A 72,089-nucleotide genomic window follows, 5' to 3' on the forward strand; every position below is an offset into this window, starting at 1 on the left:
TAGCATATTTGTAAGGGTGAGATGGAATCGTTGGTTAAGAAATGTGAAATGATAAAATAGATAATACTTTGTGTTTGATCAAACTCTGTGATCAAGAAAAAAGAGTGCTTAAGAAGAAGAAAAATGAAAAATGATAGTTTTTCTTAGTTATCATTTGTTTATTTCAAATAACGTATATAGTGTTTACGCAAAATATATTTCATCTTTATATTAAGTTTTCCAACTTACTTATTGAGATTCACAAAACAATGTATATTTACAACAAAAAATACTCAAATGATACTGTATGGTCAAATTGTATTTATATGTTAGGTGCCTTGTAGCCTATAGGCACATTTTAATGCAACTAACTGAAGAAATACATGGTAATTTTAATTTAGTTCAATGAAGAAATACCTTGTTCAATAATTCTACCATCTTCAAAATCATATGTGCAAATATAAACATTAAGTACAACATGTCCAATATTTTTGTAGATATACACATTAATTACACCAAATTTTTCTTTCAAAACCATATATGCAAATATAAACATTAAGTGCAACATGTCCAATATTTTTATAGATATGCACATTAATTACACCAAATTTTTGTTTCAAAACCATATGTGCAGATATAAACATTAAGTACAACATGTCCAATATTTTTACAGATATATACATTAATTACACCAAATTTTTCTTTCAAAACCATATGTTCAGATATAAACATTAAGTACAACATGGTAGATTGTGGTGACTAATTAGGAAAATATTGTACATACTTCATAAATTCTTTGGGGCTCAGGACATTGCCCCAAAAAAAAATTAGGCCCTATTTTATCAAGATTTTGAGCTGACATGTAATTATTAATTGTAACCCTAAAGCGGTAAAAATACTTGTACAAAAGGGCTTGGGGTTAGGGATTGTTTCAATGTTGTGATGTGAAATTACTTCTTGCGGTGGTATTGAGTTGTAAGGGATTACGGATTGTAATCAAGTTATAATCACTGGATTGTAATAATATCGGACTTGCTATTTGGTGGATGTAGCCCAGGGATTGGGTGAACCATGCTAAATCTTGGTGCCTTGTGTTCTTTTTTGTGTGATCTTTTTTTTTTTTTTGGTTATATTTGCATGTAATTGTTATTTATGTACATGGTTTAATCCTAACAAGTGGTATCAGAGCCTAGTTGTTTTTTAGCTATCCTCTGTAGAAAAATCTCACGGTTAAATGGGAGTCTCACAGTCAAGTGGGAGTGATGGCAGATGATGGTATGTTAAGGTTGACAGGTTTAATGGGTAAAACTTTCAATTATAAAAGATACAAATAGAAGGCTATCTTTATCAAAAGGATTTATGGAAGTCATTGGAAGGCAAAACCAAAAATCAAGGATCTATGTCAAATGACGAATGGGATCTTCTAGACAGAAAGGCACTTGGAAGCTTTCGATTATGCCTAGCACCAATGGTGGCATTTAATATTACAAAAGCGAAGACAATAGAAGAGTTGATGAAAACCCTAGCGACACTGTATGAAAAGCCCTTCACTTCAAACAAGGTATTTCTTATGAAGTGTTTATTTAATATGAAAATGCCAGAAGGTGGATCTATTATAGATCATTTAAATGAGTTTAATACTATTACTAGTCAATTATCTTTTGTGGGTATCAATTTTGATGGCGAAATTAGGGCTCTCTTGATTTTGTGTTCTTTGCCTGAAAGCTAGAATGGCTTGGTAATGGATGTGAGTAATTTTGTTCCCAGAACTAGTACCCTAAAATATGATGATGTGATCGGGGTTATTTTGAGTGAGGAAACTTGTAGGAAAACCTTAGGTGGATCTACATCAGGAAGTGCTTTGAATGCACAAAGAAGAGGCAGAACAACTGCGAGAGGAAGTAATTCTGAAAATCGTGGGAAATCAAGAGGACAGTCAAAGGAGAGGAGGTATCAATCGAGAGGAATAAATGACTGCTGGTACTGTGGGAAACTACGGCATAAAAAGAAAGATCATTGGAATCGAAAGAAAAATGGAGATAAATCAGATGGAGACAAGGAGGCAAATGTGGTAAGTAACAAATCTGAAAAGGATGCTTTGCTTCTGTCTTTAGAAAGTGTTGATGATTTATGGGTCTTAGATGTTGGTGCTTCATTTCATGCTACACCTCATAGAGGTTATTTCATTGAATATGTCCAAGGGGATTTTGGACTTGTTTATTTCGGGGATAATGAACCCTGTCAAATTTTTGAAAAGGGAAAAGTTAAGATTAAGTTTCAGAATGGGAATCATTGGCTACTACATGAGGTAATACATGTTCCAAGGTTGAGTAGGAATTTAATTTCAGCAGGGCAACTTGGTGATGAGGGTTGCGTAGTTAATTTTAATGATAAAAATTGGAACGTTTCAAAAGGTTCCCTTGTAGTATCAAAAGGTGTGAAAGTAGGCACCTTATATCTTTGTATAGGTCATATTGTTCCTTCTACTTTAATTGTTTCAAAACAAAATGAATGTTCAAGAATAATTGTTGTTATTGAGCAAGGAGAACAAATAGCTGCTGTAAATTATGATAGAGCATTGTGGCACAACAGACATGGGCACATGAGTGAGAAAGGTATGAAAGTACTTCATTCAAAGAAAGTTTTACCAAGTCTAAATGTGTTAATATGGATTTCTGTGAAAGTTGTGCGTATGGAAAACAAAAAGAGAGTGAGTTTTGTAAAGACTGGGAAGGAAAATAAAAAGAAGAAATTAGAGCTTGTGCATACCGATGTATGGGGATTGGCTCAGGTATCTTCCCTCGGAGGCTCTCATTATTATGTTACATTTATTGATGATGCAACTAGAAAGGTATGGATTTATTTCCTTAGACAAAAATCTAATGTATTTCAAACTTTTAAGAAATGGAAATGCTTGGTTGAAATGAGACTGGTAAGAAATTAAAATGTCTCAAATCTAATAATGGTGGTGAGTATTGCAGTCATGAATTTGAAGATTATTGCTCCACTAATGGTATTTGTACACAAAAAATTGTTCCAAGGACTCCAAAGAAAAATGGAGTGGCGGAACACATGAACAGGACTATAATGGAGCGTGCAAGGAGCATGAGGTTGCATGTTGGGTTTCCCTTATACATGTGGGTGGAGGCTATCAATATTATTGTGTATTTGATTAATAGAGGTCCCTCTACTCCTTTGGGTTGTGGTATTCTAGAGGAAGCATGGATTGTTAAGAAGGTGAGTTATTCTTTTCTCAAAACCTTCAGTTGTGAAGCTTTTTCTCACATAGATTCTGAAAATAGAACTAAGCTAGAAACTAAGTCAAAGAAATGTGTATTTGTTGGATATGGTATTAATGAATTTGGTTATAGGGTTTGGGATTTTAAAAATCATAAAATTGTAAGAAGCAGGGATGTCATATTCAATGAGAAAGTGTTGTACAAAGATCTGTTGCAACAACATGAGAAGAAAGAAGATGATTATGTAGTGCTAGATGATACTCCAAAACATGATATTTCAGCCATTCCTCATGATGTGCAACAATCGCAACAACAAATACCACACACACCAGTGAATGTTAGACGGTCAACAAGGCAAATTAGACCTCCAGAAATATTTTCTCTCTCTTTGTATTCTATTTTATTAACAGATGTTGGTGAACCTGAATGTTATGATGAAGCTATGCAGGTGGATACTAAGATTTAGTGGGAGTTTGCAACGAAAGAAGAAATGGACTCTGCTGAAAAATAAGACTTGGGATTTATGCAAATTTCCTACAGGTAAAAAGGCTTTACAAAATAAGTGATTTTATAGATTAAAAGAAGAGGAAGGAAGTAAGAAAAGATTTAAAGCCAAGTTAGTTGTAAAAGGATTTGCACGTAAAAAAAGAATCGATTTAGATGAGATATTTTCTCCTGTTGTTAAAATAATTTCTATCCGTATTGTTTTAAGTATTGTGGCTACTGAAGATTTGCATTTAGAGCAACTTGATGTTAAAATAGTCTTTCTTCATGGTGATTTGGATGAAGAGATATATATGGCTCAACCACAGGGATTTGAGGTCCAAGGTAAGGAGAACTTAGTTTGCAAATTGAAAAAAAGTTTATATGGCTTGAAGCAAGCACCTCGGCAATGGTATCTGAAATTTGACAGTTTTATGCATGAACATGGATACAATAGGTGTCCATCTAATCATTGTGTTTACTTTAAGAGGTTGGATGATGATAGCTACATTATTTTATGTTTATATGTTGATGATATGCTTGTAGCTGGGTCTAACATGGATCACATTAAGGGGTTGAAACGCTAGTTAAGACATGCATTTTCTATGAAGGATTTGGGGGCAGCAAAAAAAATCCTTGGTATGAAGATTTACAGAGATAGGATGAACAGGAAATTGATGCTATCTTAGGCTGATTATGTTGAGAAGGTGTTGTAACATTTCTCTATGGAGAATGCTAAAGCTGTCAGCACACCTTTACCTAGTCATTTGAAGTTGACTAAGGAGATGTGTCCCAAGACACGAGAAGAAGAAGATAATATGTCCAAGGTACCCTATGCTTTAGCTGTAGGAAGTTTGATGTATGTTGTGGTATGTACTAGGTCAGATATTGCACATGCAGTGGGAGTTGTTAGCAGGTATATGAGTCATCCAGGAATTGAGCATTGGAATGCAGTCAAATGGATTCTCAAATATTTGAGAGGAACATCCCATAAGTGTTTACACTTTAGGGGCTCTACTACTAATTTATAGGGCTATGTTGACTCAAATTTGGCAAGGGATATTGATACTAGGCGGAATACTATAGGTTATGTCTTTACTATTGGTGGGGCAGCTGTGAGTTGGGTTTCTAGGTTACAAAAGGTTAATGCATTATCCACTACAAAGGCAGAGTATGTTACTGCTACAGAGGCAGCCAAGGAGATGATATGGCTTCAATTCTTCTTGGAAGAATTGGGACATCCTCAGAAGGATAATTATTTATTTACAGATAGTCAAAGTGCCATTCATCTTGTAAAGAATTCAGCTCTGCATTCAAAGACCAAACACATACAGTTGCAGTACCATTTTATTCGATCAGTTTTGGAGGATGGACAGTTAAAGTTGGACAAGATACATACAAATGAAAATCTAGCAGATATGTTTACTAAGGTAGTGACAAGGGAGAAGTTGAATTCTTCTTCAGCTTCGGTTGGTCTTCTAGACTAAAAAGCAATCAATGAACAACACAGTCCAGGGTGGCTTGATCCAGTGGGAGCTCCATGCGGTAGCAGTATTGCTATAGGATCAGTCTCCAAATGGGAGATTGTTGTTTACTGTGGAGCATGATTAGTCCCTAAGTGGGAGATTGTTAGATTGTGGTGACTGATCAGGAAAGTACTGTACATACTTCATAAATTCTTTGGGGCTCAAGGCATCGCCCTAAAAAAAAATTGGGCCCTATTTTATCAAGATTTTGGGCTGACATGTAATTATTAATTGTAACCCTAAAGCGGTAAAAATACTTGTAGAAAAGGGCTTAGGGTTAGGGACTGTTTTAGTGTTGTGATGCAAAATTGGTTCTTGCGGTGGTATTGAGCTATAAGGGATTATGGATTATAATCAGGTTATAATCATTGGATCGTAATAATATCAAACTTGTTGTTTGGTGGACGTAGCCCAGCGATTGGGTGAGCCATGTTAAATCTTGGTGCCTTGTGTTCTTTTCTATGTGATCTATTCTTTTATGTTATCGGTTATATTTGCATGTAATTGTTATTTCTGTCTGTGGTTTAATCCTAACACAACCAACTCAATAAGGGTACATAAATAAGTTATTCCTATGAAGAATGATCATGTCAGATAATACAAGGGAATTTGATCAAAATAGGGAGACAACTGCTAGATTGTTGTCTAACTTTCAAAGAGAAGGTGATGACAAATGTTATTGTCCTTGCAAGAGTTGTAACGGCTTAAAGACAAGAAGAACCAAAATCAAAACAACTAAGAGACATTGGAGGGAGAATGGTCACATTGAAGGGGGGTTTGATTATCATCCATTGGTAAGTTTTTTGTTATATTGTTTTTGCAATTAATATAAATATGAACCACAGGACGAGGGTTTGATTATCGCCATTTTTATATAGGTCGATCTGCCCAAGGTAGTACGTGATATGGACCGCCACATCTCAAAGGCACATGGAGGTGTGAATATGGAAGAACATGGAGGTGTGAGTATTGAAGGAGAAGATCATGATCCCATGGAAGATGTCAATCATGTGCTAGAAAACACATTTTAAGATGATGGTATAGATGCATTGATTTATGACATATTTGGTACTGGTGTCGTTGCTTCTGTTGATGATGATGATGATTATGATGAGGATGAAATTGAGGTCATCCATGATATACCTCTACTTGAGAAGGAAAACATGACCCTTTACGAGGGATTCCAATCAACTCTTCTCTCCATTGTATTGTTGTTAGTGAATTTGAAAGTTATGAATGGTTTATCCAACATAGCACAATCACGTATGCTAAGGTTTATTATATACATCATTATAGTCTATAAAAGGTGAAACATGTACCATTAAGATTGTCTATAATAATGACATATTTTTTTTGTTGTATATTGATAGGTGACTATTTGTTACCACCATCAAAAGTTCTCCCTCGCTCATACCGAAAATTGTGTGCCATTATGAAACATATTGGAATGGAGTATCAAGCAATAGATGCTTGTCCTGAAGATCATGTTATCTATCATAAAGAATACAAAAATGAAACATAATGCCCCAAATTCCATATGAGTAGATATCGAGATGATCAAGTGACAAAAAAAGGTGTCTCACAAAGTTCTTTGTTACAGCCTCATTATTCCATGTCTTAAATGATTATTCAGGTGCAGTAGCTTGGCACAATTTATGAATTACCATGCATGCAATAAAAGTTGAGATGACATTATTTGAATGAATGGGGATGATTAAACATTTATGGACATAGAGGAAAAGTGACCACACTTTAAAGAAGAACCTCGAAATCTCAAGCTTTCTCTGACAACTGACGGTGTCAGTCTAGTTGGAGAGATGAGATTTGTTTACTTGGTGTGGCATGTTTTTGTTATCAATAATAACCTTCCTCCATGGATTTCAATAAAGAGGGAGCACATTATGTTGGCAATGATTGTTCCAAGTATTTTACTGTTATTGACATGTAATTATAAGTCTTGGAGTGAAATGACCACAACAATTATCTGATGTTGTTCATTCAACTAGGTAAGTACCAAGTGACAAATATGAATGTATATATCTTGTCTCTTATCAATGAGTTGATGGTGTTATGGAATGGTTTCACTATGTATGATATCTCTAGACCAATTGGACAAAAATAATTTCAATTTCATGTAATGCTTGTGTGGACAATTCATCATGCCCCAAGGTTGACACATTTATGTGGTATGTTATGTTGAAATCTAGTTTTAAGCGATAATACTAATTCCAAAATGAACATATTTAATCTACGTGTATCGTTATCTTGTAGCTCATCAAACAAAGGGAAAAATTGCATGTCCAATGTGTGGTCCAAAGATGAAATCTCATCATTCCAAAAGTTTAAGAAAGCAGGTGTTTGATGAGTATAAGAACTTTCTCCACATAAATCATAAGTATCGAAGTGCTCAAAAACATGTTTTCAATGGGAAAGAAGAGACTACATCAAAGCCACAAACAATGACACCTCGTCTATGACTGTTGGAATATAATAGAATTCGAGGTACTATCGCTCCACCTAATGGTTTATGCTTGGAAATTATATATTTTGATTGTGTTTTGTTGGCTAATTATATAATTGATGATCATGAAGGTTGTCAAGGCATCACTAACCACCTTCCAAAGGGACTAAAATGTTATCACAGAGAATTTAGTAGGCTGCCCTACTATAAGCAGCTACAAATTGTGCATTTATTTGATACTATGCATATTGGAAAGAATGTAACAGAGACATTGTGAAAAATATTGGATGGAAGGTGTGACAAAGAAAAACTTGGCAAATTTGTAGAGACATTAATGATTCCAATCATGCAATGAGAAATATAATTGAATCAAATAGCAATAGAGACTGGATTAATGCAAGTACCCTTCCTTGGTTATTAACAGAGTAGCAAAGTAATGTCATAAAAAAGTCATACGAAAAAATTAAATTTCCTACAAGATTTGTTGTGAATATAAACAATTTCATATCAAAGAAAAGTGAATTTGGGCCAGGGTTAAAAATACATATTGGCATACCTTCATCAAGGTAAGTCACGGTCTTTTGTATTTACAATATATTTGTGAAACTACATTCAGTTTTCATTGTATTACATTAAAAAAGAATGAAATGATTATTTGACAATTATTGCAGTATGTGCTACCCCTATCACTCCAAAACAACTTCAACAATAATATCAAACAAGTGATATATGATCTTGGAAAATGCATGAGATAAGCAGTGATATTTGTTCAATATATCAAACAAGTAATATATTGTAAAGTCTCACATTTATATGTTTTTGTGTCTTGAATCTCGTGTAGGTGGTTGTCATCTAAAGAAATCCATAAAGAAGATATAAAATATTTGAAGAAAAGAATTCATCTACTAATATGTGAAATCCAAAAGTGTTTACCTTCAACTTTTTTCAATGCACAAGAACACTACCCCATTCACTAAGTTAAGGAGATCAAATTGTGTGGACTTGTATAACCTAGATCAATGTGGATGGTTGATAGACACTTGAAATTTTTCAAAGGTTTGGTTCGACAAAGAGCACGTCCCGAGGGTTTTATGGTTGAGGGATATGTGGTATACCAGATGATGGTGTACCTTAATCAATATCTTCCTAATCTTGTAGCAAAGACCCATATAGATTGCATTTGGGATCTCAACTCCATTAAAATATTCGAAGGGGAGTACTTGGTGAGGAATGGTAGATTTAGGAAAGTGAAAGGTAATAAATTATGAGATTTTATCGTAGACAATTAATTCTTAATCTTCAAAATAAATTTGTTGTAAATCATCTATTTACTTTTGTACGATTGCAAAATAGTGAGATGTAATACATTTGTTTATTACAAACAATCAAAGATTGGATGATAGTATGGATTGAAAAATGTCAACATTCTGGTCATAGATTAAAATGGAAAATTGTGTTTTCATTGGTTATACAAGCTCATTGTAATGGAGATCTCAATGTTACACAAAAAGAAATAGATTTAGCATATGGTTTGAGAGATCTTCAGGTACTTATAAGTTTGTTAATCAACCATATGTTTTTGAACTTGTGATGCAATAATTTATACATGTTTAACATTATTGTATGTGAAACAACACAAGGCTATGTTATGCAATGATTATAAATTTCACATCAAAGATTTTGATGACGCAAAGAGAACTTGTGATTCTGGGATAATTGTAGTCTTCTAGGTGACCAATATTTCAGCTAGAAATGACTTACATCCTCAAAGAATCTCAAAATTGATACTATGGCATTTTGGGTGATATACTTGACTGTGACTTTAATTCCTTCAAATTAGTTCCCTTTGTCGTCAAATAGTATAGACTATGACTCAATCAAAAAGATCTTGATAGAATTGTTATTGAGTATGAGAATGGATTTCTAATGATAAATACAAGGTTGTTTGAGCTAGTTAGGGATGAGCTCTATGTTCTTCCAAACCAATGCAAGCAGGTATTTTACTTAGAGGTTCCCCATAAACTGGGTTGGTCATTATGTTTTATTCTTCACTACTATGTTGGATTGATTTTAAATATAGCACTAATAATATTGTTCTCACAAACTAGTGTCTTAAATACTGTTTCTAATTCTTATTCCCCTTGCCTCCTATTTTCTCTCATTAATTATGCTTTAATGTTAATAGTTACATGGGAAATCAATAGAATAATTCTAGATATAAAACTCCGATGATAACAAATCCTTGATAATTTCTCTATTTTATTAATAATTGTCTTTTCAATTTTAAAAGAAACTTCTAAATAGTTTTTAATATAAAATGAAATATTCAATTATTATATTTATAAAAACTATTTGAAAACAATATTTATCTTTTTAATTAACTATTTTAATACCATAATAAACATCTTGACAATTATTATATATTTAAATTAAATTTAAAAACTCTTATCTTCAATGGGAGTTTCATATTGCTTTTCCTTTTCTTAAAGGATAACATATATTATTTTCCTCTACTATGTAATGACTATGTAATGGGTGGGGTGCACTGCATCCTTTGAGATATTGTTCTTATCATATATTTTCCCTTATCTCTTTTCTTTTTTCTTGCTATTATTTAGATTTTAGTGAAATTCAAAATATTTATTAATAAATTAAATTATTTTAGTTGATTTTAATAGTATATTTTTTTATTAATTAATTTATATTTATTTTAGCATTTTTGTTTTAAACCTTTTATTATTGATATTGTTAGTGTACAAATTCCTATCAACTCTCTCTAGCATGCACAAAAGCATGCATGTGCTAGTTTATTTATTGATTTTGATTATCATAATGATTATATGTAGTTGATTAAGTTGACATATAAGAATTATTTATGTAGTGATTAACATTTGATTAATCAATTAACCTGCATTGACTATTCATAAAATATTTGTTGTTGTTCATTGAAATATGTGTTTCTTAGTGGATGTTATTATCATCATCAACATTTGATCATTAATAATATCAATGTTTCTTGTAGGGTTTATCCATTGATTAGTAAATTTAGATACACATTTATATTTAGAATCATATATATATTATATATATTTGTATTAATCATATGTCAATAAGGGGTTATAACACATCTTCAAGAGTTGATAGGAGATTGTATGATCTCTTGAAGAAAATGTCTGATAATGATTGAATTAGTTATTGTATTGTCATTGATGGCAACTTGGTAGTATTTGTTGAATTGTTTATCAAGAAGTTAAGCATACTATGCATGTGACAAATCAAGTGTGCGGTTGATTAGTATGATGAGTTAGTGTCTGCAATTGGTATGGGAGATAGAGAGATGTCTCTAATTGCTATGGTTGTAATTGCATGTATTGTACATCAGTATTGGGTGAATTATGTATTGAATTGAAACAGTCATATCAGGTTGGTTAATTTATGGAAATTAATGAATGATTTGATTGGTTTGTCAAATTTGTGTTGTTTCACGAGATGAAATCCATGATTTACGAAGTTAACAAAGTTGTTGGATCAGTGTTAGCATTATGATTAATTTGGTTTACTGGAAGGCGTGTTTTGGATAGATTGAACAAAGTTGAAGAAGAAAAATGAAAAACAGGTACATTTAATTCATTTTTGGTCGTTATTTCAACTTGGTGAAATGGTTGATGATGTGGTGACTATGTGGTGATGAAGTAGCAATAAAGAGATTTGAATGATTGATTATAATTTGAAGGTTGTGATGGAATTTCTTCGAACTATGTTTGTTCATTGGAAAATTTGAAAAGGACAAATGTGCAAGACCGATGTGCAATGAAAGATGTTAATTGTGAAGTAACAATTATTGTTAGATTAGGGTTGTGCAACACATTTAGGGCTAGGTTTACCTAAAGATGTAAAATATATGTATATGGCAAAGTTATTTTGTAAGTGGGAGATAAGCTAAGATAAGATAAATTTATTAATGTCCAACAAAAGACCACAACGTGGGTCTATGGGACTGGAAGCTTACAACAAAGAAAAAGAAGACAAACGGAGCACCAAACAGTGTCCAAAAAAGAACAAGCACAACAAAAGAAGAAGAAAGCAGGAAACAACACGAAAAAGATTAGGTATCCGTCTTCACAGGGAAAAAGTCCAACAGTGACTGATCTATGCGACTACCAGAAGCCCTGTGATGAAGTTGAGTGCCACGAGAGGAGTGTCACTGGCAAAAAGGTCCCCTGCGGGGTCTCACTGATCTAGAACAGCCCATGTTAGGAAAATTGTACAGTCACTTCACAGCCCGAGCTGGAGTTAAGGGCGAGAAGAAGGTCGTAATAAGTTGTGCCTGGGTCTGACTCCTAGGAAATAAAAGCTGTAAAGTATGGTCACGAAGCTGTAAGGACTCGCGGAGATAGAGTGCAATGCAACGCTAATCGATGTACTTGAAAAAATCTGAGAGGGATTTGCAATCTCTAAACAGACAGTAAAATCTCTTTCTAATCTCGTAGTATATGGGGCATCTGAAAAGAAAATGAATCTTAGATTTTGCCTCTGCTAAGGTACAAAGTGTACACACCCAATCCTCTCTAGCAATATGGTGATTGACCTAGATCCGGAGTTTGTGCGAGCCCACCCTAAAGGAGCCAACGGAGATACGCAGGGCGTGAGTCTAGTATCTATGTAAGTACTTAGAGCATACAATAATCCCATCTTGGATAACTAAGAAGTGCTTAGCGTAGAAAGCCATCCTTGGATGTAGTCCCCCTGGAGGATCCACCCAAGTCCGTGTGATATACTTACTGTAAATGTCAAGTCCGACATGCCCGTTTAACTCCTGTCGAGAAGGGAGTAGATGAGCAAGGGCATCCAATGAGAACTGGTAGGGAGGAAGATGATCAATGTCGATCCCCACTGAACTCACTAGGATAGTAGCTTGAGCATACCAACCGCGGGATCTAGTGGCTGGATCGACGTCAGCAATAGCAACTGAGGAGCAGTAGGCTAAATAAGGGTATCTGTGTTGGCTTTCCTCCGAGTTAGCAAAGCCACGAAGACAGTGGAGAAACCAGATCAAGTCAAAAATGGCTGCAAGTCTGAATGGGTGAGCACCGAACTTGGCCACAAAATAACACTGTGGGGGGTAGAACCGTGACATCTGATAATCCGACAGAGGAGCATAATCTGGGTACGCTCGATCATGGCCCAATCCAAGTCTAAAAGAGAAGGACCCCAAACCACCGAACTATAGAGCACTGTGGGTCTTACTAAGGAATCGAGGAGGGATAGCTTAGACGATGTATCCTGAAAGTGGTGTCTTAAGCACTGTCTCTCGAGCATGGCAAGGGAACCTAACCCTTTACTGATCTGAGGCTGAATAGCTGATCTCAAGCTGAAACAAGATCCAGAAAACTTAACCCCAAGGTATGTGTAAGATGATGTAATCTCAACTTCCCGACCCTGGAAGCGAAAATGGAGATGTGAAGTCTTTAGATCGTTGAAGACCATAACGCGAGTCTTCTCAAGGTTCACAACCAGCTGTCTCATATCACAAAAAGATGCAAGTCTATCTAAAAGCCTCTGAAGACCCTCAGGAGAGGAAGCAAGAAGAACCACATCATCAACAAAGAGAAGGATGGAGATCAATACCTGGTGTAGATGACAACCATCACCTGGAAGCGAGGAGTCACTAAGAAAAGCCTCAAGTTCATCAATGTAGATCCTGAACAAGGTGGGCGAGAGAGGGCAGCCCTGCTTCACCCCAATGGTGCTCTAGATAGGATCAGAGAGGCCCTCTGTGGTCCTGAGTCTACCAATCACAGTCTCATATAACCTCATAATAGCCATCAATAAGATCTCAGAAATACCAATATCTCTGTCTCTGAAAAAGGGTTGCTCTGGGGATGGAATCAAAAGCCTTACGAAAATCCACAAAACAACAGTAGACTTTCTTCGATGATGTCGAGCCTCCTTGATAATAGCTCGTAGTGTAAAGATATGATCTATGGTCTGGTAGTTTGTCCTAAATCCTACTTGACCCTTAGCCCTGCAATTCCTCCTATCAAGCTCATTGGATAAAATAGTATTCAAAGTTGTAGCATAAAGTTTGGCAAATGTATGCCCAATCATGATGGTCCTATAGTTTTTGGGATTAGAGGTCAGCCCAGACTTATGGATCGGGTGAATAATGTGTCTCAACCAAGAGTCCAGAAAACCAAAACAAACCACTCTATTAAAGAGTGTAGAGAGATAAGGGCCCAAGATCGTGGTATCGAGTTTGAAGAGCTCCGCCTGAAAACCCTCCTCATCAGCCTCCCTGCTGCATCTCATAAGTCTGATGGCCTCGTAAGTGCTGGATGTGGAGAATAAGTGACAATGGGGGAGCGGGCTGGGAAGGGGGGTGAGCTAACCTGGGATGTCATACAATGTGGAGATATGGGAATCAAGGAGATGAAGGTCGGGGTGGACTGGGGTTGGCTACGCCTGGGGAACATGATGCACCAAAAAAACTTGGGATACTGAATAAGCATGTCTCGGAGGGATCTGCCCTGTGAAGCAATAAATAATCGTTTATGGCGAAGAAAGCGTTTGGAAGAGAGTTGTAAATTGGTGAAAGTGGGGGAATGAGTATCAAAAGCCAAGCGCAAGGAGCGGTGGAAAGTTTTACAGTCATCATCAAACCATTGATTCATGGGACAAGTATTTCGTTGAGCCGATTTGTGAGTGCTAGAAATGGAGTGGTGAGGGATAGAGAGGAGAGTCGACTCCCAAATCGCGGTAGCTAGTGAGTGAAACATGGTGGACACCTGACTGTTATCTGTGAAGCTAGCTGGGCAGAGGAATCTTCTCAAATGGAAAATGAAGAGGTCTTGATCACTATCCTCGAAACAAAAATGAGTGTGGGAGTGGAACCGGGCAGGGTGAGTAGAGATGGGTGATAAAGGGTGGGAAGAAACGCGGAGCGAAAGGCTAAGAAGGGCATGATCAGCCAAGGGAAGACGGGAGATAGTAAAATTTTGGATGGAGGGGAGGAAGGAAGCAACAACGAGGATGTAATCCACCACACTCGCACCCCCACTATGAGGCCAACACGTAAAAAGCTCAAAACCCGAGAAACAAGAGAGGCCATTCAGAATCACTAAGTTAGAGGACTCACAGAGCTGGAGAAGGTGGCGACCATAACAAGTTAGAGGTACACTGTGATCCTCGAATAAACATTGAAGCCCCATACTAGTAAGATCCCTCTCAGTAGTACAAATCAAATCGAACCCATGGTCATATTGGGGGGTCTGGAGATCTTTAGTCCATGCATTAAAATCTCCTAAGACGATGATGTCGCCCATATCCCCAAAATTGGAGATGCTCTCGAATAGGTCTGAAAAAGGGTTCCCATCCTCAACAGTATGAATGGCATAAGGTGAGGTAGTCGACGGGAAGTAACAAACAACAATAAAGATATCTTTCTGACGGTGACTGGTACCTCCAACTCGAATCCACATAAATTTGGCATAAGTGTCAGAAAGAACCAATGTGGTATTACTGAACAGATCATCTCTAATCAAACAAGCAACTCCACCGGAACCACGCACACCACCCGAAGCTCGGACCTCCTCTCTACAAACTAAAAGCCATTGATACCCTGTGTAACCTGGAATGGGCCGAGCAGGACTCTCATGAGTCCCAGTAATAGCTAACAAATCAGCATCCCCAACTGCATCATGAAATAAGCCTGGCAAAGACCACAGGGAACCATTGCCATTCCAACAGTTGACAAGCAAAGAGCCAATGGAGGGCTTAGACTTGCCAAACTGTCATTTGGCTTGGGTATGTCTCTCATCCCAACCCTTGGGAGGTGAGTCACGAATAACTGCCTTTAGATTCCTTATAACTGCGCATTTTCCGTTACTCCTTGCTTCTACCACAAGACTCCTATAGTGCTTTAGTTCAGCTACCTGTGATTTTGTGAGGTCCTCATCAAGAAATATCTTTGTGGGAAGAAGGAAGACCTTCTTCTTTTCCCTAAGAGCTTGTAGTCGATCAGCCAAAGAAAAAGGGTGCCATTGTGTCCAAGCCATGCTCTATCTAATGTAATATCTGAAATACCCAGTTGCTCGTTGAGAAATGAGTAGCCTATGGGGAGAGGATCAATGGAAGACGAAGGAAGACCTCTAACCCGAAGGTTGAGTTCCCTGAAGCGCCTAACTCGATCTTTTGCCAACTTCTCTTGGACAATTTTTCCAACCACTGGCAGAGGCGTAGTGCTGGAGTTTTTGCAAGTAGAGGCCCAAGTTTTAATTTGCTGTGCTATTTCAGTCAAAAGAGATGATTGTTTTTTAACAAGCTCGGTCTGCTTATCCTTGAGGTTTCTAATGTCTTCGAAGTCTTCAATAATGGAGCTGATATCTTTTGTAATGCCTACCGTTTGTGTGGTAAAAGTTTCAGAAAGGTCCTGGATGCGTGAAGAATTAGCTACAACCTGCTGGTTCAAGTCATTTAATGATTGAGATAGGGAGTGAATAGTATCCTAGAGAGTTTGATTCACTGATTCGAACTTCTGGAGCTGCACTAAGAGACCTTGGGAAACTGCTGAGAGGGAAAGAGTTGTGACTTTCAGAGCTGCATTATCCTTTTCTAATAATGCCAAGCAATCCACTATCTATTGTGGGGGGTCCATGATTCAAAACAATACTAAACAATATATAAATAAACAATACTAAGTCATATTTGAATAAAACAAAGCAGAAACGGTATCAAACATTCTGTCAAACAAATCATGTACGAACTTTCTTGTGGGTCATAATCTGTCTTGTGGTGTAGGTACGAACTGATTACGACTTCTCCATATTTTACATGCACGTTCACTGCAGGGGGATGATTACTTCACGGATAACTTCATGGCGGGGCATCTACAGTCAAGGGCCTCAAACATTAGGGCATCAACAGTAAAACGTTAGGGCCAGGCAAGGATCATGATGTCAGGTCACTACATAGGATTAGAGGGCACGGGATGGAACCTATCTGGTTACGGCATCAGGTCACTGCATAGGATTAGAGGGCATGGGATGGAACTTGTCTGGTTACGACATCAGGTCACTGCACAGGATTAGAGGGCACAAGATGACGCCTTTGCACGGGGTCACAAGATGTCGCCTCAGTGCAGTAGTATCTGAAAGAAGGAAACCCTTGCAGCTTTGATAAGGGTTGTGAATCAAACCGATAATTAAATGTCTACTAGGGATAACTCTAAGAAACCTCTCCTGAGATAAATATGTAAAATGCTAGCCAATTCAACATTTAATGTGGAGTAAAACTTTCTAATCGAGGGCAATTTTTTTGTTCGAGGCAAGGGAAAAACTTATTTTCTATTAGCAAAATTTTCCTTTCTATATAAAAATTTAATAATAATTGTGGCAAATTTTTAAAAAAATGGCACGTAAATAAACGTAGGCAAATTAATTGTTTCGTATGGCGCAAAAGATTAATATAGTTGGCTAATCTGTCAGTTGCTATAGAGATTTTTTTTTGTGAACTTACAGTCACAAGTGGGCCATGGCTCGTATGCCAACTTGGTTGTCACTTACATGTTATCATTGTTATGGTGAAAGGTTCTAGACCGTCGATGTAAGATATATCAATAGCCTCAACTCTATTTCGGGCCTAATCTTAAATGTTATAACATAAATTCTAATTATTCCCAAAATTAGGACATGTCCCAATCCTAAAATATAAAATAGTTGGATAAACAAGGGTAGTTGGAGACACGCGTCAATCAATAGGTAGGCGACACTCAGCCCCAAGGAAAATAGTTATTTATTCTAAGGGCAAAATAACATTGTCCAATAAGAAAACATTAAGTAAAGGCTAGCGAAAATTTAAAAATAATTGTGTCATAAATGTAGATTATATTGGCGATTGGACCAAGATTTGTGACCAATTATGTGTAAACTAATGGATTATTACCCTGGGCTTTGGACCCAAATTATGTAATATCTTGGCAACGTGGTTGACCCCATATGTAGGTTTTTATTCGCCAAATTACGATTGCCCGAAGAAACAGAACAGCCAATTGGCAAAGATTCGCCACTAAAAAAATCAATGATGTCTACAAAATGGAAATGGTGAAGTGAAAAGGATATGTACAAGCAATATTTCTACTTGGTTAATTGTAGCACGTTGACAAGTTAAAAGCCTCTAACCAAGTCACTTTTTTTTATCAATAATCGCTTTTGACTCAAGCTTTGAACAAGTGGGGCCACACTTTGAGGGACCCCATCCTTGAATTCCAAGGCATTAACACCTCTATGATTTGGCACTAGCAAACATCACATTGCATTCTACCGTAAGACCTAACTATGTCAAATGTGTGTTAAGACCTTTGACTTGAGCTTTGAAAAAGTGGGGCCACACTTTGAGGGACCCCATCCCCAAATTCCAAGGCATTAACACTTCTACGATTTGGCACTAACAAACATCACATCACATTCTACCTTGAGACCTAACAGTGTTAGATGTGTATTAACACCATAACATCATCATCCCAAACACTTTATCACTCTATTTTACATTGCCTTATATCTCCTAACCTCCTTATCGCTCCAGCACAAGTCACCTAATATCTTCCAACCTCCTTATAACTCCCACAGTGCTTCGGCAGAGTCTCTTGGCAAGCCTCTCCTGCCGCGGATTCCATCCCCGTAATCGCCCCTAGACTATTGTTGTGGTCGAGTCTCTTGGCGAGCCCGAACAATAGAATAGAGGGCCACATGAACACCCTCGAGTTCGAGAAATCTCGGGCGAGCCCTGCTGCATCATCACGAAGCGAAATGAGTGGGGGGAATTGTGGTTGGGAATTATACCCTCCCGCCTATAGGGCCGGAGGGCGTTTGTTCCTTGTTTTTTATCGAGATCTCGGCACCACCCACCACTACCCTACAACAGAATTTTAGGGGGGTGGTGCGTCTGCATGAACCTGCAAAGGCCCCTACTATTCTAAGGGCCTAAAAGTCCCCTCCCCTAATAATTGTTCCAGAAGACCCTTTTGTCCTCATGCCAATCTCCTTATAGCTCCCAAGAATGACAAGTGCAACAACTAAAGTAACATGTGGGAAGCATGGATCAAATTGCCAAGATAATCTACCAAACTCCAACAGAACAGATACATTGGTCAACAAGGACCACCAATGAGACACATGAGCACAACAAAAGAGGGTGGGTAGTCATCGCATGGGCACAGACGAAGCTGCATCAGCAGTCAACGACATTTTTGGCGAGCAGCAACAGATACATCACTGCAACAACTTCCTTCAACATCAAGTGCAAGGGAGGGCATGGATTCAAACCATGAACAATCGTATAAACACGACTTTGCAACAAAAAGATTTTGTCATTACATTGCAAAGTCCCCCTCTAACAATATCACTTTTAACAAGGTGCATAGGATATTAAGTTAATTCCTTTCACAAGGTAGCTCATTAACGAGTTATTCTATTTTTTCATATGGTTATTCCTAAAAGGGCAAAGTTCCTTATAGGGCTAGAGGTAAATCCCTTAAATAAGCGATTCCTAATAGGGTTTGTTCTTAATTGGACATTATTGTAAGCTTCTAAAAAGGTTAAGCTCTTAACCAAGTGGATTTTGGAAGGCTACAAAATGCTTGTGGGAATCAATTCCCACCATGGTTTTTCCTTCTAAACAACCGTATCCATGGTAAAAAGTTGTGTTACTTGTGTGGATGCTTTTATGAGGTTCTTGATGATTAAGTTTCACAAGTTAACACAAGCGGATGGATGAATAAATAGATGATAAGACCAATTTTGGTTAATCAATTTTGATTAAGTAATGATTTGAGTTAAAAGTTGGGTGAAGTTGCATTTTCATTTAACATCTTTCCTACTCTTGTTAAGGTATGCGTACCTATATAAAATTTAGAGGGGAACTACCCTGAAACTCACCCAACAATGGTTAAAAGATTTTTATCTTTTTTCTTGCTTAATAAGACCATTTATTTTAATTCTTTTTTAGTAAACAAATCTATTAACAAATAGTTTTGTATGTAGAAATATAAAACAACAATTATCAACTCGAAGCAACGTTCAAGAACGATGCCTACCAACAATTTTATCACCATGCTTAAAAAGGAAACCACAAAACATATGTTGCCCTTGTTGATGTCACAATCAAATGATGTGCTAGACCACCTCAAAGACTCACATGGCATGAATTACCCATCCTTTGAGCATGTTTCATGCTAGTCATAATGTAATAATGTTGTTCATCATAGCCTATTATCTTGAATTTATATGTTAAAGTTCATTCCAAATACTTGAAATATCAAAAATCCTTGTTATCACTTTGGTTTTAATGCCTTGACAAAAGGGGAAACCTTAACCCTAGAAAGGGTCAACACTACCATGTTTGTTAAATGCTTTTTTAAGTTCCAACTATTCCATCACATTTTTTTCTCATCATTGAGAGTTCAGTTTAGTCCCAATTAAGCCATTCTCATCATTGATAGTTCACTTTAGTCCCAATTGAGCCATCTCTCCTCTTAACTGATTCTATGCTCCCTAGCTCTATGCTCCTTAGCTCTCAATCAACTATGACACTCATTTATGCATTAACTCCCCAAGCTTCTTCTATTCATTTCTTTGTGATTAAAAAGATAAAAACTCATAAATATTATTCTTACCTTTAACAACCACAAACATGTCAACACATCCTAGCAAGTTCAAGTTTTCTTTTGCATTATAGCATCTACTCGAAACATATTTGTGCTTGCTTACTTCAAGAATTCATGAGACTCATAGCTTACAAACTTCATGATTACAAAATTCAAAATTATGAGCAACAATTATTTATGTTGCCATTTCTTGGTTAGAATAGGAATCATTGTTTATATGTTTTCTAGTTAATATAGATTTACATTTTTAAGTTTCTTTAAGAAGTCCTTAATCGCAAAACATGCCATGTGATGTTAAACCCTCAATCCCAACACCAAATACTATTTAAAAATCATTTACTTTCAATTCATAATTTAAAAATTAAAGATCTCAACAGTTCCCCACACACACATATATATATATATATGATCCTTTATCTTATTTGGAAGATTGAAAATGGCATGGTTTACCGCCACATGCATCCTAGCATGTAAATAAAACGTATGCTTCCATCTCTCTTTAACCCTCTTCTCCCTCAACTTTATGCTTTATGTGTCTTGGAGTAGAAGAAAAGTACATAGACACAATCATAAGAAACCCAAGAAATTTAATAATCAGCTTGATTAAATAAAGAAAAGGGCGAAACAAAATCTAAACAAAAATAAGTAGGATTTTTCAAAGTACAAGGCCAACACATCAAATATTTACATTAAAATATATATAGAGAGAGAGAGAGAAACAAACTAAACACCATCAAGAATTTAAAAGTGCTAATCTTAACTTTTTGCAATATTTCACTACTCAGTCACATTAAATAAACATTGAAAGCAGATCCCAAACCATCCATAACCATCCTATTCAATTCATCGAGAAAAGTTAATAAAACCAACGCATCATCATATGCAACATTCTATTTTAGTGAGATGTGAACAATCCCTCAATCCAACACTTGCTCAATTGCTTTTGCCAAAGGAGAAAAGAGTGACTCAACAGGTGCTCATAGCAAATATCTAACATTTGTTATCTAGAATTTGACTCATTCAAGTGTGGTGCTCGAATCAATTTTAACCATCACATTTACATTAAACGACTTTCAAAAAAAATCCACAAAATCAGTCTCAATTTTCAAATAAAAGACCTATAGACAGTGTGTTAATAACATGTACCTGTACTTTTATAAACAAGCTAAAATACTAGTAAATGACCAATAGTACAAATTTAATTTAGAAGACTACACCAGAATCCGAACCGGCAACTTAAGCTAATACCTTTAAATATTAGTATTGATAACAGTCTTTCCAATTAGAATATATTGTAAAGCTCAAGGTAATCATTATTAAGTTTTTCTAAGATTTATTATATCAGCCAAAACATTATATTCCAACTTGTACCATTCTAAGGTGGAATTCTTGCCTTGTATTTGTTAAGGAAAAATTTTCATTCATCATAACCATTTTCTAAGTTGGACGCATAGGCCTATCTAAATTATGTGTTGGTTTCATGCAATGGCATATGAATGTTCAGTATGTCCATTAAGTAGGAGATAATTTCCACAGCAAGTCAAATTATGATATTCCTATCAGGATTTAACTGTGTAGTTTGAGTCAAACTCACTGACCCATGTATCATGAATAGTGATTCAACATGATTCCATCTCTCATGAGAATAAATGGAACACTTAGCACAAATTGGATCTAGCTGATGCTCACAGAGGTGAAGCACCGGGACTTCCCTGGAGGTCACCCATCCCAGTACTACTCCAGCTTGAGCGCACTTAACTACGGAGTTCAGTATCTCTACAATTCGGGTATTACCTGAGGGATTGTTGTTCTCTCTTTTTTTCAAGTTCATGTATCTTCTTGCTAAGATTCCCAAGGAGGTTTTACGAATCGCAGGTCAAAAGGAAATCTAGGGAAGTAAAATAATCACAGCTCCCTTATATCCTGTAAGAGACTGAGCTTTTTTTCTCCTACTTGGCCTTTTTATTCCTCTTCTGTTCTCTTTGATGGAGATTTAAGCAAATAGACATCCTCTCTACTATTGTCCCATAAGCAAGGTACCGCAACACACTATGCCCATTCGCAATGTGGAAAAATGATTCGAAAAACAACATAGACATGCATACAAAATATTAATTGAATGACATTCTCAAATATTTGAAAGCCTTTTAAACATGGAAGAAAAATTTTACACCCTACAGCGAATAGTCATAGTTCCACATGGAGATGAAAAGAAAGCAAGTGGATGACGGTTTGCTGACAGGGAGGGAGGCCATGCTGACATAGATGTTGAGGTGAATTGAAATCTTCAAACCAAAATATGTAATATAACATCTCTGTAGATGCTCGTGGAAAGCAAACTAGTTATGATCTATATATAATGACATCTACCATATATCTAGCAACCTGACAGCCTCAGGGGAAGGTGGCAGAGGTAGTGGTGGTGTTGGGGGAAGTTCCCCAAGTCTTGCAAAAGCCCCACAGGAGACACTGGACTTTTTTGTGGAATGGGGATGGGATGTGTACCTTCAGAACACTTAAAATACTGAACATAGAAAATATAGATCAATCTTGAATGAGAGAAAACCCCGGTGGTTAGATTTTATTTGCCTTGTTTTTTAACTTCACCAAAAAGTATCAAGTTATTTGTTTAACACAGTCTACAATTTTCATCTGTATCGCAAAATGGGAACACTGGATGCTTTACGCACCAAATTGTCATAGTTGCTCATCTTCGGAAATGATCTAGTCAATCAAGTTTGGGATTATTGCATTAAGCTCAGATGAATTTGTGCATTAATTTTAAATGCTTGAGGGAAATATAATTCATCATTCATTCAATACTCCTGAGCACTTGCACATTTTAACCCGGATTCACAGAAACAAATATATCTGGCAATCCACTTAAACTGATATAACATTATTTTACAGGGATAATGTGTGCAATACAAACAATATGCAAAACTTTTAGGGCCAAATTCCTTTCTGTATAGGAGATTTAACATTCCATTTTAATTTCTCAGCATGAAGCAGAAACAACTAAAGATGAATGCAAAAGGAGTATTCCTTTTCCAACCTCATATCTGAAGAGCTCTGTGAGTTCGGTATTCTTTTTTATTTTTTCTACCCTCTTATCTGAAGAGCCCTGTGAGGTTGGTTTTCCATTTGTGAATATCTGGTTGGGATTGGCTACCTTTTCAACAGAGCCATTAATTGTATAGGATATTCTGGGAAACTTTGCATTCAAAGAATTGAAGGAATGCTTCAGAGCTTTGGGACTAAACTTTCCAGTGACTGAAGGTTTTTCCTAAGTTAATTTGGAACTATTTGGTGATTCCCTGCTATGCATGGTTACATCTGATTTAATAGAATTAATGGAATATTATAGACTTGTAGTAATTACGTCCTTTCTTGATTACAGATTCATCTTACGTCCAAATTTCCCATTAATGCTGGAAGAGGAATTGCCAATCTCAACAGTTACAACATGAGCACAAGCTGTGGAACTTTATGTCACTTTGTTTTTGCTCACTTTTATTCCGTGTCTATTTCTGAGAACTCTCTCTTATGTCTCTCATACAGGTTTTATATCTGTTTTTCCTTTTGTGTCTACTGTTTTTCAACATAGAAAGAGCATGGCAATCTCTACAACTATTAGAACATCTGTTGCAGCCCATTGGGCGACCAGAGCTGTTCGCAACAAAGTATGATAGCAACAAATTTGTTTAGCAGTTGATTTATTAAATACTCTTACATATATCAAATGAATAACAAGTACACATTATGAATACATAGGAAAACTTCTTAAATAAAAAAATCATATACAAAAACATGGTGACTGTTAAAAATGAAGATTCAATTAAAGAATAAAACATGCAGAAAGAGGAATTCCAGAAGTGTTTGACCTATAAAATAGCGGTTTTAGGCCCACAATCCTAGCATCAACCTTATATGGTTACAATAAGAAACACTAGGAAACAGAGATGCTCCAAATGCCCCCAAATCTAAAAATAATGCTGATTTGAGACCTGTCTAGAGGTTACAGATTCGAGTTGCCAATAAAGAAATGCTTCCAAATTCTTGATTTTGTGTTGATAGAAGCCAGTTGACGATTTTTATTTATTACATACTACAAAAATAATGGAATCAAATATAAATAAAATCATCTCCAAGGATAATGGTTGACATCAGGCAACCACCACTAAAATCCAAGCACTCTCTTTAAGTACAACCATTGTCTACTATGTTTATGTTTAGAAGAAAGGAGCTATATTATGTTTGCTGATTCCTCAAGATTTGAGGAACTGATAACAAAGACAATCACACAAAACTAAATGAACGGTTAAAATGTGGCATATTCCAATTATGAAACCCTCCAGGTAGCATGACAACATGTAGTTGGCACAACAACCGCAGTCAGGAGAATTCACAGAGTTCCATTATAATAGGAATCGAATTGCATATTCCAATGATTATGAAACCCTCTGCCAAGCATGACGACATGGAGCTAGCAACAACCACAAACAAGAGAATTGGCACAGCTTCCATTACAATAGAAAAAATATTTTATATTACAAAACCCTAGACCATTTTCAGCATGTATTTCAAGGCAAACAACAATTTTTGGGGTTTTGTTAGGTCCGTGAATTTCAAACCTTTTGCTTGAAATTCAATCTTGGGAAGTTTTTGTTTAGCAGCTTCACTGTCTACTACCTTTATAACCAAAGCCAAAGATAATTTGGCTCTCAAATAAGGTGAATCGTCTAAGTGGCATAAGAGGGCCTTAATTAACATTAGATGGTTGCAGTCCCTTGCATATGTAACCTTAAGCTCAAGCTTACCATTATGAAATAGTATCCCATCCAAAAATTTACCAAGAATTTGGCCCTTCAAAAAATTGGGCAGTGTTAAACAAGGAGTTGGTTTGTATTCCATCATATATATCCAACACATTAATATTTTGAAGTCCATAAACATTCTCTGTCTGTCCATTTCTTTAAAAATGAAGAATGTGGGCTTTAAGTGAGGCTGATGCCAGAAACTTTCAATCTAAGCTGCAAGGAAGTGGATATGGCATTAGATATATAGACAGCCAAATTTCCAAAATTGAATGTGATACAAATATTGCTAAATAAGACAATTATAAAAATTTTAAAATGTAACATAACTTGAAAAAACATATTTGCATTTGTTTATTTTATTTAAATCGTTATATTTTTGTCCTTAGAGATTAATATACAAGTGTCCATGATCAGTTTTTTTAAGATCTATCTTTTGGCTGTTCTTTATTGTTTTGCATAAACCCTCAACCAAGCATGTTGTATGCACCCTAAAATGGTCACCTAGACTATGGTCCCCCATTCTTCAATTTATCAATTTCCTGAATCAATGCAACATTTTATTTAATCAATTCAAATCATTTTCCTTGATCAAATTGCAATTAATTTAATTATTTCAATATTTCCTAAGGTTTGATCATCTTATTCTAAATCTTATTTAATCAAAAGAAAATCTCTTTTTTAATTAAATAAAATAAATCACCTTTTAATTAAAAGAAAATCCCTCTTTTAATTAAATAAATAAAATCCCCACTTAAATATCTGTTTGTGATGAAAAAAGGAAATAAATTAAATAAATAAATCATTTTTCTCTACACTTAAATGCACATATTTATAAGTGGGATTCCTTAATTTCCTCTTTCCACTTTCTTCTCAGACACTCTTCTTTTCTCATTGGTGGAATTTTGTCTCACATGGATCAAAATCTATTATCCCATATTTGTAATGTCACCAATATTATTAAAATAATAATATTTTATTATGTGACCGAGAATCAATGTTTTTAATCTCTCGGGCCCACTCTTTATTTTTGCACTTGTTGGCTTATTGCTATTTTGTAATCCTTCGGGAAGTTTCCCTGAAGCCCTTTATAAGGCCTTCTTGTGGGTTGTTTTAGGCATGCTTTTGGATTATTTTCTATGTACGGCGAATTCCTGTTGGAGTCCTAAATTGTTCGCCATTTCAAATGAAAGATCTTCCCTATTTGGCTTGCGCGGTTTCAATGGGATTTAACCCTCACCCTATTCTGTCTGTGTATTTCTTGATTTGATTCTAACAAATATCAATATATTTTGTGGAGTGACTTTGTTGGTATCTCTTGTTTGTATATCTAAAATACTTGTCAAATATTGTTGATTACCAAGAATCGTATGTAATTCACTAATCGTGGCGCAGGACCTCCCTCACTCCATTCTCCACGATTTCCTTCTCTATCCCGCACCATACAACTTTCTCTTTACTTACCGTACGGCCTATCCTAGACTACCATATGACTTCACCCATCACCATACGGACATCCTTCTTGGACCGTACAGTCACCCCTTTCGCCTCCTAATTCCACCGTACCTGATGCACTAACTGCCCAAGGCACAAAAGAGAACTACCTATGGCACTAGAAAGACTACTCGAGGCATGGAAGAGAACTACCTGAGGCACTGGAAAGAATACCCGAAGCACGGAGGGAGAACTAAATGAAGCATTTGCTACTGGGAGCACATGACAAGGCTGCCTAAGTAATTGCCTACGGACTAAGATCACCTATAAGCTGAGTTCACCTTAGGAACATTACAATATTGGTTGTGAGAAGCCTCCGACCTCCACAATTGACTATATAAGGAGCCCTCTCCTTCTCATTTCATAAGAAGAATAGGAATAATAGATGTTCATTGTTATAGTATTGTTATCCTACAAGTTTGAAGAGCGATTTTGGAGAGGGAGTTTGAGCCTTAAGGTTTAGACATTGGAGCTTCATTGAAACTTCTCTTTTCTTGTCTTCTTCTCTCATGCATCCATGGCTTCCATCATCAGGTTTCATCCTTGCATTTTCATATTAACTTAGAGTCATATTTGTTTTTATATATTAATCTTGCTTTTTTATTTCCTTTCATAGATTAGACTTTCTTTCTTGCATTGTTTTGCAGTGTTATCATTTAGATTAGCTTGCATCTTCATTTGCATGCATATTTTTTATCTTTAAATATCTCGTTTTATGGTGTACTTGCATGGGCACAAACTAGAGCAAAGTGAGGATCTTTATTACAAACCCTTGCACTCCATGAATAGAGAGCTATGAGTTGCCATTTGAGACCTCATTCTCGAGTAATCTTGGATATAATGACTCAAAAAAATGTGTCAACATTTTAGCGCACACGTCACTAGACATCAGGTATAGTAAATTGCTAAGTCACAAGGTTCGCATTCGAGTTCGAATTCGACAACCATGAAATTCAGATGAACTTTGACAAGGTCCAAAAAATTCGACGTAAAATTCGCCTTATATAGCTTCTCCAATATATATATATATATATATAAACATACAAACTATTAATATTTTGTAAATAAAATATACATAAAACATTAATATTTTTCCAATGAACAAATATAAATATGAATGTTTTACTATTGATAAAGTTATTCACTATTTTAAATCTAGAATGAAAATGTTTTACTATTGATTAAGAAATATAAATTACATATATTATAGTTTATAATTAAGTTATAACTATTTAAAACTTAAAAAGAGAATGAACACGCTTGGAAATGTTCATCGTGACGGGGTAATTGCCAATTGCCACTGCCGCTGGGGGATCATTGTTCCCTCTGACATAGAAGATTAGTCGCTGTAGCATGCAGAAGATTGGACTTCTTCGGTGTTTGAGCATCGCTGTGGCATGCAAAACTTCTCATTACCGAGTGGAGAGTCTGTCCCAGATAGACGACATGTTACAGCCACCAGAAATCAAAAACCCTAAAATTGGCCGACTGAAATATGTTTCCTGGAAAATGACAAAAAAAAACTGCTGGAAGAATTTCATGCTGAATTTAAGCGAATGTTTATTGTTTTTTATGGGTTCGCTGAATTTCGAACTTGAAGCCAAAAATTCAGTGAGCCCTGTGACTTAGGTCAATTGTATTGGATACGGCCCAAGTATAGTCTCTCAAATGGATATAGTATGCAGTACCCCAGAGTATCACATTCATACCCAGTATCTGATATGCAGATACATGTATTTGGTAAAAGGAGAAGAAAAATCCACAACAGCCAATATATAGCGTCAAGAAAAATCCACAACAGCTCATATATAGCCTCATATATTAACTAGTCATTCCAAAATCTAGTATCGTATCCATTACTGGTCCCTGATATGCAGATGCATGTATATAGAAAAGGGAGAGGAAAGTTCAGGCAACTCTACTTTCAATAGCTCCATCCAAAACCCTTTTCATCTCTTATAATTACATATAGGCTTTGAAATCAATCCTTGAAAAATAGTCGAAATCAATCCTTACAGTCATGTGATACCCTGCTCCTAGATTTGTCACATTCTCAGTATTCAATTTATGCTATTACAAGTCCCAAATGAGCAAACAAAGTTCTAAAAACAAGCTTCAAGACAATTCATTAAGAACTTTATTTTATTCACTGCGAGATATTTCAAAACAAATTTCAAACATCAGCAGGGAAAGATATTTCAATCCACTATGACAGCTAAATGAATTTATTATAAGCTACAAGATATATGGCAATGTCAAATTATGCCAATCATGGTATGCAAATTCTGCCCTCTTGGGTTTCAATAAAATTAATGGATGTTGGTCTTTAATCAGTTCTGCAATTCTAAGTGTTATAGCCCACTTATACAAGCTTCTAAAAGTAAAAGAAAAAAACCTGAAACCAGAATATAACACAGTTGCTCGCTCAATATTTTTAATTAATCTGACTTCGATTCTGGTCTGATAAACACACATATCAGTCTGAAAAATCACACTAATACTTCTCTACGGTTTGGATTATAATAAAATAGTGACCGAAAGTATTGACAACAGAATCTGACCTATAAAAATACTCAGCCGCCCCAAAATAAATTATTTTTTCAAAAAACTTAAAAACAAGTGCTATTGCCCTAAAAATAATACAAAAAACGCCTGAAGAAAAAAATAGTTTTACTCAATAAGTGCCTAGATAAAACTAAACTTGCACTAATCAGGAGAAAAACCAAGAGTATTAATAAATATTGCAATACAGAGAAATGCTACATAGCTGCGGTACTGCCCACAGAGAACTGCCATAAAGGATTCAAATTCTGGATTTGTTTATTCTAATTTTCTGACTGTGACAGCTGTGCCCAAACAAACCATTAAGCAGCCAGCCAGAATTCTTAAAAACAAAGAAAACTTCCTTGAAATATCTTAAGGCATCTGTTGATCCAATAGGTATCACTTAAAACTTGTTATGAAATTGATGAGTGAATCTCTCATGTTGACCATTTTTACTAACCTTTTTCAGGTGATACCAAAATCTTTAATTACTCCTCAACATTGCAGCTCATTGTAGTTCAACAAGCAATCCATCTACAGAAAAGGATGTGTTTTTAGAGGTCCTCTTCTTTAATTCTTGACAATCAATGCACATAGTGCTTAAAGAAAGAACCATAATTATTATTATTTTCTCATTAAAACTACTGGATATGCTAATTATTATTATTTTCTCATTAAAACTACTGGATATGCAGATGGACTATGCACAATTAGCCATGCTTTTGACACGATACGTGATGAAACATCCTTCGCCTTTCTCATCACACAAGAGACAAGGTCTACTTTCTTTGCAGTTTGCAACATATGAATCACCAAAACAGTGGTGTTGAAAGCAAACAAGCAAGAGCCTGAAACATAACTAGGAGAAAACACAAACAAAATGACATTTCAAAATTTGAAAACATATTACTTGCAAAAAAAACAGTACCAAACAATAGTGAATAAATACACTTGCTCAGAAAATGGCATTGTTGCTGCTTCATTTGCAACAGGAAATAATGGAATCATTGAAATCATACCATGCTCTTGATCTAAGCAACAACTAACTTTCCACAAGAGAACACGGGCTGTTCCATACAACAATTTTCAAATTCAACAGTAAATGAAACAATGACACTTTTGTGGTAAAACCGTAAAAGCGACCAAAAACCAAGGAAGCTAGGGTTGCTGTTCCATCCAAAAAAGCAGCAGCGACAAACGTAATGAGATAGAAGAAAATTGTATGATGTAGAATTTTGGAAAGTTATGTTACAACATAAAAAACAATTCACTATAATATTTATTTTAGAAGTAGAGCTCCTAACCAAGTTAGGGCACAGGAAGCAACTCAGACTCATTGCACACCAACCATTAAATGGAAACCTAGTAAATGCAAAATAGAAGAATAGATAAAATTCATGCTCTTGGAAATTTTAAGTTAACGATTTGTTTTTCCTTGTGTGCAATGTATTCTTAAGACTTTGTTGCTTGGAATCATCAATGTTGCTATCATCAATTCAAGCTAACAATTTTGTAGGGCCTATATGAGTTAAAATTTTGTATCAACGTGACAAATTTGGTTACAAGGAAAGGCAGTTAAGTGTCAAGGCACAGAAGTGGTTTTCAAGGTTTCTGAGATACATCTTCAGAAAGGAAAACGTATTTCAAGCAATTTCAAGACATTAAATCACTTGAGTGACTCTTAAAACATTTTTTCACTTAAAGACGATGTCAATGAGGAAATGATTTTTTTACACTTTGAAGCTAAGGGCACACAAGATGTCAGAATGACAACACTACAACAAATCATCTTGCACCCCTTGGGTGCACTCCTAGTGACTTTAATTTTCAAAACGAGAACTTGACAGAAGTGCTTATAAGTGAAATAGGTCAAAGCATCAACGTCAAACTAGACCAGAAGTGCTCTCCTAAACCCAGGCATTCTCCAAGAAGGATGGATGTCAAGTTCTCAATAAATACTTAGAACATGAGTAATAAGTTGTTTGTGCATGCCCATAGATGCCTTGATGTCAAAGTGGCAAATTGAAATTAAACAAAAAAGTGTCTCTTATACCATCTGGCACTTCCGTAGTCACTTAAAGGTTAAGGTGTCAATGCAATATATATGAAAGAGTGTTTCTAAATGGTCTATATGTGTCAATGATAGGTTGTTTGTCAAACAAGAGCATGCAAAGATGAAAAAAGATCCACGGACACCATAGGAAGGAGAAAGGGGGAACAGTCAAATTAAAACAATAAAGGAGCTTCAAAAAAGGTATTAAATTGTTCTCTTATTTCTTATTTCATTGTGGACGAGGATGCCATTGGAGAGCTTAAAATGCCGAGTTGGATCATGGAACAGCAAACTTCCCTTGTTCCCACATCACATATTCCCTCTTTCTATCATTCTTGTACATCCTTTTCTTGCTATTGTTCAAGATTTTTATCACATTTTGCCCTATGGGAATGTTTTAAGCAGATTTCAATGTCAAAATCGTATGATTATCAGCATAAAAAAAAGAGCTGTATGTAGAGGGTTGTATCTCATAAACCGGCAGCTTGTAGCCCTTCAAACAATTGATTTTATACCTTGGTAGCACTGGAAGAGAAGATCTGTTGGCACCTTGGGTTTCATGAGATTTTGGTTAAGATTGGGAAGAGGAAACAGCAATGTTTTTACCTATCAAACAGCAATATGTTAACCTAAAAACAACGTCAGTCTTCTCCCTTTCAAAAATCAGTTTGCATCCCTCAACAAACAGCAGCTTTTAATCTTCTACATATAAACATCTCCTACCTCAAAACGATATCCCTTTACATCCTTGCAAACAGTAAATTTCATTTCCACAGTTATATTTCATCCTTCCAAACAGCAGGGATTTCAGTGTTAACATTGATAATTTGCAATAAAACACAGCAGTGCAGTGGTGTCCTATTCCTTCTTTTGTACATTATATGTTGTCTTTTATGAACTCTTATTATTAATTAATGGTGACTGTCAACAAAGCCTAAAACATTAAAAACAGCACCTAGAGCAAACAATAAGGATTTCATTGTGAATTTTTCATCTTTTAGCTATGTTTCAGCCTTCATGCTCTTATTAGGTATGCTTCATGCTCTTATCAGGTATGCTATCCAGCCTTCATGCTGTTAAGCTTGATCAAAGACAGCGTCCTGCATACCTGATATGAGCACGAAAATATCTTAATTTACAGTCAAATTGGGGGGATCACTTGATACATATTGACAAAGTCTTGGGAATACTTGAGCAACAACCATTATTTCCTAAAGCATCCAAATATGAATTTGGGATGGATGAACTCTCATATTTTGAGCACAAAATCATAAGGAGATATTATGGATGCAAGGACAAGATCAAGGCAATAAGAGAGTAACCATGACAAATGACTCTAACCCATAAATAAAGATTTTTAAGATTTTTAAGACTTCAACTAAGAAAGGTGTTTTTAAAGATTTTTAAGACTTTCAGCTATTATAGAAGATTTATCAAAGTATTTTCAAGGCTGATAGACCCATGGACAAATATGACGAAAAGTGTTTTTACATGGAGTGAGAAGGCCCAACAACTTTTTAAGAAACTTACAGAAATAGCAAGTTCTTGTCTAATTTTAGCCATATTAAACTTGTCTAATGTTAGACATTCCAAACTTCTACATTCCCTTTATGTTGGAATATGCGCTTTTGGGAAGACATTCGAGTTGTACTGATGTAAAATATGTTGAAGGTAGCTGCGATAGAGATCTTTATTTCAGATTTTATGAAATAGAAATATAACTGTTATGACCATTATGGTCATCTTCAGCTGAAAGAGACATTTATGATAATATTTGAGATAATATTATTTAAAGAGACCTGTCATTCCTCATGCAAAGAGGCATGCGTATGGAAATACGAAAAGTTTTGTATTTAGAAATTGAAGAGGCCTTTAGTTGTGTAATGAAGTCTCTCTCTATTCTTTATATATATTGTATCAAGTGAAAAGCATTGTACTAGAACATTTCTTTATCAATACAATGATATTTTTGTTGTATGTGGCTGGATTGTTCCCTTCAAGTGGAAGGCTTTTCCCAGGATAATCTTGTGTGTCCCTTGTATCTATTTTGTTCTTCCCTATTGTTGTTTATCTTTATTTTTGGGCAAAACATTAACAATATAAACACCCTATTACTTTTGAAAGCCATGAGCTAAAGGAAAACTCAGAATTTCCTCTATTTAAAACAAAAAATTGCTAGCAATTACGCACACCTTAAACCAATTATTGATTTAGTGTCAAGACTGATCATAACAACCTAAGAATCATTTTGAACCAAAGAGATTTTGTCAAAAAGAAGGATAGCAAGTTACAGGCCTATCGCTTTAGTATTGAATACATAGAGGGAAATAATAATGTTACATTGAATACATTATCACGATGACCTCACCTATGCTTTATGACAAACATCTTTGTGGATTGGAAGAATGTAATACATGGAAAGTATGCCAAGGATGCAATATACCTTACAAATATAAGGTGGTCGAGGCACTCATTCTCTACAAAGATGGAATATACCTTACTTAAGTATCAAAGATGAAAAAAAAGGTTATATGAGCATACCATTATACTCATTATCCAAACACCAAAATTACTATAAAACATACAAGGAAGAGATTTTCTTGGAAGGCTGTCAAGAGGGATATTTTGAAGCATATTAGGGAATGGATGGTGTGTAAAAGAAAAACGGCAGAACAAGATTTTCACATAGGGTAGTTACAACCTTTGCCTATACCAAACCAATAATGGGAGTGCATTTCAATGAATTTCATTACAGGATTTGCAAAAGGTGAAAGGAAAGAATTGCATATCTGTGGTGGTGGATTACCTATCTATGTTCTTTTTTATCCAATATCTTCTAACTATAGAGCACCACAAGTGGACAATCTCTTCTTTAAAGACATTTTAATATTACATGGACTAAGTAAGAACATTGTCAATGACAAAAGATAGTAGATTCCTAAGTTTATTTTGGAATTAACTCTTCAAATTGGTTCGAACAGAACCAACCCCAGCCACTAGATACCATCCCCAAATGCTTGAAAACCTAAATTGTAAACAAATGGCTTGAAGGATATTTACAAAATTATGTCATGACACAGAAAACATGGGTCAAGTGTGTACACTAGGAAGAATATTGTTACAATACTACTCACCCTATGTCAATTGGGATGAGTCCCTCCAATGCATTATATGGTTATGAGGCAATATCATTTGATAATTGATTCTTATGGAAAACTATCCCTTGGGCAAGAGACTTGATTCAACAAACTGAAGAGGTTTTGAACATCCTCAAAAACAACAAAAAAGTTATGCCAATTACCAAACATTATTAAGAACCTCTTAAGTTAGAGACAGTTTTCTAAGATTACAATATTATAAGCATATAAAATTATAAGGATCGTTACCAGCAAAGAACCAATTAATGATTCTTACACATATCTTGCCTCGAGAATTGCTAGAGAAAAATGTTACACCGTATCCAGAGTTTACCCCCCTTGATGATGAACGAAATTAAATTTAGAACTTGAGGCCATGATCGATATGATAAAAAAATGAAGGAATAAATTTATTTCAGAGTATTCAGTCAAATGGATGAAACTACCCGTGGAAGATGTCCTTTAGAAGGAGCAAAAATATTTATAACCCTAAATTTTAAATTACTTGTGAACAAGCAAATTTCAGGAGGACAGATGTCTTGCCTCCAACTTGAATTGATGCACTTAGGAAATGGCAGCATTTAGTAAACATAATTGCAGGTTGTATTAATATAAAATTTAGCTGATAGCATTTAAATTGGAGGTTGACTAAATTCAAGGAAATGATAGCTAGAAGCCCAGCTAGTTTATAAGACATAATACTTGAAATGGCTGACTAGTTTGAAGGACATTTAATTATTTAAAGCACTCTAGGGAAACACTGAGTTATAAGGAGATTTACCTGAGCTGAGGTTTTTTAATTGAAAATTTCAGCCATGAAGCTGTTTGTTTTCTCCCACAAAATCTCATTTAAGATCCTATTGGATTTTTGGTTTAATTGAGCATCAAGGATAAATGGATTTTAATTTCGTAGCTTGGCTTCAAGATTGTTTTTTGGGCTTTTTCCTCTGTGCGTCGTTTTGTGTGTCATCCAGATCATGTTTCTCACCATGTTTGGTATGATTGAATTAACGGATGTAGTACTCCAAGATTGTGGTATCGAAATGGATTAAGGGCATTCCAGATAATAGCTATCATGATCCAAACTTGCCAATTTCATGTTAAAATGGCAATTATGTGCTATGTCAATTTTAGCCAAATTTTGGTATTTTAATTTTTTGGGGTATTTTAAGCCCTCCCAGTGTTCTATTGAAATTGTTGATGAATTTTATTGAAATTTGTTCTCTTGGCAAAGTGGCCAATTTAACAATTTGTTATTTGCACCTTGTGTTGCCTTTACTCAACTTGCATGCCTTGAGTTTTTGAGAGTTGATTTGTCCTCTAGGTTTGCATGGCTTTTGTTAGTGCTTTGTGATTTGTATCCTTGTTGTAGACCAAGTAGATACTATGTTTTATGCTCATATCCTCGATGTAGACGAAGTGGACAAACAATGATGTATCATGTCCTTGGTCAAGACCAAGTTGACACAATCTAATTCATGTCCTCAGTGTTGACCAAGTTGACGATGTGTTTGTTTATGTCCCTGATTTAGACTGAGCGGAAAAGCTTATCGTTTGTCTCCTTTTGATATTGAGCCATAGGAATTGGTGTATTTAGTCATGGCGAGTAGCTCCTTATGTGGACCCTAGCCTGAAAGTGGCCAAACACATTGTGTCAAGTTTTCTAAAAAGTGATGATAAATGAATTGGGTATAAAATTAACAAGTTAATTGTTATTGTGGAAACCAATGAATCCCTAAATGTCATGAGTGATTCATGCGGGTGGTAAATGGTACTTGAATCCCTAGATGTTATGTTGACCTGTGTGGATAGTGGAAGTCATTGAATCCTTGATGTTGTGTGTGACCGACACGTGTTGGGGGGTAGATTAGTTTCCTTTCAAATGTTTATGGATGTATCAAGTGTTTACAACCTTGAATTATGTTATCTAGTACTCCCTGATGTGGAGGTAGTTGTTTACCAATCATAAATTGGTGTCAACTTAGGCATCATATCGTTTCCCTTTCATTTCAGACAAAATTTGTTGATTAGCATTTTTGCCTACATTATCATCTACACTAACCAGAATTTCCACCAGAGACTAATGCATGCAACTCACTCATCTTTGACTTTTTGTCTCAAACATTTTACAAGTCCACTCGGCATATGCACATGCCAGATTGGCGTCAAAGTAGACTAGTGTCTACTTGCATCAACATTTGTGCCCAATTTGGGTTTCCACTCATTTTCTCATCACGCCTTTTTTTTATGTTTATGGGATGTTTATACCTTGGTGCCTTGCTCGTTAGAAGGTAGTTAAATTGTATGTTTAATCACATTGGGAGCATTTACTTTGGGTTTAAAAATGAATCTCAATTAAATGGGTTGTGAGGACGAATTACTCTCATCTATGATTATTGCCCACTTAGCCACTTGCTATTCATGGATGTCCAAATCCTTGTACAGAATTCTCGTGAATGTGTATTCTTCGTTCTCAGTATGTTATTAGTTTGTCATGGAACCCTTGGAAGTACTCGTTAGTCTTCTGCTTGTGCACAATAGTGAAGCAATCGTGGTTTACTTTCTTGCATGTTATATCATGCTTATGCATTATTGCTTATGCATTATGGTTATGGCATGCACTTGTGTATGTGATGCAAACAACGAGCCTATCTTCCTTGTTAGAAGATTGTAGCAGTTGACGCAGGAGACAACTTCCAGACTTTGCATTGAGATCACAACAAGGCTGCCTCATAAGAAAGAAATCTATGCTGTTAAATGTTGTGAACCTCCAGTACTTTGACTCAGAGAATAATAAAAAATAAGTCTCTTCTCAAAGCTGAAAAAGAAAGACTATATTCAATTGACTACAAAGCAAAGTTGATTTCATCCCCAAAGAACTGCCTAGAACATTTCAGACTCCAATTCAGGGGTTCTGAAACCTTGCTTAAGTGCAGCAAAACTGAAACAGCAACCCTTTGACATGCCGTATTTAAATGCGAAAGAGATTACTTCTATTGTTGACAGAACAAAATCAGTCATAGATAAAAGTAAGACAACTTTACAAGCCACAAGGTCACAAAAAGGACTAAGACAAGTAGGTTGATCAAATCATCTTCAGAGGAAAGATAGTTCTTGCAATGTCCCCTTTCTTACACCTAGCTCAGTTCAAGTTTTACCATTGGCCTGTTCTAAAGTTCTCATATGCTAGGTGGATACAATTTAAGGGACGAAAAGATGGGTCTTGCAATGTCCCCTTATTGGTCCGCTCTTGTAGCAAGTTGCAAATGTCTCTGCAGTTACATTCATCATTGCAGCAAACTTTTCTCTTTTTACCCTTCTCTTGCTTACAAATATGCCCAAGCCCCCATTTTCCTTGCATTTTAGGCATGAATTTTCTTTCTTAAGTTATCAAGACCATCTCTAAAAACAAAGGGTTCTTTTAGGCCCACCCCTATTGTAGAAAGTTTATCACTTGATGGTGTGTGTCTAGTATATCCATTTTCTCTTGTTTAGGTGGTACCAAGCTGTGTAGTTTTTTAGATTGCCTCTTAAAGTTGGTAGGGTCAAACGGCATGCTAGATAACAAATGCTACTCAATAATATCCTTCTATGAATAAATAGGTGACATCAAATGGTACTCAATAATCTTTCTACGAATAGGCAAGAGCCTACAACACAAAGGTAAATTATGAGCCTCTTAGATGGAAAGTCTTTGGTTCAAGTTTGTTCGAACTTAAAAAATCATTTTTATTATTAATCGCAATAAATAATAATAATTGATCTTGGCTTCGGCCTATTACCTATCAAAAAAAAATCCCTCGATGAATAAATGGGTGAGCCTTTCCTCTTATATTTTGAGAACCATGACAGCTAGTCTTTGGAACTCCATTACACAATGTTCAATGGTTACAAACTCTGCCTTATCCTTGCCAATTCTTTAAAAAATCTTTAGGGTTGTTTTTGGACAAACCTCTCGATGAGTTTTTTCTTAATGGCATCGCAAGTCTTTATACTTCAATGGTCTTGGGAATTAGGGCATGGTGCCATCAATCATGAGTGACGCCTTCCAAATGCAAAATGGCAAATGTAATGGCATCTTCCTCTAAATGGGGCTAAGAATTGCGAAGGTCTCTACTTTTTGTATCCATAAATGGGTCATGAATTTTCCCAACCCATCAAAGTTAGAGATGGTCAATTTTCCTACTTTGTGTTGTAAATCTTGATTAGTTTCAATCCTTTGTTTTCTATGATTCCTTCTTGCCTCTCCCTCACAATATATCATGGATGGGGTGTTCTTGACTTCAGAAACAAAACTTGTGCATGCTTCAGCAAATTCATCATATTGGGATTAGATGTGTTAGTCCCCTCATATCCTCTTGACAGTCTTCCCAATCTTCCCCTAGTGAGGTTGATCTATTGAGTTCTATTTACACTAAATCAGATTGGCTAATATTGATATTCATCTCATTCCATTGGTTGAGTCTAAAAGGGCTTATGGCAGTGTTTATGTTTTGTAGGGCTGGGGTTGTTTGTTCCATAAAGGCCCTAAATTCGTATCCCATTTGTTCACCCCTTGTGTTGTCTTCACTTGTTGTGAAATTATTTTCCATCTCTGAAGCCTTAAAGTTGTTTAAATAAGTTGCATTAATTGTTGTTCATCCCCCAAACAGGTAGAAACAATGTGCTAATACCACTTCTATGTCCCACTTTCTATTACCCTAATTTTTGCCCTAAATCACAAATTCCAAGTAGAACAAGAATTGGAATAGACTCGAGAACATCATTTACCCGGTTCAAATCCTACAACATGTCAAGGAATCATTGCAACATAATCCACAAGACATATTTCCTTTATTAGAGACATTTAAAGCATAGATCTTTCCTACTATGGTTAGGAATATTAATCTGATAGTAAGATATATTTAATCTTGATGGAGTTTAACCATTGGGGAATTTTATAGTAAGATATATTTAATTTTGATGGAGTTCAACCATTGGGAAACTAGGATATTGTACATATTAGGGTGCTTTAAACAATGCTCTACCCCAGGCCCAAGAGTGGATACCATCCCTCTCGGTCATCATGTGACACTTTACCATCCATATGAGGGGGTGTTCTCAATGAAGAATCCCATAGTTGTTCCTCTCTTCCATTGTCCCCCTTATCCTCCTTATGATTAGAGTTTCTTATTGGTCAACCATGATAAGGGTTTGGGGAAACTACAATAGGTTGTCTGGAACGTCCATCCCTTCTAAGCCCAAAAGTGGAGCACTCCTTGCACCACCTCATCCTCATGGGACTATCAGACACCACCCTGAGATGGTGGGCTTAGAAGAGGACCTCATAACTCTTTCTACTTTATTTGTATTCCCTTATTATCCCTACCATGATTGATTATAGCAAACATGTAAAGAATTACATATTATTACCTATATAGTATATATTCTATATATAAAAGATCACATAATAATACCATATCCTTAGATTGCATATATACTATTCACAAACAAGTAATTACAAATAGTATCCTCTATTCTGTCTATCATAAGAATTAATACTTCATACCAAATTACAGTTACAATATCCGGGTTCTGTAAGCCTCAGTATGACCACCTTAAATCAGATCTGATCTTTTTCAGTCCTTTCAATGCCTATCTACGATATATATATATATATATATATATATATATATATATATATATATATATATATATATATATATATATCACCCTTCAATTGGGAGAGTCATGTCTCCATACACTCTTGTCTCCTCCACCTAAAAAAAGCACTGCCCTTGTGGTAATCATTGCCTTTTGATAACTGAACTGCTGGTTGTCAACACCCGTGCCTGTTCATTGACAGCTGCTTGACAATAATCGCGCCTTAATTAAACATACTCCTGTTTGCTATTGCTGTATAGAAATTTATGCATATGTATCAATGCAGATAAGAAAACTTAATGTATGTATCAATGCAGTTTTGTTGGTATAATACATTAATTTCTTGGATTGGGATTTATGAGAATTTCATAAAGTCTTTATAAGATAATCTTCTGATCAGTTACAACTTCTAAAGTTCTTCATTGTGGGGGCATGACAAAATTTCAAAGATAAAGAATGGTGAGATGGAAGTTTGCAATCTGCGAAGGTTTTGCAAAAGAAATGAAAGCTGCTTTTGTTCTTGATCCCATGAAACAGGCCGAGATATGAGTAGTATCATGTGTCAAAGAAGAACAAGCATTTACTTGATCATATTAATACAAGTTCTTAACTTAGCCTTATGAATAACTTAGCCTTATGAACAAAGCCATAACCATACTGGGAGACCACAAAGCAGGTTTTAATATATAAATTATTAGAGCAAGTGACCTTCTTGGTGGCAATCCTCTCTTCAAATTTTGTGGATGAGGATGAAATTCAGATTTAAGGAGATGATTACAAATGTGAAAGATCAACAAGATAAAAACATAGAAAAAAAATTTTAAACCCTTGCCAAAAAATATTCAGGATGCTGAAGAAGTGCCTGAGATATATATATGTTAATTACATGACTTCACTGACAATTTGTAGAGATTACAGAGTACATATTTCACTATTGCATGAAGACCATCCAGAGGTGCTCTACAGTAGCTCTTTTTCCTCACTCTATTTTCAGCTAGATCTGTTTTTTGATTTCTTTTATTTTTGGAGCGGCTATTTTGGGAGGAGTTTCTTGGTTATCTCTACTACACTATTAATTATGAATGACCTTTTAGAAGGTTCATTTTTTATAGGAGTTATCCAATTAAAATCTAATTCAATTTTCTTTGAGAAATTGATACATAATTTAAAAGTTCTAGTTTTAGTTAATATACTTACAGATGAGTTTGCACTTTGGACTTGCCTTGTGTGTAAGTGAACTATTTATAGCATAGCATTTCACTTAGCTTTTTACTTACTTTTCATGCAGAGTATTGCAAAAAATTATTAAAAGTGTTTTTAGCACTAGATTTTCTAATCGTAATTTCTATTCATACTTGCTGCTATGATTGCTGTAAAAGAATTTCCTTAGTTTGTTGATTCAAAAACTTTGTAAAATATTGAAGGTTTCGTAGTTTTCCTACAGTAAGACATGTAATGATTACGAAGTAATTGGTAAAATACTTGCTTGATATTAACAAAGACCAAGAGGTCAATATATCCAAAAGAATAAAATGATGTTTCCTTAGGAAACAATCGTAAAGAATAAAAGCATTCTATTCTAGCTAAAAGAAAGCTAACAAATAACTACAAACTAACTAATATTAGAAACATTCTAATATTTACAATATATTATAAATAAATAACCATTAACTAATAATAGAAGCTCGTCTATTATCGCAATATCCTCTCTTAACGGTTAATTTATCCACAACTACAAGTTGTCCTCTAAATTTAACAAACTTATCAAGACCATGAGGCTTGGTGAGAATGTATGCCATCTGATCCATTGTAGGAACATACTACAAGTCCATTGTCTCATCTTCAACCAATTGTCATATGTAGTGACAATGAACATCCACATGCTTGGTTCGTTCATGGAAGACTAGATTCCATGCTAATTTGATAACACCTTCGTTATCAACAAACAAAGTGGTCGGTCCTGTTGGTGACATCTGCATTTCCCCCAAGCATCCGACGAAGCCAAACAGCTTCACAACCTGCCTTAATTGTATCTCTATATTCAGCCTCTATGGAGGAGAGAGAAATTGTTCATTGCCTCTTATTGGTCCATGTGACGGCACAGGATCTCAAACTAAACACATATCCAGAAGTTGACTTCTTATCATCAACAGAGCCTGCCAAATCTGAATCTGTGACCCCACTAAGTCTAGGAACTTCGAGAGTAAAGAAGTCCAAAATCTATGGTGCCCTTCACATAACGAAGCACACGCTTTGCTGCCATCCAATGATCAACCTTAGGAGCTATCATAAAACGTGAAATGTAGCTCAGTGCAAAGCTGATATCAAGCCTAGCAGCAGAGAAGTAGATGAAGTTGCCTACTAGTTGCCTGTATGTAGTATCATCAATGGGAGGAGAATCAGACTTGGCTGATAACTTGAGGCCTTTCTCCACTACTGTTGATGCAGGCTTGCAATCCTGCATACGGAATTTGTCTAACAGAGCCCTGGCATATTTGGACTGGGAGATTAATATACCAGAAGACTGTTGCCAAACCTCAACACCGAGGCAATAATGCATGAGCCCAAGATCAGTCATATCAAAACACTGGCACAAACTCTATTTGATTCCCTGAATCAAAGATGTTGAACTGCCTGTGATGATCAACTCATCCACATAAATAACCAAAAAGATGATGTCACTATCACTAGTCTTGATATATAAATTTGAGTTTGAAGAACTCCTCTAGAAGCCATGACCACTGAGGTACTTATCAAATTTCATGTACCATGCCCTAGGGGCCTACTTCAAGACATAGCGAACTTTCACCAATTTGAGAATCTAATGGTCTTGAACGGTAACCTTGATACCAGGAGGTTGCGTCATGTAGACCTCTTTGTGGAGATCACCATTCAAGAAAGCACTCTTGACGTCCATCTAATGAACCTTCCAGCCAAATTGTGCTGCCATGGCTAGGACTAATTTGATTGTGCTCATCTTTGCAATAGGGGCAAAGGTCTCTTCATAATCAATACCCTAACGTTGAGAAAAGCCCTTTGCAACTAAACGAGCTTTGTACTAATCCAATGTACCATCAGAGTTGTATTTGATTTTGTAAACCCATTTGCAATAAATGGGTTTCTTCCCTAGTGGAAGATCATAAAGGACCTAGGTGGTTCAACAGGTTTTTGTGTTCAAATGTCAAGGCCTATTCCCAATCTGGAATTCCTTTAGCCTCAGAATATGTTTGAGGTTCAAACACACTGTGAATGTTGACCATGAGAGCAAAGTTAACAAACATTGTAGGTTTGCTCTTTTTTCCGAGCAGTTCTCCCATCAATGAGCTCATCATCACGAAGATCAACAAGTGTCTTAGCCCACCACATAGGCTGGAAAGGAGAATGACCAACATGAGTATCAAGAGATGCTCTATGATCAGATTTCTCATCTGAAGAATCTAGATCAAACCCAAGTGAAGCATCTACAAATTTGGGTGATCCTCCAAGAGAAGCTAGAGCTATCTGTACAGGGATCACTAGAATAACTAGAGTTGCAGGAGCTACTGGAGCTATCCCATCAAGTGGACCTAATGGAAGTCTAACTCCCAAATCATGAGCCTTCATAGGCTGATCTGCTGGATCAAGAACAGGAGTAACAGGCATGAATGGTACCTGTTGCTCATCAAAGCCTACATCATGACTGTACAGGAGACGAGATGTCTCAATGTCGATCAAGCGGTAAGCTTTATGAAGACTATTGTATCTAGCAAGCTTGAGTTTTTTTACTCTTGGCATCCAAAATGGTGTGACACATCAGGGATCTAAACAAAAGCAAGGGAGACAAAAACTTTCAAGTGACTGATTCTAGGCTTGCGACTTGACCAAGCCTCTTCCGAAGTCTTACCTTTTTACCGCCATTGTGAGTGACCAGTTCAAAAGATAAATTGTGATGTTAACTGATTCTTCCCTAAATGTTCAACTACATTGTTCTGTTGTGGGGTGTGGGGTGTGGGGTGTGGGGTGTGCTTAACTGGTGGCGCATAATGTCATGAGTATCACAAAAGCTAGAGAAGTCATTAGAACAAAATTCCCCCCATTGTCTGACCTAAGAGCAATTATAGATTTCTCAAACTCTTTTTCAACTAAAGATTTAAACTTATAAAATACAATGAATGCATTTGATTTCTTTTTAAGAAAGTATACCCACATTTTTTTATTGAAATCATCAACAAACAACAGAAAATACTTGGACCCAAGAATAGAAAAAGTGGCCATAAGGTCGTAGATGTCAACATTAACAAGCAGAAGTACTTGAGAAGCTCGCCATGAATCGCTACTCACAAACTCCAAGTTGTTCAATTTGAATCTTTGGCAAATCAAGGACAAGCCCTTCCCAAACAAACTGAGAGAGAGAATGCACATTTAAGCTGCCAAAGTGTGCTAACAGAAGACCACCGAGCAGCCATAGCCAAGTCCTGAGAATCACCAAAATCAGTAAGTCAAAAAAGACCATGATCGTTAAGACCCACTAGAACAATAGATTGAGTCACCCTATCAGTGATGGTGCACTAATGTGAACAAAAAGTGACATCCAACTGTGGAGAGTCTTGTAGCAATTGACTGACTGAGAGTAGATTTAGTTTCATCCCTGGAACCTAGTACACATCAAGGAAAATGAAATTCCTCCCAACAAACTGAATATGAATGTTGCCTTTACCAACAACAGTGTACTCTTCTACGCCACCAAAAATAACAGAATCCAAATTAGGTTGGGTAGTCAATGAACCAATCTCTGCAATGAGTGAAATGACAAGAGGCACCTGAATCAATGTACCAAGCAGACGACTTTACATGATATGCAGATCTTTTAGCCATAAAGGCGTAAAAGGCAGATTTTGTCTGCTCAGTGTGCTCTGTACTATTCACTTTGGGCTATGAACTTGATTGCTTAGATTGGGCGGCTAAGCATTTCTAACATTCAACCTTCATGTGACCAAACTTGTCACAATAGTTGCATTGGATGTTCTTCTTCTAGGAGCCTTTTGAACCTAGAGTAGAGGATTTTTGCTAAGAAGACTATTGAGACTTGCCTTTATTATTCTTAAAGGATTTAGCAACAAAGGCTTGCTCTATGGAGGTGAAGTTGGAACCGCTATCGAACTATTGTTTCCACCGATCTTGTTAAAGCAGAAGTGTGCTGAGATCTGTAAAATTCAAATCAACACCAAAAGATGTGATGTTGAGAGTCCCAATAAAATCCTTGTACGACTTGGGTAAACTCCGAAGAGTGATAACCACAATGTCCTCTTCCTCCATCTTGCGACAATGGCAAACAATTGATCACGGATTTCCTAAATTCTATTCAGGTGAGCCTACAGCGATGTTTGCTCATCCATGATAATAGAAAAAAGAGTGTTCTTCAAAAAGAAAACTCTGCTTTTGTTAGAAGTCTCATGAAGATTCTTGAGATGTGCCCATATCTCGACAGTTGTCTTGTCGGGTGGAATCTTAGAGAGTTGATCATCAGCTACAGTTAATTTGAGAAGCATCACTGCCTCCCAATTATTCAGATCCCATGTATCCTGATCAATACTAGGGGCAATCAAACATTGTGTATTACCCAAAATAATCCGATCAGTAATCCTATATTCAAAAACTGCTATTATATGTTGCTTCCAAGTGCCATAATTCCAACCATTGAATTTTGAATTGCTCTCGAGCAGAATATTAGTCAAAGATGCCATAGCACGTTTTTCAATGGAAAAAAATGAAAATCTATGTAGGCACGCACTTTGAGGTAAAAAAACATAAGACCCGAAAAATTCAAAGGGGTGCTTAGAAGAGAGCTCGAAAAACCCAGAAAGAATATGTTGTCAGTTGCTAGATCCACTGGCTCGAAAATTGAGGCACCCAGAAAAAACATATGACAATCCAATTGAACTCTTGAAAACCCCGCCAAGAATATGAAAAGAAAAATTTGATCTGATACAAAAAAATAGTGTTTTGAACCAAAAAAAGGCCCTGCTGCAAAAACAACCACAAAAAATGGCGGAAATGTGCAAAAAAAATACAACAGTTGCAGAAAAATGGTCGTAAAAAAAAATCACAGAAAATAATTTTGAAAAATATTGCTCAAATAATTTCGAACAAGAAATTATAATATTTTTCAAAAAAAATCAAAGAATTGGCTTTGATACCATATTACAAATTGATACATAAAATACTTGCTTGATATTTATAGAGACCGAGAGGTCAATATATACAAAAGAATAAAACGATGTTTCCTTAGGAAACGGTCGTAAAGAGTAAAAACATTCTATTCTAGCTAAAAGAAAGTTAAAGAAAGCTAACAGATAACTACAAACTAACTAATATTAGAAACATTCTAATATTTACAATAGATTACAAATAGATAACCATTAACTAATAATAGAAGCTTATCTATTATTGTAAAAGTAATTACTTATTCAGTTTTCTGATTTGTATGTGTCATGATAACTTCAATTCAACCATATATTCATCCACTTGCAATTTCTAGTTTTAGCTAGGAAAAGTGTCTCTTCACTTTCTCCAAATTAGACAGCTAAAAGTTGTATTGAAATTTAACTACAGTGACATTTTCTAGATAAGTTTATAGGCTAAGGCATCTAGAAAGCAACTCCAACGTATAGACCTGGCAAATATGTTAAACCATCAGAGAGATACGATTTCCATAGTCCATAGATCAAATTGTAAATATGTTTATGCATTCAGTGGTGTAGTATTTTTTGCATCAACATTTTGGATCATACTACATGATCCATCATCGGGATGAGAGATGCAAGAGAACAAAATATCCCACCCTCCTTTTTAACCTACTTGGTCTGCAATCTACCCATCTTTTGTTCTCTTGCAGCTCTCATCTGATGATGGATCATGTAGTATAATCCTAAATGTTGATGCAAAAATTACTACACAGCTGAATCTAGAAATATATTTAGCATTTACAATGTTAAACCATGCCAAAAGAAGCTTACTTCATTATTCTCTTTCCTATAGGAACAAACAATATGAAACACTCTTTTGAGAAATATGTAATATAACTTTCTTTTGCACGATATCATAATCTCTGTTTAAATTGTCGTATAGCTTGTACATTATGCAGGACACCTTATTCATATTAGATTAAACAAAGGACAATGGTGAGGAGGCAGTGTGGAATTCCTGCATGTACATGCAATCTTAGGTTTATGCATAAGTTGAATGCATATTTGGAGGATAATGAAGACTGTGTGCATCTAATTGCATCAATTCCTTATTAAGCGGAAGACTGTGTTATGCTTTGTTTGTCTATTTTTGTGTATCACAACTAACAAATCTCTAATGCTTCCACTGGGGAGTGCATTGGCTGCCAAGTGGTTGTTAGTGTGGGCATCCCCTCCTTTCATGGTTAAAAACTTAAAATGCTTCCCAAAATGAAAATAAGACACAGAGAGGTTGACTTAATTAATTATCAAAAAGAACCACTGGATGGTTGAACTCAACCCACTAGTTGATTCGTATGACCAACACAAAGTGAAACATATAATCTAGTTGTTGACATCCTTATTTGCCCAAGGGATGGCCAGGCCAAACAAGGAACACCTGAATCACTATTTTAAGACACAATGCTAATACCTCTAAATGAAAATAGCATATCCATAATGTCATAATGGATATTTTAGTTTTGGAATACAGATAATTTGAGACTAATAAAGCCATGAAATTTTCCAAGTCCACTTTTCGGCAGCTTATCCTTAAATTGGTGTTTTTTAAAGATTAAGGACAGCTGCATAAAATAATAAATTGAATCAAGATCTAAAATGGTCAAACAATGAAAAATAGGACATTATTAAGAGCTCCTTTTGCAAATCAACCATGCAGAATAATTAGAAAGTAGAAGAAAAATAGAACTTGCAGTACAGTCTGAAGATTAAATGTCAGGAGTATGGTGCACTCGTACTGCTCAGGAAATCCCCTATTTACTAGCTCTAACATCATACCTTCCGAAAAGAGGTTTGTTTTCTGTATGCTTTCACAGAACAGTAACAAATTAACTGTTTATTTTCTGTGTGCTGTCACCAAACAATAAATAAAGTTTATCTTTTAAAGTATTCCTGGATATCCTAATTACATTTTCATTTCTAAAAAGAGATTTTCTAAACTTCTACAAAATAATTTGTGCATAAAAATTGGAGATTACTCAAGCCTAATAAGCTCCAAGGGAGATCTTTCCCATTGAAATGTTTAAAAAATTAAATATAAACTAAGTGGGATGGAAAAAAGACATCAATCAGGATAAATTTAAATGATCTGGTGAACAGCCTGTTAATGGGATGGGCCGGGATGGGTCAAACCAGTGTCTGGTGGTGCAGAGTCTGTTATGTGATCGAGACCATGTGAAGGTTGTTAGAAACTGAATTTTGATGGGGCTTCCAAAGGAAATACCAGGCCTTCAGGTGCGGGTTTCATTGTCTGGGGTTGGCTAGGCAACATCATAGCTATTGGTAGAAGAAAATTGGAGGATAGAAATTATAATGCAGTGGAGGCTTCGGCTGCACTTGTGGCAGTTAAGATAGCGAAGAGTTTGGGAGCAACAAAGTTACACCTTGAAGGTGACTCGCTTTTCATCATTCAAGCAATTACCAAAGGCACCATAGAGGCATGGCATCTTCAGAAGCATGTGCACCTTATTGTTGATGAGTTCGCATCAATAACTGACTATAAGATAACACATATGAAAAGAGAGGGGAAACAAGAAGCTGATTGGTTACCCGATTGGGCATAAACTTTTATTAGCAACGGAGAAATTAGACTGGAAGACATTTCAACTTTATCATTTAATTTTTTAAATGATTTTAAATATGTAGCCGTTTAAGAAGAAAGAATTACAAAGGTGACAGAATGAGTTGTCGACGTACAGTAGATGATTCTTAATGACTTTGAGTTGGCCGATAAGACAGAGTAATATGGACAGAGAATCTAATGTGTGCATGGAACAAGAAAGCTGTTAAACCTTGCAAAAAAATTGTCATTATTGATGTTTTGAGAGTGAAACTGTGGTGAATTGGTGTAGTAGGAGTTGCAGAGTTTCTTGGTGATTGCTAGAATGCAGCTAAGCAGCAGAACCCTTTCTCTGATCCAGTCACAAAGAAAAGGCTTGATGGCATGTTTCTCTTCACGGACGACCATCTTACTAGGTGTGTTTCCCTCATTTTGGGTTAGATTTTCGACCAGATTACCAATAGACAGAGAACAATCACTATTCTCGGATGCTCGGCATAGTTACAACCTTCCAATTACTCAATTACTCTATATAGGGGGGAGGGGAAGTTAATTACAACCTCTGGGTGGCCTTTCAACCATCCAGCTTGCCAGTTGCCCAATAATAGAATAGAGGGCTATAGTTGGAATGTCTATTCAATGATAATGGCATGGGGAGTCCATTTTGGTAAACCAACAGCGAATGTCAGAAGGATTATGGAAACAATTGTTCCGGCAGAGATCTCAGTTGGCTTGGAGTCAATTCTGGAGTGGGCAGTACCTGGGATCAGTAAGGATTTTACAGTGAGTTGTTTGAATACAAACATGATTTGGGTGAAAATAAATTGACACCCTTTGTTTGGAGGTTGGATGAGCACACTAAAAATGATCACTTCATGGAGGCCAAGACGGGTTGGGAGACGTTGAATTTGTTGCTGAAGTTGAGGCATGTTGAAGTGGAGCTTGAAGAGTTGAAGCGACAGGCAAGACTCCTGGAGGTTCTGGTTCCAAGGCCACGACGCTCAATGAGGACAAGGCACAGAATCATAAGGGAGAGAGACTCTCAAGTGCAGAAATGTGGTTGGTACTTTTGTGGTTTATCAGCTCAAAACTCCTTTATTGTGTAATGTTTAACTTTTGAATTATTAATAAATGGGTATTATGACCGAGCCAAAAAAAATCTGGTCAACAAGGTTTGAAAACAGTTACCAAGAAGGAAACTGGAAATAACATATGGGCAACAAACAAGCATTTCTAAAAATAAACTCTCAAAACAGGATATAGACAATCTGTTTTACATTTCTCAGAAGTCAGAATAAGGATTCAAAACAATGACTCCTGAGAAATAAGATGTTGAATATTTCAACAGAAAATCCATATCAATCTGCTTTTATGTTTGAAGCAACGAAAAGGATAATCATCAAACCTTCCAAAGCTAAGCACATCAAAAAAGAAGCCTTCAAATTTAAAATAGACAAGATAAAATGTATTCTACTGAATCTCATGGTTTACAATTTTACATCCTAAAAGACAGCAATTCTTCAAAATTCATAAGAATCGAACTTAGAAGAAAAATGATTACACAAATTTCAATGTCAAACATGGTCAATGAAATAAATAATAAATGGAAAATCGCAAAGTTCTAACAACAGTTTCAATGCAATTTTAAAATCACAAAAATGGTCTATAAGACTCATTTGATTACGATTTCGTATCAACACATTTATTTTCTGCTGTCAAGGCAATGTAAGTTTCTCGACTCTTGGACACATGCAAAACCTGCAGTTCTTGCAAAAGTAAATATTGAACAAATGTGGCCACTGAGACCTTTGCAACAGCAATGTAAGAAATCACTTAAGATCTGAGATAGAACCACTAGCCATTTTAACAGTCCCTAGCTATCTCCCTTCATTCTTACTTGAAATTTTATGATTCTTGAGAATTCTACTTATTTCACATTCAACCAAATCTACAAAATCCCACTCATGAAAGTTTTATGCTTAATATTCCAGTTGTATTTGACATTATTCCACGCTATTAATCCTAGATTCAATGGGAAGGGACAAAATGATTATTTACAAAACATTCTGACCGCAAACAACGAGAACAGTCAACTTGGAATTAGTCAATCTTAAATATGTCCACCATAGCATAGCATACCAAATATGAAGAAATACATGAAAAACACACAATGAATAATATCATATATATCATAGATATATAATGTAAGGGAGCTACCCACTCTGGTAGGAATTTGCCCAAAAAAATTTGACCAAAAACACATATATGTAAAATAAAATCAGAAGCATCTTAATAATAGAAAAACTATTATCCAAGCAATAGTCTACAGCACAACGGTAAGTTGTGGGTTCGAATCTTAATAATAATCTCGGTTTCAGCCCATTACCCATCACAAAATTAGAAAAGCTATATCCAACCAGGATCAAGTCATAAACATCAGCTTCACTTATCAACAATCAATCTCTTGAACCTTTCACCGCATACAATGCAACTTGTTATCACATTTTGATAAACAAAAAAAAAGTACAATTAAAACAAAACAAAAATGACAACAAACATAAAGGAACATTCAAAAACAAGTTAAGCACGGAGGTATACAACTTTTAGTTTCCCAAATTCTAAACACGCATTATATCTTTAATGTGAAATATTGGAGGCATTCAACACATAGTCGACAAATAGATTTCATTACTACACAACACAGAAAGAAAATTTCATTTCTATGGATTTGACTGTTCACATTTTGAAAACTACAGAAATAACTTCTCAATAATCAGAATATCTTTGAATATGAGAACAACTAAATTATACAAGGATTGTATAACAGTTCCAGGATATTCAAAAAAAGAGAAAGATAAAACGTCAGATTCATTGCAACATTAAATCCACAGCTAGTGCTCAGAGAATTAAAGGTGCATACTGCACGCTTCTTGCAATCCAAGATTCCCCAGTTGTTACCTTGCAAACCAGAGCAACGCCCTTAGCATTTGGAGAACAACCCACAGGTTTCACCAAGGAAAATATAGTAAATTCGTGCAACGGCTAATCTGTCTGCACCTTCACTTCTAAACAAAGCAATGCACAAATCAATGACCGGAATTATAAGCAGGTCCATTCTGTGCCTCTCTTTCCCGATTCCACTGTTCAATTCTAGCCCTTCTCTCAGCACTGTTATCCCTGGCTGCGGGACTTCCATTCCGCTTTGGGCTCCGAGGCCTATGACTGCCACTGCCACTCCGCCGATAGTCCCTGTCACTTTTGTAATCACGATCGCCACTCCTCCTTCCATTTCCTCGATCATCACGGTCACCACTTCTCCTTCCACTACCACGGTCATCGTATGATCGGCGAGACCGAGGCAAGGGACTCAGGCTTCGGCTTCTGCTGCGGCTCCGACCACCTTTGAATCTCCGATAGTGTCCAAACAGTCTTCTGCGCAACTCCCTCCCTATCTTTTTCACATGCATGAAGTTGCAATATCCACCTCTGTTGCAATTGTTTTCTTCGAACTGCCTGCAGGTGGCCTCACGGAAATCCGTCACAGGAGAAAAATCTACTATGATCGGGCGACCACAGTAAAATCTGCCTTGAAGAGCTTGCAATGCAGCAGCCGCCTGCTCTTCCTCCTTGAACTGAACATAGACATTTCCCACCATGTGATCAGCCAGATTATCGCAAATATTCAGGTTTTCAATTTCCCCAAATTTGCTGAGCTCTTCATATATGTCTTCAAAAAATTCATCAAAATGTTCCTGAATTTTACGGGGATCTAAAGCCTGGCCCTGGGGATCGAGCCCTGGGGTTACCATGTCCGGCCGCTGGTACATGTTTGACAAAAGAAGCGTCGGACTTATTGTAGGCCTGTTGTGAAGACGCGAGCAGCGGTCGCCATGACGGCATGCTCCGATTTTAAAATAAAATGGACAATTAACCCTATCCTTTTCAGTCCCAAATATCGAAGCCAAGTGCTCCGCCATGATCTCTCACTGGAAATTCCGCGAGCTCCAACGGCAATAAATAATATTTCAACAAGACTTTGAAATTTTAAGTGAAACGTCAAGAAGGCTCAACGGACTGTGGAAAATTTTAATTTCAGTAGTATTTCACCATTTTTTTTCTGGAAATTAAATGGCTTGAAACGCTGTGTGAAAAAAAAAGGATTTGAAAATTTAGGCACACTAAACAAACAATCAACAGAATTTGAAGATCAATTTTAAGAACCCGACAGATTCAAATGCTATAAGAACATCTGAAGAGGGTTTGAAGATTTAATCACTTGTAGACATCACTAACCTGTTCCTACTATCAAGAAATTCGTCCTGCTGAGCTTAAAATTGCTGACAGTCGAATGCAAATGAGTATCGCTTGCTGATAAACTATGAAATGAAGCCCTAGCCTGGCTTCTGTGTTCTACACTCTACGACCCCTTCCTGGAGATTGCTCAATGTTCAACTGTTACGTTAAAAAGCCCAGTTTACTGCGAAGTACTTCGCTTTTCTAATTTAATGGTTGCGATAAAGAGCCCAGAAGCAAATCTAATTTTTATGTTCTATTGGTCTACAATCAAAATTAGATCATAAGATAAAATAAGTATCATGTTTTAATCCTTTTAATTAAGTAATTCAATTTTTTTTGAAGATCAAACATAGTATTTAAGACGAATTTATAAGGAGATGTTCTATTGACCTACCATCAAAAATCAAAATTAGATGGTAAAATAAATATCATTTCTGTTTTAACTCTTTTAATTTTGTTAAGTAATTCTATTTTTTCCAAAAATTAAAATTTAGTATTTAAGATGTATGAAGAAGAAAAATCTAAATGTCTAACAATGATCAAACATGTCTTTTAGGATGATCTTTTTCAAATTTTGTGTAATTCAGTTAAGTAGTTGAATAACTTCCTACACTAATCTTTAAATGTAAAAACTTTCTCAATCATTAAATAGTTATAAAAAATTAATAGAAATAACTTAAATAATAATATTAAATAAACAATATTTAAGATGTATGAAGAAGAAAAATCTAAAGGTCTAACAATAATCAAACATGTCTTTTAGGACGATCTTTTTCAAATTTTGAGTAATTAAGTTAAGTAGTTGAATAACTTCCTACACTAATCTTTAAACGTAAAAACTTTCTCAATCTTTAAATGGTTATAAAAAATTAATAGAAATAACTTAAATAATAATATAAAATAAACCACAAGACAATAATTCATCTAGAAAAACTGACATTTCAAAAGTCACTACTTTTTATAGCTCACATATGTGTTTAGCACATTTTTGCATTTCTAATTTAAGGAGACCCAACTTTCGGAGATCATAACTTTTGATGCGGACGTGTGATTAATTAACAATTTGAAGTGTTGAAAAGGTTGCAATGTATATTGCTTTGTGAGATGGATGTTAAGTATGCACACATTTTCAAGCTATTTCAAAGACTCTAAAAAAGATGGACAACTTCAAAAACCTGAACTTTTAATATATTCAAAACTAGGTATGATCTTGCAGCAAAAATGTATTGGCATGCTTATCTATCTCATCTCAAGCTTTTGAAAGGTTTAGGGGGAAAATTGCATAATGAAGACTTGCTACATATAGTAATTGTATGTAAGTGCAGTGTTGAGACACAAAACCTAACAATCTCCCACTTGTCGAACACCTTACAAGAGAAAAGTTAGCATTTGCACCATAATTTAGTTGCTAGGGGTTATGAGGTCCATCAAATTTAAGCTCCATCTGCACTTATTTACGCTCATAGCCTTAGCTCGTAGTCTGTAGGTTTTCTCTACCTAACTCTTTCCTACCAGTGTTGCTAGTGAATTGGGTTGTATGTAGGCTAAATATTAATTTAAAAATATTTGGCTATAGCCTTTACCTATAAAAAAAAAAATCATGTTGGCACATAAATCCATGAAAGAAACACAATTATCAAGGTATATGTTTAATGGAATACTAACATGCCTTTGAGAAATATTACTTATAGATTTTATCATCAAGAATTTGGCACTGCATCTTAGTTGACTTAGATAAAATCTAACAATGAGGTCATATATGTGCTCATTTGATATTTGTACACAGTCCATTAAATGACAAATAATAAACATTAGCAATCCGTATTGATTTTGAAATGACTCATAAGATAGATTTTTTCTTATTTTAGAAAGCAATACAAATATATCAATGAGAAAGAAAATATAGATATTCAACTGCATAATCTTATAGATTATATAACAATACTTTACAAAATATATGATCTATATTTTTGTAAGGTACCAAAATCCACATAACACAAATAGTTAGAAAAGAATACAAATCATCCATAGTCGACAATGAATAATGTTACATAAGGTCAAGTATTATTGACACTTATGATGCAATACAACATAATCACATCAAGATTGACATACTTTTCAATACGTAAAATTTTAAGGGTACAAATAAACCACTAGAAGATTGATAAATAATATGAAACAAATACACACACATCATTATGCCTCGTGAAACCTCATATTGTTTTGCATTTGGTGTGCCCAAGGATGAGAATGAAGTCCAAACACTTTCTCCACCTAGACATAGAATAGTTAACTCTATAAGGTGTTAACTCCCTCAATGCTCAACATGAAAGGTTGAATGTCAAACCCTACTTGAAGAACCTTGCAATCCATAACTGATAAATAAAATAGATTTTGATGCAACATTTTATCTTATCTTGACACAAGGCAAAATGGTCAAGAGAGGCACCTCTCTGCTACCCTCACTTAGAGTTATACACAGAAGCCTCCGAATAAGAGAAACCACAATAAATTATAGAGGAATCAACATAGCAATAACATATAATATTAAATTAAACATGTTGGGCATAAGGCCTACCTCATTTTAGCTATATACAATCAACAAGCTCAAGAGCTCAGGATTACAGATCTAATCATTTGTATTTTCCTTCTATCCAGCTTTATTGTACTTTTCCTAATCTTAGATCTCTACTTTTATAACCAACAAGACCACAAATCGGCCTGCCGGGTAATTTATTAAAAATATAGGTCATGTCCCAAAGGAAAATTCAACGACCTTCCAAATAAGAAAATTAACTTCTACACAGACAAGGATAGGTCCACACATGATCCAAGAAGAGGTTCCCAAGTACATAGAATGCCATGATGTCACACAAAACCTCACAAAAGCCAAACATGCAGGTTACTCGAGCTACTAGGAAATCAACATGCCTTGAACAAAGAGAAGAATAACTCCCCACAAATGATGGAATTAAGATATGTGCTTTTAGAAAAAGGGTCCATGATAGGTCCACATTAAGGGGGTGGTTACGCAAAAAGAGATCACATGAACAACAATGACCATGCTTCAAATAGTAAAATAGGGACACTGAAAGGAAATCTTTTTGGTAATGCAAGATTGCCGAAGTACCCAAGATGCTCCTACATCAAACACTTGGGGTAACAAGAGAATTGATGTCCACATTAGGAAGCCCTAGTGCTCTAAGAAGTGTCATAAAGATCAAACTCAACCTCTCTATTCTAAGAACTATTTTCCACAGGTTTGTGTTGTCATTGAACCAAATACTCTTTGTAATCTTTTCCTATGGTGCTCTTACTGATTTGGGCATCCAAGATCTTTTCAATCCCTTATGTCTTCTTCTCTGGATAATCAGGCTTGTCAATTGTCTCTTCATTTGATTCATGAAACTCAAATATGTCCAAAATATTAAACACAAGTGAAATGTTCATATCCTTGAGCAATCTGACCTCATTGCATTACCACTATCATGTTTCTTCAGGATTCTACAAGGTCCAAACTTTTTTATCTTTAGCTTATTCTATGTACCAACTAGAAATTTGGTCTTCTTCAACTGTATCGTTACCTCATTTCCAACCTTGAAACTATTACGTCTCCTCTTCTTATCTACTTTGTCTTTATATCCTTGATGATTTTCATAAAAATTGCTTTTCACTTCATGCAAATTATTCATAAAGTCCACAAATTCCTCAACTTCAACACTATTCTTCACTTCAACACCCAGTCTTCTCAATTTAGTAATTCATTTGGGACTCGTGCCATTTACAATCTCGAAGGAGTATTCTTAGTACTTCTATTCACATCATTTTTATATGTAAATTCAGCTTGTGCCAAAATCAAATCCCAATTAGTAGATTTATCTCTAATCAAACATCTCAAAAGGTTACCCTAACTTATGCTCACAACTTTGATGTATCCATCAATTTGTGGATGAAAAGTAGAACAAAACCTAAGATCAATATTCAGCTTTTTCCAAAGTGTCCTTCAAAAATACTCAATAAATTTAGTATCGATATCTAAAACAATAGTGTCAAGCAATCCTTGAAGTCTCACAATCTCTTGAAAAATAAATTTGTTATCATTGAAGTCTCACAGTATCTTTGAAAAATAAATATGCATCTAATGTCTTCTTACAAGGTATGAAATCTATCGTTTTAGAAAATATGTCAACCACCACAAAGATATAATCATTACCTCTCTAAGTTCTAGGCAATCCCAAAACAAAATCCATACTAATGCCTTCCCAAGGTCTCTAAGGAATAGGCAAAGGTGTGTACAATCCACCATTCTTACTACTTCCTTTAGCAACTTAACATATTTTGCAACTACTCACCTTCTTCTAAACATCATTATGTGTGTGTGTGTGCACGTGTATCTATGTGTGTCCAATAGTATCTTTCAAAGATCATCTTCACTATCTTATCAATCCCAAAATGTCATGTAAGTTCGTCACTATGTTTTTCCTTAATGACATTTTGCCTCATAGATCCTCTAGGTATACACAACTAAACTCCTTTAAACAACACATCTTCCTAAATGAAATAATCAACCTACTTGTCTTGTTCATTGATTTCAAGGTTCTTACAAGATTTCTAAGATTTTGCAAAATTAGGGTCAACTTCATACAAGTTTTTCAAATCCTCAAAACCAAGCACTTCAATTCCCATCTCTGTCAACAAACTTCTTCTTCTTTTGAATGCATCTTCTACCTTATTAGACCATCCACTCTTGTGTTTCAACACACAAAAAAGTTCTACGTATACTCAACCCATTTCATATGTCTCTAATTCAACTTATTCTAACTTCCCAAATACTATTAACCTTTATGATCAATGTATAACACAAATTCTCTAGGTATCAAATAGTGTCTCCATTCCTTCAAATCTTGAATAATTGTATAACATTCTTGATCGTAGACTGAATATTTCCTCTTAGCATCATTCAATTTCTCACTATAGAAATCTATAGGCCTACCTTCTTAAATAAAAACAGCACTAATGGAATTACCACTAGCATCACAATCAACTTTTAAAAGTTTGATAAAATCAGGCAAATTAAGAACATGTAATTCTGCAACATTTTCCTTCAATGTTTCAAAGCTTCTATTTTCTCCATGTCCACTTAAAATCTTTTTTTCACCTCTCACAGTCTTTGTCATAGCATTACAAATTGAGATTAAATTTATGATAAACTTTCTATAGAAACTTGCCAATCCATGAAATTATCTAACTTCCCCAACATTCTAATATGTAGGCCAATCGAGAATAGTTTTTACCTTCTCACGTTCCATCTTAAAACCATTAGCAAAAATCACAAAACCAAGATACACAAGCTCTTCTTTAATAAAAGAACTTTTTTTTTCAAATCTATCAACTTCTCCTATTTAAACCTCTTGTAAACTTGTCTGATATGCTCAAGGTGTTCTTCTCTAGTCTTAAACCTCTTCTAAACTTGTCTAATATGCTCAAGGTGTTCCTCTCTAGTCTTACTATAAATTAGTATAGCATCAAGATATACAATCATGAATTTATGCAAGAATTTCTTCAAAAATTCATTCACCAGCCTAATAAAAGTACTAGGTGCATTAGTTAAACCAAAGTGCATAACCAAACCACTCAAAAAACCTTCACTAGTCTTAAAAACAATCTTCCATTCATCTCCTTCTATGATTCTATTACAATGATAGCCACTTTTCAAATCAATCTTTGTAAAATACCTTGCTCCACTCAGTTTGTCCATAAGGTCATCCATTCAAGGCAAAGGAAACCTACAATGTTGTCTTGTTTATAGCTCTAAAATTTGTGCACATTCTCCATTCTCCTTAGGTACTAATATAATAGATACTACACAAGGGATCAAACCTTTCTCAAGTAATTCTTGCACTTTTCTATTTGATTCCTCATTCTCAACGGTGTTAGTCTATTTGGTGCTTTACTAGGCAAACTAATTCCAAGTGTCAGATCCATATAATGACTTATAATTCTCATAGGGAGTAATCCATTAGGAACACTATAAAAAATAATAACTTGAAATTCAACCAAAAAAGATCTAACCTCAAGTGCATATTCAAATTCATTATGTTTCCCAGTCTTTCTAAGAATCAAGGCAAAGCAAACATTTTGTTTTTCATATATTTCACAAACTGATTCCCCTTAACCAAACAAGCTCTTACAAAAGTACACTAACTTTCATCTATTTTCACAATTAAAGGCAACAATACTTTTTTCTTCCCACTAGCCCAGGTAGTATACTGGTTTAATTTACCACCATGTGAAGCTTTCCTATCATATTACCAAGGTCTTCCTAAAAGTACACGACAACAACTCGTAGGAATGATATCACACAAAACTTCATCAAAGTAAATTTCTAATCTTAAATTTCACGAGACACTGTTCACTTACCAACAATTTATGTTCATCCTTGATCCGAGCAATGTGATAAGGGTGAGGGTGCTCCAATCTCTGCAATTTTAATTTAGTCACAAATTCCTTAAATGCCAAATTCTCAGTACTGCCACTATCGATAATCACTTTGCAATATTTATCTTCAATCTTCAATCATCTTGAAAAGACTTTTCCTCAAAAAGGGTTCATTATCCAACTATTCATTGCACAAAGTTCTTATCATCACTAGGTTCACTCATTTCTCAAGTTCATTAGGTGCATCAATAACTTCCTCCTGAATCAAAGTGTTTCTACTTCTACTTCCTACTTTCTTAGCAAAAAACGTGCATTCAAAGGCTCTATGTCCTTATTTACCACACTTAAAACAAGTACCTTTAAACCAAGATCTATCTTCTCTCTTTCCATTACTGTGATTCTTAGAGTAACCAGTATAATTACCTCTTCCTTTGCTTCCACTGTCTTCTTTCCATTCAAATTTTTCCTTGTCATCAGATGTGTTATTAGATATGCTACTTTCTCAAAAAAAAATTCCTCTACTTTGTTGAAATCTTTCACCTCTTGCTCTATGTCTACTCTCTCATTTCTTTCCCAAAATTTCTGTAGCTCGCAGGGCATAAAAATATGCTTCTTCAACACTTTCCATCTTTACAAAGTTGATTTCATCTCGTCTAGAAGTTCTCAATCCATTCAAGTATCTAGCAACTTTCTCAACCTCATCATCAATATATCTAGATCTAACGTCCAACTTATAGAATTCTTCAATATAAAAATTAACTTGATAATCAGTATGAAGGAATTTATTTTTCAACTTGCCAACCATTAACATTATCAAATTTCCATAGTCCATTAGTAACTGTCAGTATATTTTTGGATTCGATTTTGTGTATTTTTGGCATCAAAACACACACAATTGAATCCAAAAATATACAGACACTTACCAATCGTCTTTGCCCAAGTCTTGATCTTTTCTTTTCTTCTTCTTTATCTATCAATTTGCAAATATTCCCACCAAAGAGATGCATGTTCTTTCAAATTTGTAGTTGTTATCCTCACCTCACTATCCTTAGGGATGTATGCAATAAAATTAGTGTGCTAAGAATACAAAGGACAAATTAAGCATTGACAAACCAGAATCATTAACAACCTTCTTTAGGATTTTGAGTAGGGTTTTATTGGTTTCCTCCACTTAATCATTGTCCTGTGGAAAGTATGGGTTAGAAAAATAGTAATGGATGTGTAAATAGGAGCACAATTTCTCCATATTAAGGTTTTCAAAATTGCCCCCATGGTCTGAAAAGATAGTGGCTGAGATACCAAAGTGACAAATAATGTGGTAGAGGATGAATTTTGAATCTTGGACTCAGTTGGCATTGACAAGTGGGATTGCTTCAACCTACTCAATGAAATAATTAGTAGCTATGATGATCCTTTTTTGTTTGTTATAAGATGGGGGTGTGATTACCCCTACAAGGTCAAATCGCCAACATGCAAGGCCATGATGGTGTGATGGGTTGTAGATCTTGTGTTGGTGCATGTATCAGATTAGTGTATTGTTGACATGGTAAACTTCTCTTAAAAAAATCCTAAGCTTCATGTTCTAATGTGGGCCAATAATACCCATCCATTAAGATTTTCTTAGCTAGGATCATTTGACTCATGTGGGTACTACAAATTCCAGCATGCACTTCCTTGAAATCCATAGCAGCCTCATTTGAGTATAGACATCAAGAAAGAGTATCATATAACCTTGTTGATATAAGGTGTTTTCCATGATAGTGTACTGGGAAGATTTGTGAATGAGGTTGAGGCATTGGTGTTTTGTAAGATGGGGGGAGATGATATCATCTTTGAGGTAAGTGTGAATTTCATGGTACCAAGGGGATCGTGGACCAATCATAATGCAAACCATTATTGATTAATCATTTTGATAAGTGGGATTGTGTAATTGTTCAACTAAGAATTCATACTTTGAAGCTTCATGTGGAATGTCAAGGAGTGAGCTAATAGTAGCTATAACATCGACAATCTTGTTCTAAAATCGTGGGATCTATGTGAACTAGATCTTGGTAAATTATTCTTTCATTTTGTTAACCATCTCTTTATAGGGCAACAACCTATCATCTTTTGTCTAATACTCAATTAAGACTTGTTTGATGATGAGTTGGGAATCACTAAACACTTGTAATTCTATAATGTTCCATTAAATCATTGTTCTAAGTTCTACAATGAGAGCTTCATATTCTGCTATGTTGTTTGTGCATAGAAACCTTAGTTTGAAGGATTTAGGAATGTAATCACATTGAGGGGTGACTAACAAAATTCTTGCTCTTGATCTAGTAGATGTATAAGATCCATCAATGTAAAGTGTACATGGAGGTTGTCATTCTATCAGACAAAGATATTCATTAGGAAATTATGTGATCAAATAATGGTTATCTTCTAGAGGTGCATATGCCAATTGATCTACAATAACTTGTCCTTTTACTGCTTTTCAATATACATATTAGATGTTGAACTCACTGAGAAGCATGACCTACTTGTGAGATGCCTTGTGAGAGCATGTACTTTAATGGGTCAATTTTGGAGATGAGCTTTACTATGGCTAAGCATGTAGTAGAAAAGTTTATAAGTTGCAAAGACCACTGCCATACAAGTTTTTTCCATAGGTGAATAATTAAGTTCATAGTCAACAAGAGTACACCTTATGTAGTATATAGCTCTCTCTTTTTCATTATCATCTAGTTGAGTTAAGAGTGCCCCTAGGGTTGTTGGTGTAGTTGTTATGTACATGGTCAATGATTTACCTACAATTGGTGTCACTAAGATTGGTGGATCTTCCAAATACTATTTGAGTATTTCAAAGATACGCTGAAAATTTGGAAATTTACTTGAAACTCTGATCCTTTTTTAGAAAATGGGTGAATGGATGACAATTATTTGCAAGTTGTGAGATGAATTTGCGCATTGATTGCAACTTTCCTTGTAGGCTTCTAAGTTGCCTAAGTGTCCTAGGAGGAGGCATGTCCATGATAGCTTTTACTTGTTAGGATTAACCACATATAGAAATAACAATTACATGCAAATATAACCAATATCAAAAAATAATAAATCGCACATAAGAGAACACAAGACACAAAGATTTAACATGGGTCACCCAATCCCTGGCCTACATCCACCAACAATAAGTCTAATATTATTATTATCAAGTCATTACAATCTACAATCCCTTACATCTTAATACTACTACAAGAAGCTATAATCTCATCACATATAATGAAATCCCTAACCCTAAGCCATTTTATACAAGCATTTTGTAGCTTACAAAATTAGGCTAGAATAAGTTTTCCAATAGAGAAATAACAGCTGACACCTTTTACAATAGTAAATTAATTTTTGGCTTCAAGGGTATTGCCCTTGAAAACCCTTGTATGGGCGTTGCCCCTAGACCCCACATTGTACTGCGACATGGAGCACAACTGGGGTGTTACCCTCAAATCCCAATAATAATAATGTGGGGGAAAACTAAATCGAGTAAAGGGGAAAATTAACCTCTGAGTCTAATAAGGATTCACATCACAACATTACCTTTTTAGGATCGATCTCTATACCTCTGTGTGAAATTATGAATCCTAGAAGTTTCCCTAATATGACACCAAGGACACACTTTCTTGGATTCAAGATGAGATGGTACTTTTCTAGACAGTTGAAGGCTTATTCTAAGTGATGTAGATGATCTAAGCAATCCAGTGATTTGACCAAGATATCGTCTACATAATCCTCAAGAGTTTTGTGGATTAAGTCATAGAAGATAACCACCACGACTCTCTGATATGTGGCTCCATCATTCTTTAATCCAAATGGCATCATATTTTAATAGAAGGTGTCCTAGAGGGTTGTGAATGTTTTCTTATGTTGATCTTCTTTTACAATGTGGATCTAGTTATATCTTGAAAATTCATCCAAAAGTGACAACATCTCATGTTTGGTTATAAGTGTATCATCTTAAAATGGATTCACTTGCCTTTTAAGACCTTTTAGCTCCCTCTTCATAATTCCCTCTTTGAACCATGGATATGCCTGTGGTAAGTCTCCTTTTTCTTCTATCTTCTTCCTCTTTCCACTCCTATCTTTTTGGCACCTACCTCTGCTTTCTGTGGCACCCAAGGTTGGACCTCCAGGACCAAGTCAACCTAGTCTAGACTAGGTTGGCCCAAGTTGACCTAGTCCTCCTAGGTCAACCTAGTCTTGGACTAGGTCAACCTAGTCCACAACAATTTTGAAGCTCGGGGTCTGAAAGGCCTTGGGGGTTGAATTAGTTTTTACCACTACCCTGTCAACCTGTATTGTTTTACCACCCAAAAACTCACATATAAGGAGATTTGGAGGCTTCATTTTTACATCTTATTCATAAGTCATATTCATAGTTCATTTATGCACTCAAGCTCTTTCTCTCAGGTGAAGATTTTTGGCTTTTTGCATTCAAGGAGTCCAAGTAGTTAAGTTTTTCAAGCATTCAAGAGAGGAGATGTCTATCTAGCATTGAAGGATCCTTTGTGAAAATTTCCTCCTCAAGATATAGATTATTCTTGGCCATCAAGGGAGGACATCTACATTGAATAATTTATCATCTTCTTCATTAATACGCTTCTATATCCATGCCACCATCATGGGATTATGGTAGATCCATTGCAAAGAGTGGAGATACCCTACATTCCTAATGCAAGATATACATTACATTTACATACATACAAACAAGGTGAATCCTAATATTTATTTCATCTTTCAATCATTTACATTAACATTTCTCAAGCATGGTTAATCTTAACCTAGGGTTTGACCAAGGCAAGTCCTTGTCAATCCCTAACCCCCAAACCTTTCTTTTCTATGTTGATTTGCAGATTGGGAGCAGAAAGGATTAGGATATGGAACATATAGTTTGCAAGATTTTTAGAGTCGTCAATTGCAAATTGTCGAACTATGTCAACCTAGTTGTAAGATATCTTCCCAAGTCAACCTAGTCCTTCACTCTCAAATTATGAGGAGATTTTTGGGTTTTGTTCCTTTCATTGTTTTAATCGAAGATTCATAGATGAATATTTAGATATAGTTCATATCAACAAGTTTTGGAGAAAAAATACATCTTCCTCTATGTATTTCAAGGTGAGTTATTTATATTTTATTTCTTTCATATCTTTACCCTAGATTTACAACTTAAATGGGGCTAATTGTCTTTACACAGCATCTAGATTTACATTATTCAAGCAATCAGTTCAATTTCTCATTCACACTATCCTATCAAGGGCTAAAGAGTACATTTCCTTGTATTGAATTTCTATTCATAATTTGAACTCAGTATTAGCTCCCTTGTTCCTTTGGGTCCTAGCTAATCTATTTTGGATCATAAGTGGAATCATACTTCGAAATTCCCCTCTTTCCCTCACACACATATTTGAATGGCTTAGTGGTCCCGTAAAGTGGAATTCTACATCCTATATATTTAAAGTTCTTCCATTTTACCACTAAACATTTTGGTGAACATGACTTGTGCCCCTTTCTTTTTGGAGTCAGGTGTTTACCTTATTTTGGTGAACCCGACTTGTGCCCCTCTCTTTTTGGAGTTAGATAATTTATTTTGAGGTATTATATGTTGTCTTTCATAGAGTTAGATTTGGCTATCTTGTTTAAGGTTAGATCTCTCTTTTATGCTCTTTATTACATTTGCATGGTTAGATCTCATTAGGGTTTTCTTGTGTGATCTCCTCTTTTATGATCTTAATTACACAAATTCCAACCTCTAGCAATCCTATTAGGTGAAGTCGTAGACTTATGAATTATTTTGACCTTGATTCCTCTTTTCTTCCTAGGACTTATTGTAATGCCCACCCATAGTTTATTTTTCCATTATATTTACCAAACTCTTTTATGCCTATTTCATGCATGTATTAGTTTCAAGGATATTGGATTTATAATTATGACATTAAAAATGACATTATTTAATGACTTGGATTACATGTATATCAATAAAGAATTGCTTAGTTGATTATATTTCACATGTTGATTCATGATTATGATTACTAGCGCATTAGTGATGGTTTAATGGTTCCTAGTTCGTAAATGTGGTTGTTTCCATGATGATATCAAATTATGAGTATTTTATATTCACAACGATAAGTTTTCTTGTTTGAATATGTGATGATTTGTACTCAAGACTTATTATAGTATCTACCCCATACTTGCATGTGTATGGTGTGCGTGTTTGTTTTACTTTTCTATCAGAAGTGTCTGATGTGGTTAAGGGAGGGACTTGTAGTCACTTGTTAGTTGGTATCTACATGATGTACCACTCCCCACCATTGCTTGTTTAGTTTAGATATACATGCATATGTACATGTTTGGATTTTATGCAAGATTGCAAGTACTGGGCATCGACTTCCCTGAATTGCCACGATGAGCGTGCCTTATCACAATAACTCAATGGTAAGAATGGAGAGATAATGTTCAGGTTCAATCTCAACCATAGTCTAATTACTTGTCCTGAGAAGGAGGACATGCATTTGACTTTCCATTCTTTTTAAACTCATGAGTTTATCTTTGTCTATGTTGTTTGATTTTGAGTTTTAGTCTGTTTTGGTAATGTTGCTTTCATGTGGATTTCACTATGTGATTTTTTTGGTAAATGATTTGATTATAATATTTGGGTTGATCATATAATTAAATATTATTTGATTAAAAAATAAATATTAAAGCGTGCAAATATTTAATTAATTAAAAAACTAATTAAATATGCGTTTTAATTTAAAAGGCTTAATTTAGAAAATTAGTTAAAGAGAAATTAGAATATGATGGTATTTAATTAATTATTAATTAATTCAATATGTACTTCAGTTTAAAAGATTTAATTTAAAAGTCTAATTTAAGAAGTTGGACAAAAAAAGAATTAAACTATTAAAATATTAAAGATTTAATATTGCTTTATTATAATTATTTATTTAATAATAATTAATTTAGAGTTGCATTTAAACAATGAGCTTTGATTATTATTGTAATTTTAAATAATAACATGCTTTAATTAGTGCCTGCACTAATTAATAAACTGGAGGAAAATAAAATATAAAAGAATATTTTAATTTAAAAAGTTCTTTAAGTGTGCATGAAATGATTAAATAGTAAAAGTTTATTTTAAAGAGAGGCCTTTGCATGTTAAAAAATTAGAAACCCTAGGTAAAGTTAAACTCTTTATTAGGAGATTCGAGCTCATTTCTACACACATAGGTTTTGGGGAGCAAAATTTGGAATTAGATCAAAAGAATTGTTGAAAGTTCTGGAGGGTTTAGATTTGCATGCATTCACAGATTGTCCTAGATTTTAGCTATGGTTTTGAGGTAGGGCTTGAAAACCTATTGTAGAATTTTATTGAAAGATCTGTATACTTCCTGTCTTTGTGGGTGTTTGCATATTGCTTATTAATTTGCTGTATTGATTGTTGAATAAGGAATTATGTTATAGATTTTGAAAAGGAAAACTTATTAATCAAGAAAACTTGATTGAGGAAAATTATAGAAAAACTATAGAAAATTATTATGACTATATTCTTTTAAACCTCTTTTTTATATGAGGAGAATTTGATTACAGAAAATTGGAAGAAAATAACAAATTGAATAGTTAGGGTTTCAACTTTAAATTTGTCATTAGAACTATGTGTTTATCATGAATTTTCTAAATATAGATGAATATTCTTCTTACACCTAAAATAATTTAATTGTAAAATTTATTGGAAAAAGAAAAAAGATTAATTGAGAGGAAAACATGTTGCAACTAAACTTATGCATGCATGTGAAAACAAATATGCTAAAGATTGAAACTAAGTATAGCATGGTTACATGCATGTGAAAATAAATATACTAAAAATAGAAACTAAGTATAGTATGGTTACATGCATGTGAAAACAAATATGCTAAAAATAGAAAGCTAAGTATAATATGGTTACATGCACGTGAAAATAAATATGCTAAAAATAGAAAACTAAGCATAGTATGGTTGTATGATTTGAAAGATCAAAGACATGCAAAAATACTAATTGCACGTGTATTTTTATTTTATATAATTTAATTACCAGATTTATTTATTTAAAATAATAATAATAATTTATTAATTTCTAAAATTAAATAAATATTATCCATTTATTTATAAAGTGAATGTTAATATTAGTGATTATTTAAGTCTAATTAAACTCTTAGTTGCATGTTAATAATTTTATAATTATTAATACAAGATAGAAGTTAATAAATAATTTTTTTAAAATAAATATTTATAATTTTATTATATTTTAAGAGAAGTTGTGACGGAGTTCACTTTGTAATCATTTAGTTAATAATTATTTGACTTTAGGAGAGAAACTATATATAATTAAATTAAATGTATAATTTTATCTCTATTTGCATTATGAATTAAAGGAAAATTAAATGTTAATATTAGACTTAAATAAAAGTCAAATTAATATTTTAGAAATAAAATTGATATTAGTATTTAATATAATAATATACATTTATGTTATTAATTAAATCATTTATGATTTAAAATTATTTAAATTAATAACATGATAATATTGCATGATATTTTGTATGCACAAAAAGATTGGATATTTAAATACTTATTGTTTTAAATAAGTATATTAACATAACAATTTATATCAACATGTATATTCTTACTTAATTTTTTAATTTCTAAACACGTCCTTATGACCCAAACTAAACAAGAGAAATCGGTGGGATTAAATCATGTGGCTGAAAACTATTCGTTTTCTGATATTCTATTTATAATCTTGTGATGTTTATTTTTGTGATGGTTTTCCTTTGTGGGTTGTTTAGTTGGCCAAGTTAGGATGTGTACTAAAAGTGTTTTTGAGGTTTATTTTATGATTATTTGATTGGATGTCATGATGAACTCTATGATTTGAATTGAGATTTATATTTTATGAGCTTTATGCTATTGAGCATTTATGAAAATTTGGGTTTTGAGAACCAATGTTATTTTTTGGGTTGCCTGTTAAGAAACCAAATTCAATCAATATTACTCTTGTAGTATGGGACACTATTGTGGTTTGTGATTTTTGGGAAGGCAGTCTAGGCACATGTCTATGAGAGTGGCTTGTAATGGGGGCTAGGGCCCAAAGTGACTGCCAAGGTAACTCATTGTAAGTTGTGTAACAAGTGATAACATAGCAATTAAAATATCTTGCCTAGCCCTTTCCTTGAGATATATTAAAAAGATAAGTTAGAGATTTTTCCTCGTCCATGCCTTGAGTGCTTGTAAAGATTATGGATGAGATAAAGATGATACTTTGAGAGGTATGACTAGTTTCCTCATCTTCATGAGAGGGTATCCTAATTCCACATAGAATCACTAGGCAGCCAGGGTCTTGAGAGACTGCTAGGGTAACCTTAGAGTTGGCTCATGTGATGACACTCCATAATATGTAGCCTTGAGTCTCCTTCATGGTTTTTTTAAATATTTGCCTCTAGTAGTGTAAATGTTGGATATTACTTTTGATGATCCATTTATTGTGAGTTGTTACTCATTGATTGGATGTCATTTATTGTTGATAATTGACTTTTATTAATGAATGATTCGTTATTCATTAGTGGTGTTTTATTGTTGGAGTTAGTGATTAGTAGTTTACTTTTATTGATGACAGTTGTTATATGTTGGTCATTGTGCTTGTGACACTTGACATTGATTTTTAGGTGGTTGTATATTTTTAGTCTTGGTATTTGTATGTTGACTTGGTATGAGATGTTAGTATTGGAATGAGTGTCCTTTTGATTTTGATTATCTCTTCTTCTTGAGTAGTTTGTGTTACCCTTGAGGTAGTTTTGGCTATCAGGATTCTTCGCCTAGGATTATTTTATGATTTGATTATTTGTGTGTAGATCATACATTATCTCTCCTACATGGTGGGAATGGGAGCCTGATTAGGTGATCATGCAGTCGAGAGGTAGTGTATTCTTAACATTTGGGTCCCCCTCAAATTGATAGATGTTGAATGCTCCTTGACATAGTAGTACCATTATCATTCTTCCTCTTATCTTGAAGACTTCAACTGATTTGATGTATCTATGCATCATGTGTGTTGAGATCCTATGAGATATTGTATTGTATATTGATGTACTTGTATCTATTTTCACATACCCTATGACATGTGCAGTGGATGTTATTCATTAGATGTGCTTTTATATTATTAGTTGTACTCATGCATTTACTTATATGACTATGTATGTGTTTGTTCGCTTTATTATTATGGACATTGTAATTGAGACTTAAACTTATTAATAAAACTTTCTTAAATGTGACTCAATGTGAAGGAACCCTTGAGGAATTGAAACTATATTTGTAATTGATTACGTGTTCTTGGTGTGTACATGTATATATTGCTTTCACATTATTGTTACTTTGATGTTGTTTAAAGTTTTTTAAAAAATAGTTTAGTAAACTTTGTAACATATTAGGTTTATTTCTTTTGGGTTCCCAAGTAAGGCATTACATGAAGTCCAAGCTCTAGTTCAATCCTGTTAGGTGAAGTCATAGACTTATGGGCTCTTTTGACCATGATTACTCTTTTTCTCCTAGGACTCATGATGACACTCACATCTTTACTCATGATCATTATCCTATAATGGAGCATAAATCTTCTCACTCATCCTAGAATGATGATGATGCTTTAAGAGTTCCTCCTTTGCAAGTTGATAAGCTTTTTACTGTATTTGATAAGTTGGAAACTTGGCTTGCTCAAGAAGATCAAAATCCTGATAGTGTTGCTGTTGTTGAAGCTCTTAAGAAGCTTGTTAATAATGATGAAAATAACCTTTCTATCTTGCATGGTATCTCTCACCTTATTGATACTCATGTGAAGTCTTTGATGGAATGTTCTCAAGAGTTAGGATATCCTCCTCCTTCCACAACTGTTGAATTATAACACCGCGCTCGAGAACCCAAAATAAATAAACCTAATATGTTACAAAGTTTACTGAATGATTTAAAAAAAAAGTTTAAACAACATCAAAGTAACAATAATGCTGAAGCAATATATACATACACATCAAACACACATAAGCAATTACAAATATAATTTCAATTCCTCAAGGGTTCCTTCACATTGAGTCACATTTAAGAATGTTTTATTAATAAGTTTAAGTCTCAATTACAATGTCCATAACCATAAAATGAACAAACACATACATAATCATATAAGCAAATGCATAAGTACAACTAATAATATGAAAGCATATCTAATGAATAAAATCCACTGCACATATCATAGGGTATGTGAAAATAGATACAAGTACATCAATATACAGTACAATATCTTATAGGATCTCAAAACACATGATACATAGATACATCAAATGAATATAAGTCTTCAAGATAAGAGGAAGAATGCTAATGACACCACTATATCAATGAGCATCCAACAAATATCAATATAAAGGAGACCCAAATGGTAAGAAGACACTACCTCCCGACTGCGTGGTCACCTAATCAGGCTCCCACTCCCATTGTGCAAGAGAGATAATGTATGATCCACATAGAGATAATCAAATCATAAAACATCTTAGGCAAGGAATCTTGATAGCCAAATCTACCTCAAGGGTTCACAAACTACTAAAGAAGAAAGATAATCGAGTCGAAAGAACATTCGTCCAATACTAACCTCTCATACCAAGTTAAAATCTAGGTACCAAATATAAATCAAGTATCAAAATCCAAATAGAAACAACCACCTCCAAAACAATGTCAAGTGTCACAAGCACAATAACCAACAGATAACAACTATCATCAATAAAAGTAAACCACCAATCACTAACTCCAATAATAAAAACACCACCAATGAATAACTAGTCATTCATTAATAAAAGTCAACTATTAGCAGTAAATGACATCTAATGAATAAGTAACAGCTCACAATAAATACATCATCAAAACTAATATCCAACAAGCACACTAATAGAGGAAAATATTTTTAAAAATCATGATGAAGACTCAGGCTACATACTATGGAGTGTCGTCATATGAGCCAGCTCTAAAGTTATCCTGGTAGTCTCTAAGGACCCCAACCCCCTAGTGACTCTATGCAGAACCAGAATACCCTCTAGTGATGACTAGGAAATGAGTCATACCTCTCACTAGGTGTCATCTCATTCCCATCCTTAGCCTGTACAATCACTCAAGGCATAGGCGAGGCAAACATTTATAACTTTTTTTTTTAGTGTATCTCAAGGAAAAGGGATAGGTAAGATATTTTAATTACTATATTATCACTTGTTACACAATTCACAATGAGTTACCTTGATAGCCACTCCCATAGACACACACCTGGACTACCTTCTCAAAAATCATAAATCACAATAATGTCCCATACCAGAAGAATAATATTGATCGAATTTAGTTCTTTGACAGGAACCCAAAAATAGCATTGGTCATCATAAATGCTCAATAGAATAAAGCTCATAAAACACAAATCTCAATTCAAATCATAAAGTTCATCATAACATCAAGTCA

At 35.0% G+C, this 72,089-nt stretch overlaps 1 protein-coding gene across 4 annotated transcripts; it reads right to left on the reverse strand.

The window, feature by feature from the left end:
* Positions 1 to 24,847: 24,847 nt before the first annotated feature.
* On the reverse strand, positions 24,848 to 53,376 carry LOC149563655 (splicing factor U2af small subunit B-like). Of its 4 annotated transcripts, XR_016364106.1 has the most exons (4): positions 53,109 to 53,291; positions 51,774 to 52,956; positions 29,662 to 29,735; positions 24,848 to 25,379 (listed from the first exon to the last, which is right to left on the reverse strand). XR_016364106.1 is itself a non-coding variant. In XM_089826816.1 (2 exons), exon 2 carries the CDS (start codon positions 52,790 to 52,792, stop codon positions 51,902 to 51,904), a length of 891 nt encoding a protein of 296 aa, XP_089682942.1. In that variant the 5' UTR covers positions 52,793 to 52,889; positions 53,109 to 53,376; the 3' UTR covers positions 51,499 to 51,901. The 4 variants fall into 4 exon arrangements, 2 of the variants coding, with proteins under 2 accessions (XP_089682942.1, XP_089682941.1); XR_016364107.1 differs by lacking the exons at positions 29,662 to 29,735; positions 53,109 to 53,291; XM_089826816.1 differs by lacking the exons at positions 24,848 to 25,379; positions 29,662 to 29,735 and having other exon boundaries at positions 51,499 to 52,889; positions 53,109 to 53,376.
* Between the last annotated feature and the right edge of the window lie 18,713 nt (positions 53,377 to 72,089).

This window comes from Cupressus sempervirens, chromosome 4 (genome assembly GCF_028749045.1).
Source record: "Cupressus sempervirens isolate cs-2001-9-10 chromosome 4, ASM2874904v1, whole genome shotgun sequence".
NCBI lineage: Eukaryota > Viridiplantae > Streptophyta > Pinopsida > Cupressales > Cupressaceae > Cupressus > Cupressus sempervirens.

Bases quoted from the DNA above. Each gene is read 5' to 3' on its own strand.
- LOC149563655 (XM_089826816.1), bottom strand. From the start codon at position 52,792: ATGGCGGAGCACTTGGCTTCGATATTTGGGACTGAAAAGGATAGGGTT.